At 42.7% G+C, this 72089-nt stretch overlaps 1 protein-coding gene and 1 pseudogene across 3 annotated transcripts; both read right to left on the reverse strand.

Annotated features, from left to right (window-relative positions):
* Positions 1-19129: 19129 nt before the first annotated feature.
* LOC147620013 (uncharacterized) lies at positions 19130-51167 on the reverse strand. Of its 2 annotated transcripts, none has more exons than XM_086772143.1 (3): positions 48150-51167; positions 44174-44261; positions 19130-19868 (listed from the first exon to the last, which is right to left on the reverse strand). In XM_086772143.1, exons 1-3 carry the CDS (start codon positions 50940-50942, stop codon positions 19630-19632), a joined length of 3120 nt encoding a protein of 1039 aa, XP_086628269.1. In that variant the 5' UTR covers positions 50943-51167; the 3' UTR covers positions 19130-19629. The 2 variants fall into 2 exon arrangements, with proteins under 2 accessions (XP_086628269.1, XP_086628268.1); XM_086772142.1 differs by having other exon boundaries at positions 44171-44261.
* LOC147620014 (uncharacterized) lies at positions 24530-27391 on the reverse strand (annotated as a pseudogene). Its single transcript, XR_015261737.1, has 4 exons — positions 25884-27391; positions 25427-25772; positions 25160-25321; positions 24530-25054 (listed from the first exon to the last, which is right to left on the reverse strand). The product of XR_015261737.1 is annotated as an uncharacterized LOC147620014 (transcript).
* Positions 51168-72089: the final 20922 nt, after the last annotated feature.

Genomic DNA, 72089 nt, shown 5'->3' on the forward strand with positions numbered 1-72089 from the left:
TATCCTACCTGGAGATCTTCTCAAGGCATTCCTTTCTAACTGCTTAGGGTCGCACCCAGGTTCTCTTAGGAGATTATGACTCCTTAGTTAAATACTCATTCATCATAGCTTTAAGATAGAGTCTTTCAATTACAATGGGGATCTTTCTAAGGTCAACTAAACCATCTCTTATTTGAATTTTATCATCTTACTATTTGTGGTCTCTAAGAATCTTATGGGGTTGAATTGGTGCACCTCTATGCACGTTAGACTAAGAGTCTTATGGCTTTAAATTGGTGCACCTCTATGTATATTAGATTAAGAGTCTTCTTTTTCTCAAGAATCTTTATCTTTAAATAACTTGCCCTAATGTCTTCACTTGTCTAAGGACTTGTTCTCCTATGTTCTCTACAACTTGACAACCATACGATCTCACCAAAGTCTTGCTAGACTTAATTCCATTTTTCCTTTAGGATTATCTCTCTAAATTTATGATGAAATATCTCCACTCTTAATTTAGTTAACTCTAATGGTTGGATTCCATCTTCTCTCCAAGGGTTTGGCCATCATCTTTACTATTTTCTAGAGAGAGAAAATGTGAAGTTGGCGGGTTTACTAGGGGATAAAATAGATTCACTTGGGTCAAATAATTCTTTTTTCTTTGTTAAATAAGCAAGGAAGTTACTCATTCTCATGGGTAATCATTTGCACATTTATGCTAATTGAAGAGCAAGGAATTTACTCATTCTCATGGATAATGATTTGCAAATTTATGCCTTAATCGAAGAGAAAATCTAGGATTTTCTCTCACTAAAAATTTAAACAACTTAGATTTTTTCTTATTAAATAAAATTCAACTATTATAAGGTCACTATAAGGTTCTATCCTTGAATTAATAAACCTTCTTATAAAAAGATTTCCATGATAAATTGGGTATGTGTGTACTAATGTTTCTCTCTCTACTAATTAATACAAGATTTGTTCATTAACTAATTTCCTAGGGCTAGGTCAATTCAGCTTAGCCTATCCATAATTTGAATTAATCCAAGTGTAGGAGAATAATCATAAATTTATAGGTTAAACAAGGTTACAAACCTTCCTTTTTCTAAGGTTTATCTAATTATTTTTGACCTTTGGCTTTTTTTTTGGGATCTCTTGCATAGCTTTAATTTATTCGCAAAAATTAATAATATAATCTAAATTTACAAGCCTTTGGGAATAAGGTCTAAGTGATATAATTTAATCCTACAAGTCTTATAAAATTTATGCTGAGGTGGTTCTAGCCTCTGTCTAGGGTGCAATGGTTAGCCTCTGTCTAGAGAGTGCAGTCTATTAAATTTACAAAGAACAATTTATTCAAATAATTGACCCAATAGAAAAGGGACTATAGCCATTAACATGTAAAAATAGACAAGGAAAATGTATAATTTGACTAATTGTACATGTAGTACCTTGGCAACCTAGCTCGGGGTTTGATGAAGATACTAATTTGTGTGATGTTGATGCTTCCTCCTCTCCAAAAGTACATGCCTACTATTGAGCCTTCAAATGTGTAGCCACCAAAAACTCCAATGGGGATAGACTTTAATGTGGTTTGAAATACTAAGTGAGTACCCTATGTTTCTATTAGTTGCCAAGATTATCCCCTTTTTTTTGGCTCCAAAATTCAACCTTAGACTTTACACTATACCCATTCAACCTTAGTCCAATTAATATGTACTCTTCTATTTACAAATTTACCAAGGTTAAACCTATCACACCTAGGAACATGCTTTATTTTTATTTACTTAAATTTCTCTCATTGATTTATTCACAACATTTTCTAATGGCATTTTTCTCTTTCTAACTCTGATGTGTGTAACGAAGTGCACATGTGCACATGGGAAGGCCCAATTAATTTTGTGCATATACCAACTTAGCCAATCAATTTAAATTTTATTCTTCTCAGAGAATTTTAAATTTATTGGATTTCCTCTCTCTCTCTCTCTCTCTCTCTCTCTCTCTCTCTCTCACACACACACACACACACACACTCCCTCTCTCTTCTTACACTCTCCCACACATAGAAGTGCTCTCTCTCTCTCTCTCTCTCTCTCTCTCTCTCTCTCTCTCTCACACACACACACACTCTCTCTCTCTCTCTCTCTCTCTCTCTCTCTCTCTCTCTCTCATGTACACATACACATGTAAATATATAGTATATACAATATTATGTTTTAGATACATACACCTATACATATACACATATACTTATACATTTATACATGTATTTAAAAATATAAATACAAACATCAACATAATTTAATTAATTTTGATTAAATTTTAATGTGCGAAGATAAGTGATAAGCTGTGTTCACTTTTAAATATATAGATAGATATATCATACACACATCGAAACAAACACACACACACACACACACACACATATGTATGTACATATACCTACATACATACATATGTATGTAGGCATGTATGTATGTATAAATGTAAATAAAAACACACACACACATGTATACACACACACACACACACACACACACATATATATATATATATATGTATGTATGTACATATACATACATACATACATATGTATGTATAAATGTAAATAAAAACACACACACATGTATACACATATATACATATATGTTTTTTATTTAATTCATATTTCTGTTTATATTTTATTAAAAGCTACTTTTTATTCTCTATCTCTCTCTCTCTTTTCACCCTCTCCCTCATTACATCCACACACATGTACACACCACACATACACTGATGCAAACACACACTCTCTCCTCCCATATAAACTATCTCCTACGTAGAAATTCTCTCTCTCTCTCTCTCTCTCTCTCTCTCTCACACACACACACACACACACACACACACACACACCATGTACACACTGCACATACTTCTTCACACGTGCATGTGTTGTGCAAGTGTCTTGATTGTGTGTATGTGTTAGTGTGTATTTGTTGTGTGTGTGTACATGGTGTGCATGTTTTTATTTATGTGTATCCATAGCGAGTGTCTATATGTACGTGTATGTGAGCATGTGAATATACTCGTGTGTACATCTATGTGTGTGTACGTGCAGGTGCATGTGTGTGTGAGTGTGTGCATGTCCATGTGTGTGCACATGTACTTGTGTATGTGAGTGTATTTATGTGCTTGTGTGCATGTATACACATGTGTGTATATGCAAGCTTGAGTATGTGTGCAAGTGTGCATATCTCTATGTGTTGCACGTGTGTCCATGCGTGCAAGTGTGTGTATGCGTGTGTGCACGTATCATGTGCTTGTGTCTATGTGTGCATGAACATATATGTGTGTGCGTCGACATACATATAAATCTATTTATATATACATGCTTACATGCCTATAGATACACATACATACATAATATATATACGTGTGTGTGTGCATGTATATTCTCTCTCTTACACATGCACATAATATATATGTGTGTATATATATTCTCACTCTTACACATGCACATAATATAATATTAGAAGATATGTATGTGTGTGTGTATGTGTGGAGGAGGGGGGAGGGGGGAGGGGTGGGCAATTTGCTTTCTAATGTATTTTATATATATATATATATATATATATATAAAAGAAACTCAATGAGTAAATGGTTTGATGGTGACAATTAATTGTGAGCCCCAATGCATCGGCGTGTGGGAAAGAAACCCCCAAACACTTGTCTTCTCTTCTCCTTTCTCCTTTTCAAAAATTCTCCCTCTCCTTTCTTCACGTAAAGGGGTGGGGACTTTTTCTTTATCTTGTATGGATTCAAAAGATTTTTAGTTAAACTCTAAGTGCACCCTTACATACCTAGGTAGAAGTCCACGAAAAAGTTTTGCCCAACCAATCAGACCACTACAATCACCCGCTCGTATGACATTTCTTTACAGACTGTGACCACGCCCATGCACCCTCAGCGCCTTGATGTGTTTGCTGACTGGAGCCCAACAACCACCACTCCAGTTCTGGGCAGAATAGCCTACCCACAGCTCTCAGTTGTAGGATGCCTTTTCCGTGGGCATGCTTGCAGTCTGTAAAGGGTATTGTCGTCCAGCAATTGTTTATCAAAAAGATGCCTGCCCACAACTCTCAACCTTTTTTGTGGGCAGACTCGTAGTTTGTAAACACCCTAAATTCTCCGATCGAAAAGGATACCACACAGACATAGGCCTTAAATTCGAAGCCCATTTTGGGCCTCATGGTCTACTTTACGAATGCACTAAACTTGGCTACCTATATATGAAGGCACCACGCTTTCCATACATATCCACGAAAGGAGCTCCTGAAGCACTTAGTTTGCTTTGAAGAAAACACCAAACTTGGCATACATATCCATGAGAGCATTCCAACCTAGTCGAGTTCCCAACAACCCTAGTCTAGTTATTTCCCAGCAACCTCTATCACTAAGAGATCACCAGACTTTGCATACATATCCACATGGAAGGAGATTTGTCCCATCTTCGGATAGGAAGTAGACATCTAATAAAACATGAAAACACAAATAGACACCAATATCACCAATCACTCTTAGGTACAAAATCATTGAAATCCAAGAAATCAAATGAGAAAAGACTATGGTGAATACCTTCTCCCCTTTGTCGCGACTACTTAAACTTCTCAAAACTTTAGCAAGAACAATCTTAACATACATGGTGGGGTGACAAAACCATCAAACAACATGAATAAAATATAGAAGATTACACAAATAGTCTCATATAGTTGCCTTCTCGTTCTCATTATGAGTAAATGATAGGATAACACAAAAAGTAAAGTCTAACCCACAAACCAATACAAAGCCAATAAAATCCTCTATCATATGACACACAAAAAAGTCAAATAGAGTGACAAAAATAAGTAGATCAAAAACCCATGTAGAGTGATCATCATTGACCTCCACATAAATTGGCTCATAAGTTAACAAGAACCACATAATTTACATCTCTTTACCTCGCTAACATAATTGATGTGGTAAACCTTTAAAATAGTCTTCAGACAACCGAATTATCTCTTCTTGGAAGCCTATACCCTCCGCCTCCATCTGTCCAAAAAATATTTATAAGATAATAACATTCGATATTAAAAAAAATAATTTTTTAAGAAAATAAAGTGTTGTAAATATAAAACCTTATAAAACTCATTTGGTGGATCAATTCTTGAGAAGAATGGCATTTGAATAGACTTGTAAACATCAAATCAAAAACTTATGTACTATCCGATACCTATGCACCGAAAATTTAACTTATCAGGCTTTTCATAGTCTACAAGCATTACATTTATATGAAGCTGATCCACAATCATTTGCAATCTGAGATTGTAAATTCCAAAGAGCCCAAACCTCTCACTATAGGTATCTGGACCACACAAACCTAGCAACAATCTAGATTCAAAAAAAAAGAATCCCTATTTTAAAATATATATATATCAATTAAAATTAAAATTTATAATTAAAAATAGTAAATACATAAAAAGAAAGTTTTACACCTGTGCACTCTAACAATTTGATCATTAGGGATATAGTTGATTGTCCTTCCCAAGATGGAGAGTCTTTAATTGAGCAATGAAGATTTATACCGTAATACACCTATGCACTCTAACAGTTCGATCATTAGAAATATAGTCGCTTGTCCTTCCCAAGATGGAGAGTCTTTAATTGAGTAATGAAGATTAAATAGATTATGGTAAACAATGATGATCACATTATAACAAACATTGAGACAAATATCTTCAATATCTTGTCTATCGCGCCATAAATAAATGTAAATGATCTTCTTTTTCTACAAAGATCCTAAGCAATGTTATCCGTTATATCAAATACAATACTACACTTCTCTAATCATTTACGCAAGATTTGGAGGACTGTGTGTGTGTGTGTGTGTGTGTGTGGACATTGAGTATTTCGAAATGAAAACAAAATGTAGATGCTTTTCATATTGTTATAAGTGGTCTTGCATGTGTAACAAAGCTTGATTTTTAGCTATATCAAAACACCAACATCAGCGCACCTCTGCAAGCCATGAAAAAAATCATCTAAAAGTTTAATAGAGAATTTATTTCAGAGTTGTCCAAAAGATATAGACTTGCAAAAAATCAGGATAATGATAAAAAATTGACGTAGTTGAAATCGTGATAATTGAAATGCAGCTTCTTCGAAACATATACAACTCCTCATCACTCTCCAACATTCCTCTAGCTTTGCATGCAACCTTAAAATAGGGATACAAATGTTAATTCACTATCCATATGTCTTCAAAAGATTTGCAGCCTTTACACATTGTGAGTAACATGCATAACTAGTATTTCTCACTTGCATTCGGGCTAATGTTGTACATATATCCAATAATATTTTCCCTTTTTCTTTTAGTCCATGTTCAAGAAGCTGTATATTCCACACCCACTTGCAAGGAATATTAACTTGCAAACACACAAATAGATAGAGAGAGAAAGGGCTATAGATGAAGTTAACCTCAAAGATATAAGAGAGAATGATATCCCAAACCACCAACTCATTGGCTATCAACCTTGTGCCTTGCCTTTCTACAATCACACACACAAACCAAAACAACAAAAAACTTATGGTCTCTCTCTTTGTCTCTCCCTCCCTCTCTATTTCTCTCTCACATTGTCCCTGGCCAAACACACACAAAAATAAAGAGAGATTATTTTTGTGTTGCATACGTGTGTGAGAGAGAGAATGTATGTGTGTGCGTGTGTAATAGAGAGAGAGAGAGAGAGAGAGAGAGAGAGAGAGTTGCTAGTTCTAATTAGCACATGTGTTTATGTGTGTGTGTGTGTGTGTGTGTGTGAGAGAGAGAGAGAGAGAGAGAGAGAGAGAGACAGATGCAATTTTAAATTATCTTTGTGTGGGCAAGATGGAGAGAGAGACAATGTATAAGAGAGACAGTGAGAATGATAAGTGCTAATTGAGATTTGCATGGTGCATTGTATAAGTGAGATTGCTACAAAGAGAGAGATGCTGAGAGAGAGAGAGAAAGACATTTATTAATAATATCAAAGTTTAAAACATCATTATCTTTATGAGTTTTCTTACCGGAGTGTACTTCAATATTTCCTTGAAAATGTAGCGCTTTTCTCAGAGCTCCTATATCTACTACCAAAATCTTCTCGCACCAATTATTCACAAACATAAACGAAAGACACATAGAGACAAAAGGATAGAAACCTTAACAAAACTTAGCCATACTATTCATCAGGAAATAAGACATTATGAGCAATAATTCTAATACATCAAGCTATTAAGCATCCTCTTTGCTTTCTAAGGAATTTATCCTTTGGAATGCATTTATCACTTCATCAAACACACATCTTACTTGATCTTTGTTTCTATAGTACTCATAACTGATTCGATAGGAATCTATTAAACCTAGATTTTCTTTGATATACATGAGAGCTATATTTTTATCTAATCTTTCATGCCCTAGTTCTATTGTAATTTTTAGAAATTCATCATCCCATCCACTTGCTGAAATATTCCATGGCTGGATCCATCGATCAACACGATAATCAAAGAAGTGGTGCTTATACTCTCTAGCCAATTCCACCCTTTCCTCATGAGAAAGAGTGTTTATCATGTGCTAAAAATACACTCGCCGAGTCACCTCTTCTATATGTGAAATTCACAATATATCTATATTAAAAAGATATTTGAAATACATATGTATTATATTTGAACCGCAAGGAGGTGAAGAGTGCATGCCTAACACTAACTACCTAAGTGTGCGGCTTCTTCACGATTTTCTCCTCCCCTTGCTAACAGAGGCCTCACCCAGCAGGCAATAACACACAGACACCCAGCAGAGAGCAACCGCAAACACACACTTAAATGAAAAAAAAATGTAAAAGAAGGGAGGAGGAGAAGGGGAGCATGCTACATCTTGCCATAAAAATTTTGAATTCTGCGAGTCTACATGCATGCAAGGGAGGGCCGCTTTGTGAGAAATTCGTTCGTTCATTTTGGCCTTATTATAGTGTACAGGTGAGAGGAGGCTAAAAACCTTAACAAGTGGGGCACCTCTAGAACTCAACCCATTTTCTCTTTTTTATATATCTCTCTATCTCTTCTCTATATATATTATAAGGCTTCCATCTACATGCCAAGTGTCAAGTTTTTAGGGCTTCCATCTACATATATTATAGGGCTTCCATCTACATGCCAAGTGTCAAGTTTTTAGGCATCTCAAAGTGATAGCTTAAAGAGATGTTTTTCTAGTTCTCCCTCTCTTTATTCAAATTCAAATGAAAAGGCTATTGTCACATCAGTTTCTTTAATGAAAAAAAAATCAAATGAAAAATAAAAGGCTACACAAGCTAATATTGAATGCTGAGAGAGCCGTTACCCAATGACCCTTTCTCCTTGATGCCATCTTCTCTCTTTCTTTTTTCTCTCTTGCACCTCCACTCCCCTCCCAATGGCATCTGAAATCGCACCACCATTCCCCCTCCTCCTCTGCCTTTCCTTAGCTAATTGCCTACTGTGGTGCCTCATGTAGGGTTACGTTCGCTGCCTGCGTAATGACTCTCGCCATGGCGACCTCCAGGTACACGTATGCGTAGACCTTAGCATTAGTTTATGTTTTAATGGTCGTCGACCTGTTTTGCTCTGCACCGTGCTGGCGGATGGTTCTGATCTGCATTCTGTGCATGAGGAGACTGACTCGCCGCAAAAGGCGGGCCTTCGCAGAGACACGGGAGCTAGAGATCTTTCATTTCTTCATGAGTAGAGATAGCCCTGTCTCATGGCGACACTTCAGAGAGCCCCGGACCTCGACACCTATTGCAGACCCACAGACATGGCACACATATGCAGAGGGTCTATACCATGTCCCACAGCAGCCACCTATACCTCAGCCACAGGAGCCTCGACCTACCATAGCTAGCTTCTTTACCCACTCGATGGTACAGGAAGCTATCCGTCGCCTACAGCATGGACGGACCGCCGACCATATGGGCCTGCATGGTGAGCATCTCATATATGCAGTAGATTCTTTAGCTCCTTTTCTTGCACACCTGTTTAACAGGGCACTAGCAGAGGGTTTGCCTGCGGAGTGGACGATGAGGTCTCAGTATATGGAATTATCAAACCAGCCTTGGTTGTTGCCGTTCGGGTCCGGATCTTTTAGCCTTTGGATCGCCCCTCCGCCTGCTCTTTGGAGACGTTGCTGGCAGGATGCCAGGTCCTCATCATCAAAAAGCTTTCAAGTCAAGGCAAGGGAGGTTCTGTGCATCACCGTCAAAGAGGTTAGCAGAAATCCATGCTCTCTTCACACAGGGGCGTCCGCTCCTTCATTGGTTCTCTGGTTGGCAGAGCCGTTCGATTGTAATGAGGCTCTGCACTCTCCACAAGCGAGGTTTCACACTGCCCCTCTCTTCCCCCTTCCTTTCAGGATTCGACCTTCATGAAAGCTTAAAGTATATTCCATCCCACATTGAAACCTCGCAACATCGTACGGCCAAAAGCTTTGCAAAATAAAATTCAAAAGCCGCTTGAAAAATTTTTAAAGATCTTTCGGAAATTTCAAACAAGGTTCTTCTGGATTTTAATTTCTTCTTTTTGGAGCAAAAAATTAGTCATCATTTTGCAATTGGCTTCAAATTCCTCAAAAAGCTTTTCACATCTCTCTCCTATTATCACTAATTTTATTTTTATTTTCCCCTTCAAATTCATGATTTTTTCAAGTCTTAACCCAACAATTAAAACGATGAATTCCCGATTTTCCAAACTCAAATTTTGCATCTTCCCATGTGAATGTTTGATCATTATCAATGAATATTATGTTTTATATAAAAGTATAGTAATTAGGAGTGATAATTTTATAATTTCCTTATGGATGTGAAGTCAAATTTACCTTGAAGTTAATGATCTATCAATGTAATTTCTAATCCTTTCCCGTTACATTTTATTTGGAAATATGAATATTTTAAAGTAAAAATTGCTTTTTTTCTCATTTACACAACATGCATAACACAAAGTCAATATATATATGGATGCACACTAGAAAACTACCATTTTTACAAGAGGGGCCTGCAAGAGGGAGCATAGAGGGGGCATGAAATGTAGGATGGGAGAAGCTCATGCAAAATCGCATGAAGGTGCCATTTCATGGGCTCCCACTCCTCCTCTCTTTCCGTTGGTCCCCTCGAGCTGCTCAAGTAGGAGGAGCGAGAGCTCTGAAAACAGAGCGATGGAGAGGCTTGCAAGAGGGGGCATGCAATGTAGGATGGGAGAAGCTTATGCGAAATCACATGAAGGTGCCGTTTCATGCCCTCCCACACTCAAGAAGGCCATAGTGGAGAGTGATTGCAAAGATGGGCTTGAAGGCCAACGTGCACAAGGTGTTCAACGTCATCGTGGCCAAGCTCTTCGACCTGCCTTGCACCATCCCCACCAACCTCAACTTTGGAGAGCCCATAATTGACTATTGACATCCTTTGGTCTCACCACCAAGGAGCTTTAGAAAGGGGAAAGAAATGCTGGCCAATTGCACCTATGTTTGAATGTCTCTCTATTGGAGAGGGTGAGAGAGATAAAAAAGGGTTACAACATTCATTATGTGGTGTTCAATGTGTATATCTTTGTGTGTGAGTGTGTATAGGTACATGTACACACACACACACACACACATAAATGAATGCGTATATATAATGTATATATGTATGTGAATATATATATATATTTACAAAAACATAAATATGTGTATTTGTATGTAGGCATACATGTGTGTGTATGTAAATATATATGGATAGACATTGTAGATGCATATATATATGTTTATATGTGTGCCAGTTCCTAAGTATGCATGTATGTGTGTATGTATATGCATCTCTATATTTTGTCTCTGCATGTATGTATACACATAATTGCATGTATATATATTTATATATGTGTGTATATCTTGGCCAGTCAATAGCTTTTGCATAAGTAAAGAGATTTTGTGTGCATGTATAAACATGAGAGAGAGAGAGAGAGAGAGAGAGAGAGAGGTGTATGTGTGTGTGTGTAAACGAGAAAGATAGAGAGAGAGAGAGAGAGAGAGAGAGAGAGAGAGAGAGAGAGAGAGAGAGAGAGAGAGATGTCCATGATTGCCATAATGGACGGAAGCAGCGACGAAGGAAGAGGGGGATCAACGGAGGCGCCATGGAGGTTAGTGCAATTAATACCTTGGTGGGAAATTGGCACTTAAGGTTAAGCCACACTATGGTAGCAATGACCGTAACAATAACAGCCATGGACAGATGGTGCAACACAACAAACGGCGGCTTTGAACGGACATAATGAGACGGACGTCGATGAAGAAAGGCCGGTGAGAGGGCACCAGCGCACTGAGTTGTATGCAGTACTCCACTAGCAATCTACCCTGCTCAAGCTTCTCCTTGAAATCAAGCAAGCGCGCTACTCCCACTCACGGCCAGGCATCTACAAATGGAAGCAGATTTGGCGGACAGTGGGGAGATGGGCATCAAGATCTTGGATGAGCACCTTGCAGTACTTCTAGCACCACATCATCTTGCAAATTTCATCTTTAGCGATTTTGTAAAGCTCGGTGTATGCTTGAGCCACGACTGCTCCAACCGTGCACCTATGAACACGCCTTCCGCCATTAATTGTGTATAGTGTACCTAGCTCTTGCTCATCGGAGACAGGTCAATACACTAGTAGTAGTAAGAAGATAAGAAGTAAGGTAAGATGCCCCTGATGTGGCATTTAATTAATAGAACCTTAGTACATGAGCCCCCTCTTCTCTTCCTATAGAGAATTGTGAAACCTTAAATAAAAAGGACATAGGTAAATGCATGCAAATCAAAAGGACAAGGAGAGTCATCATTTCTTTGACTTTTTCAAGCATTAATCATTACGTAATGCACGCAAATAGAAAGGGCAATGAGAGTCATCATTTCTTTGACTTTTTCAAGCATTATAAACCTTAGAAAAACACTCTTATTCTTGAAAAACTCACAAACATCTTTAATGGAAATGCAAAACAATATTTTGGTGCCTACTCAATACCAACTCTTTGATACTATTATTATCCTCTTCTCCTTTTAACCTTCCCATTTTTCTTTCATCATTAAACCCTACCCCACTTAATCCTCGATCGCTTTTTAGACCTAATTCCCCCCCTTATCTTCTTTTCCACCCACCCCTCCATCTTCCATTGTTATATATTCTTACATGGTATCAGAGAATAGACTCTAGCAACCACATTGTTGATGTTTAACTTGCATTAACTCTTGTCAACTTGGTTAATGTATTGACTCTCCTGTTGACTTGGTTAAGGCATTGACCAATCACCCCCTTCTTGGTTGACATCCAATTCCTTGGTGGATGTGTGAGTGGTGACTAGAATGATTGGTGGTGATGATGATGAAGATCCAACTTGTTGCATCACTCTCATGTACCAACGCTAGATCTCCCCACCACTATAGTAAGCTTCTTTGCTAAGCAAGGTGATTAGATGGTTTAGTGCTAATGTTTGTCCATGCCTATGCAGGAGAGGGAGAGAGACAATAGGAAAGAAAAATCTCCTCCGTGTCGTATGAGAGATGGATAAGAGACAACTAAAAAAAATTCTCCCTCCCTCTCTTCACCAGAGGCATCAAGCCGCATGTTTCTCTCTCTTTGTTCCAAGGCGGTTTGAAACATTCGCTCTTTTTTTTTTTCAACAAACTCTCCAGAAGATCAACGTGTCAACCTCAAGGTCCCACTCCCTAAAGTTCACAAAAAAATCATCCCTAAGGTCCCATCATCTCACTCCCTAAAGTTGCCTACACCCCACTAATTAATTAATGTGAAAAATCGTTTGGGACTATATTCTATTACCATTGTTGAACTTCCTAGATGTTCATGCAATGATTTCATCCAAAGGAAGGCCAAAGAAAGGCTCATATATGCCTTGCAACATATATATTTTATCTTCTTTATGGTCTTGGGACTTAGTGATATATTGTTCATGAGTTTACGCGTCACGAAGCTCTAACAAAAAATTGAGGTGTACCAAGATTTGTATTCACTTGCTTGAGAAATGTTTTGTGTGTGGTCTCTCAATGGAAGATGAGAACTACCATCTTGTGCACTATTGCACGTTACTTGACAACAACTACATTAAACAAAGTAGCAAGGTGGATGGTCTTTGGAGGGGCAAATTTTTTTTCACATATAGAATGAACTTGGAAATTGTAGTTCTACTTATTAGTGGCATAGCACTTGGAAATAACACATGCACTTCCTTGTTCATCACTATGGCTTTAACAATAGCACACTCTCTAGCATTGGCCATATCATTGTGGTATCACTAGCACTCCCACCAACAACAACAATAAAAACACCAATAGCACTAAATACACTACCACAACCATAAGCTCTCATAGTATATAATTGGCACATGCACTATAGTAACAATAATAGCAACACTTGCAATGATGCCTTCACTATTGGTTGTGGAGACCTAGATGGCATTGGGAAATTGGTGGGCAAAGGCTTTACCCAGCCTCCAAAATCATAGGTGGAGGCTAAACAGCTCTTGGGTTTGCCTAACTATGTTAAAAAAAGTGGGGCTCAATTTCTAAAGTGCAAGCTCCTCAGTTGGTGACTTAAATCATAAAATTGTTCCTTAAGTTCACTATTACTCCTTAGTTTTGCCTTGCTAATCACTCAAGCTTCAACATGAAAAAAGCAACAAGCAAATTATAACACTATTCCATTACCTGCATACATTGAAAGTGAAGCTCAAGAACCACTACAAAGAGCCATGAGAATAAATTAAAGGTTCAAAATCTCCACATAGGTTGAAATTTAGGTTCAACATCTACCCCCAAACACCCCCTGAACCCTAAAAAACCAATTTTCCCTTTTCTTTTGCTAACATTTTCACATTATCTTGAAATGAGGAGAGGTTTTACTAATTATACTTCCCTACCTTATCTTGAGGCCTTCATGTGTGTCATTTTGCACCCATTTGATCAATCTCCCCATTTTGGTCCTTGTCTCACTTCACACCTCCTTAGTACTCATAATGTTGCTAGTGCACATACAAAGCTAAATAAGCTTAATACAAACAAAATGGGTGTGCACAAGCACACATACACAAAATTATTTAGCTAGCTTGGTGATGATGCTCGCTTTATTGACACTTTTTTTTTGGTGTGCATATTGACACTTTTTGTTTGGTGTAATTAATTAGAGTCCTGCTTGTAGTGGGACTCTAATAAATTTTGCATTCACAACTTCTTTCCTAAGGTTCGACTATACAAAATAGATGGATTCCAAAATACTGAAATAAATAAGTTTGGAAAATACCGAAACAATAATAAAAGCAAATCTGAGACATGTTATTGAAAATAAACAAACATCACCAAAGACAAGCCACGAGATGCACAAATATGAATTTAAAAAAAAGACTTCAATTTTGAAATACACAAGGATTTATACAGGCCTCAAACCAAGAGATGAGAGGGCAAGTGTGTACAGTGGACAAAACCCACAAGGTACAAATGGAGTCAAAGCCAACAAGCTAACACCAAACTTAGGCAAAGCTAAAGGAAACATGCTTCTTCTTTGTTAAGACCCACGAATTTACAAACTTTAGGTGATAGCGCCACAAAATCATCTCCATGACGATTGCTTTTTTGAACTTCTGAGTTCTTTCCCAGACAGAAAGATGTGGTGTACTGTAGTCTTGATGTGAGTGTGTTTCCTCATCATCGTCAATGAACGATAGGATTGGCATGACTCCCCAGCTATGCAGTATGGTTATCAAGGACATTTTCATGACTGCATGGTCTATCACCGTCTTCACTTCTATCATCTTCATCTTCTTGTCTGTTGGATTGTGCATATGCTAGATTGAAGTATTTGACAGTGGGAGTATCTGCAAAGAAGATTTCTTCTATGTCTATGCACTGGATGAGGTGAGGAAGCTTCATAACTTTCTAGATTGTAGAAGATCTTCTCCTACTCATGCCAATTCCAGTCTTTGGAATTATCCATGAAGCCGCGGGGTAATATTTTCCTATGCGGACCATTTTCAAGAGCATGCTCTGGAGTGAAGCACCAAGCTTGTTAGCTATATAATTATCCATGAATACATAAGCCCTCTCAAATAGATAAACTAGTGACAAGCACACTTTATTTTTCAAATCAGCTTGTCCATAAAGAGCATACAATTGACGTCCTCTCATTATGTCCTCAGTGGAGATGTTATGTGACAAGAACTTAACATGTGGCTTGTGCAAGTCTTTCATGTACCCTATCATACCTTCAAATGTATGCGTTTTTATTTGCCTTAGACCTCTACACATTACTATACCACCCTTTGGTTTGAAGAAGTCCCAGCCCAAATACCGTTTGATGGCTTTCCCAATACTTATCAGTGAGACAGAGCCATAAGAATCACCACCATCTGAAAGTGTAAATGGTTCAAAGTGCCTCCTTTCTCTAGTGCAAACAAGCCCTTCAAGCACTCCATTCTTACAAACTCTTCTAGTGGTTCCCATCATGAGAGATTAATGTCTGTATTTCCGATGGCTACTGCTATCGACATTTCAAATAGCTTCGTCTTCTTCTCTGGAAGAACGTGAGATATCTTGTGCACAGAGGGCTCTGGGTCGGCATTTTTCTCATTTGTCCACAGGTTGTTTACCTTTCCTATCATGCTACGAGGATCCGACATAGCAAAAAACGAGTCATCACACCATATCAAACCATGCACGACAAATTTCATCACGTCCATGAAAGGACTAAGTTTCAGCATATATAAACCAAAAGACCAGGCTTTTTGCCTTACTGCATGTAGGTTGCGCACCGTAGAAGGGCCTTTGGGAGGAGGAGTGAGAACGTGGTAGCAGACTTGATCAACTTTCGCCCTAGGCACAGTTGAGGTCGATGGGTCCTGTCGTTGAAGTTGTAGTCTTGGCACAATCGAGTTCATGGCAAAGCAAGGACGAAGGACGTCGATCAATTTTCATAGATTGCTAATATAATCAAGTGGTTTTCTCCTAGGAGCCATAACATGCAACAGTAATAGGCATGACATAACCAAAACAGTGCCAACTCTCATTAAATAAGCAACAGAGAGTACATAATAAGATAGTTATGGCAAACGTGGACACAAACCAATAATAATAGACATGACATAACCAAAACATTGCCAGCTCTCAATAAATAAGCGATAGAGAGTACATAATAAGATAGTTATGGCAAACGTGAACACAAACCAATAATAAACAGACATGCAGAAGGATCCATATAGGATAGAAATGCTCCAGAAGCACGAAACATCCAGAACAAGGTCACATGAAGACAAGTCCAGAAGCATGATAATCTCATAAGCACACAGAAAAACCAATGAGGGAGCGACATGCAGAGACATGCACAAGCTGCAATATCCAAAAAAAACACGTGAAACAGTATGCATGTAGATTTTCGCCATGAAATTCCAAAACAAGAAAGAAACAACCAGAATACAACACCTGGAGAAGAACACGCATGACCATGCATCTTCCAGACGACGCAAATCAAGGTACACTGCAGATGAGCCAAAGCACATCTTATCCATGGCCAATTCCCAAAGAAGAAAGAAACAACGTGAATACACGACCTGGAGAAGAACACGCATGAGGATGCACCTTTCGGACGATGCAAATCACATCTTATCTGACCATGGAAAACCAAACACCAAACCATGAGCATGCAAATTGGACACGTGAAATCGCAGGAAGGTGTGAAATAGAATCACGCTTTGAGAGGACACCGAACAAGCCGCAACACCACCAAAAATGAGGGCATCAACAACCATCACCACCACCGGCAACGAAGCACCAAACCTACACCATGCATCGCAACTACATCCACGTGTCGACGATTACACATATTGAGACTTTCTGCTTATGAAGACGTTGTCAACTTCAGATAAAGTGAACCTTCAATATTAATTAATGCAAATCCAAAAAAAAAACATTGGGGATGCATATTTGAAAAATAAAGCTCCGAGAGGCGGTGTGTGTGCAAATGTGTTTGTGAGTTTGAACAGTTTGAGGGTAAGTGATCCTCCCTAGGCCATGAGAAATTCTATATGGCAACATACAAATGTGTGTGTGAGTTTGAGCCGCGAGAAATTCTATCTGGCACCAGAGCCACCCTAGAGCCTATTAAAGCTTGTCCCTAAACAAGATCAACGCCGGCAGGCATACCCGCACGGCACGGCAGTCATCGGCACCCTTGAATTAGCAGCAGCAGGATCGAGGCAACACCCGATCGAGAGCCATCATCAGCAGCAGCAGCAAAACCTCAGGTTTTAGCTCCTGGAGACGACGTTCTCCTCTGCGTAGCAGAACCCAGTCATTATTGCAGCTGCATAGAGCAGCTCACAAGCATTGCAGTTATGCAGTAGACAGATTGGGTAAGTTGCATAGGATCATTCTCACCTTAAAGAGCTATGTAGTAGAGTGTGTTGGTGATCTTGGGATGACTCTCTTCCTTTAAGGTATAGACTCCACCTACACTTGTGCCATGGACTACACAACTTCTAGGCCTTTATATCCCTAGCCAAGTGACCACCTTCATCTTTCTTTACAAGGTACGTGTGACCTCCTTCCCACATGAATAACAACCCATGGAACCATCTTGCAATGCATCAAGGCTTGCAAGTAGCTCTTCCCAAAAAAATTAAGCACAACATTTTGCACTTTGAAGTGCAAACACCACCATTGCTTGGCCAAACCTTCCATCACACACATTATTTGTAAGGCCGGGCAAAACAACACCTAGCAACTATTCTCAGGCTTGTCCTCAAGCTTTTGATGTTGGCTCCTGGCATCATACATTCCAAAGAGCTTCTTTGGTAGCACCAATGTAGTCATCCATTTGTTCTTTCACCTAGGCTAGTGATTCCTTTTTTAGTAAAGTTTGCCAACCTCATTAATTGCTATGCTTTCATGTCTTGCATAGATTGCTCTCAAGGAGTTACTCTTCATAACACACATCCTTATTAGGCACACAACATTCAAATCCTAAGTTGTATCTGCTATGCAATCTTCGGAACTTCTTTCAAATGCGCCATAACTTCATTATCCTCTAAATCATCTTCTACATCCTCTTGGTCCCCTTCATTGTCTGGATCATCATTTAGCTTACAATCATCCTTGTCCTCCAACAAACTGTCAAAACATGTATTTTACCTTGAGTCCCTTCCATACACCATAGCACCCACATACCTTGGAAAGGTTATACGAAAAAGTACACTACAATCTTTGTCAGTGTGTGTGGGGGCATGTTTACACATGTATACTACATACATGTTTGAATGTAAATTGGGGGTCATTGAACCTGGGTACCTGTTTTGAAAGCTGACACCCCCACCACCAAGCTACGTGTCTCTAGGTTCATCTTAGAATATCTTGACATGAAACGGTTTAACATCTCACGCTATTTTCACTGTGAGAAAGTAAGGAGAGCATTACTAACCATACTAACAATTTCTTTTCCCACGTTACACCCCTCATGACATGAATGGGACAAATACTTCTCAAGACGTGCTCATGGAGATGCTTAGTGGGCCCACTACAAAAAGCAAATTGACGATCCTGAATCTTACCAAATCAACCTTTAAAGGGTGTCCATTTATCCTCCCTACCTTGAGAGCATGCATTCATGGCTTTGTTTCCCTCTTTGTTTTACTATACATGGAATAATATTTAGTCCTATCACCCTGCTCAACCCTTGATGCAGCTATTAAGCATATGCATTTGGGATATGCCTTGTGGCTGCAACATCAAAACTCACTGAAAGTGTACATGCAGGTAATGATAACAAAACTATGTTATGGCTCACTATCATCTTAAATATGATGGTTGCATCAGGTAACTTTTACAAGGAAGAACATGCACATAAGCAAGGCAACAAAATATAAATACTAAAACTACACAAGTGAGGAGATCATCTGAAGGTTCATAAATAAATTTGGGAAAATTTGAGTGCAGCTAAGAATTTTCTTCCTAGATGGATCTTGAATAGAGAGCATACAAACCTTGTTCTGCTTTGTGAAACAAGACCCTCTTGCTTGTAATAACACATGCTTAAAGCAAGTTTGATAGCACAGAGTTAGCTAATTTAGAGAAAGAACAGACTAAGCTTCGCCATTGACCTATTTTTGTGGCAACTGGATCAACAATCTTGCCAAAAAAGAAGCATGGCTTAAAGATACTAGCATCAGAGAGCAATCATAAAAGATAAAAGAGAGGGGCTAGCATGTCAGGCGTGTAAACTTCACAAATATGAACAAAGTGGGAGAAGTTCACATATATATACACAAACCAACAAAGGTAACCAGCAGTACTCCTGCAGGCTGCCATGAGAAGTATGTAGTTCCGAGTCAGCCTGTTTGTTTAAAAACACCACCAGCGGGTAGCTTGATGATCTTGCAAGGAGATGGATCACCTTGCACTGCTTTTTTATCCAAACTTTGCCTTACATACAATAACGCTTGATATTGCAATACTGTCTACAGCTCTTGACCTGCCCTCGTGGTCTTTGGTTGGGTGTCTCCGTGTCCTGAGGCACTTGCCAATGATGTGTGTGCTTGTCCAATATCACAATCCATACAGTATGTCATCAGTTTCCAAATATGGACCTTGGACTTCTTTTAGATTGCAATTCTTTCCTTTCTTGTAATTCCTTGAGCTCAACACTGCATGTAGCAAAGGCTCCACAAATTTGGGCATCATCAGGCTGCAATCTTAATGCATCCTGAAAGAGCTGTTTAGCTTGTTGAAGTAAATCTATTCTGTCCCGGCTACCCATTGGGCGGAGTCTGGATCTGTCTCTTAGAGCAAGACCCCAATTCAGCATAGCTGGAAAGCACGACACAAGCAGCTAGGTCAGAATTCCTCAGAGACAAGGTACAACAGACATGCATCAAATTATGGCTAGCAGGCGACCACCTTTTAACAGTTTGTAGACCAAACATAGCGAGACAAACATCTGGAAAAAGAAGCAGCAGTGCCTCATTGAGAACAAACCCAGGTGCACCACCAGAAACTATGCATAAAACGTATCCTATCAATAGGACTTTGGGGATAGTAATACAATCAATTAATCTCATCTCATCTCTAGCCCAATCACCACAGAGATGCTCACCATGCCTGCATAGCTCTGAAGCTGCCCTGAAGTCCCTTCCAACAACCTCCAACGGTCTGGATGAGGTCTGTTGAAACACCCAAATGGGTCCAAATGTGTCACCAGCTGTGACCACAAGTTTCGGGATGTGTGTGGGCATGCAACTAACCTTGTGGTTCAAACTGTGCATTAAAGAATGGGTCTTACATGTGCTTACAGAGGGTAAGTACACCCTATGGAGTGTCGTCTCCTACTCTCCTCTCTTCACTAAGTTTAAATGCACGCCTTAATCATCATAAACACGATGGAGTGTCTTCTCCTACTCTTGGGAGAGCAGGATGGTGAGACAACCTTTCACACCCCCACGAAGGCACCAAATGCCTACCGCAGAAGACTGAGGGAAGGGATCATGTCCCCTGGCTCACGAAGGCTTGCGAAGATGGCCCGACGAGATGAGGCCCTTTATGAGGAGATACAGCTTCACATAAGGACAGAGATGAACACCATGCGACAGGAGCTTGAAAAGGAATGGACCGAGCAGATGCATGCCCAAAGGAAAGTGATATACGAAACGCTGAAGGAAGAGATATATGTCCAATTGAAGGAAGAAATGCAAGCCCAAGTACGGGTTGAGATGGAATTAGCCCAAGCCTTGATGCACACGGAAATGAGAAAAGAGATGCAAAAATGGAAGGATCACATGCTCCGGGAGATTGGCACAATAGTTGCATCGTACAAAGGCACTTTGAAGACATGTATGGCTAACCGCGAAAAAGACATCACAGAAATGCAAAACACTTTGGAATCATGTAAGGCAAAAGTGGCTGCAGGTGAGAAGGAAATGCATTCATGGGCTGAAATTGCCAGTGCCACAAAGAAACAAATTGAGGAAGTCAACCCATGGATTGAAGTAGTAAAAAAGGAGAAGGATACACCAGTCAATAAAGTAAATAAAGTAGAGGTGATGAATGCTCCATTGGAAGAGGAAGCCAAGAGACGGGCATGTGCCTTACATGTACGCATAGTTGGGTGGGAAGATAAGGGAAATCCCCAAGAGGATGCAAAAGCTCTTGCAACAAAAATTGGAGCCACTGATGTACCCATTACCAGAGCATGGCGAGTAGGCAGAGATGAAATCAGGGCGAAGATATTGATCATCAGGTTTGGTGACTTGGAGAAGAAGAAGGCCTTCCTCTCCAAAAGGATGGCCCTTAAGGGGGAAAAGATTTATTTGGATGAGGACCTTACACCGGCACAGATAGCACACCGGAAGGAACACATGCCGCGTGTGCTTGAGGCAAGGAAAGAGGGAAAATGGGCGATATACAGAGATGGCCGAGTCATCATTACGGAGAGGTCTGCTTGACGGTGCACGGCCTATGAGACCTTGGGATTCACGGTGTGGAATTGCAACAGAGCCCTTAGAACAGATGCAAGATACTTTGAGGATACTTTCAAACACAGTGATATTGCTATGTATACGGAGACCCATTAGTGCACAAACAAGAGGCTTCCTGATGTGCGGGGTTATAGATGGGAATCAGTTTTCCGCCCTCAGCCACGCACAGTGGGAGGTACTAGAGGATCTAGAGGAGTGGCAATACTTTTCAGGGAGGAGCTTCGTGAGTAGGGACCCCATGGTACCAGGCAAGTACAGGACGATCATGATTGGTCATTACTTGGCCAAACTATATGGCTCTATATAGTGTGTATCTCAACGGATGGATTCATACAGAGACCTGGATACATGGATGTGTACATGCCTCACAGTGCCCGAGTGGTGACTGGCCAGCTCGGAGTGTCATCACCAGCTTGAGATTGAGGCAGGTAGGGCAACACGGATCCCCATAGCAAAGAGGACATGCAGACTATGCCAGGAGGAGGTTGAGAGTGAGGAACGTTATGTATGCAGATGCAGAGCATCTAGTGTCATTAGAGAGAGATACACCACCATCTTCAGTGGACATCCCTCACTCCGCTAGATCATGGAGTCCGCAGACCAGCGCAGATTTGGCCAGTTCTTTCTAGAGAGACACTACTACAGACTCATACCACAAGGAGAGGTGGGCGACAGCTCCAGCTCACTGATTTCTTCCAGAGATCTATCCCAGTGCCTACCCTGACACAGGAGGGGGTTACACTTCAGCGCGCAGCGCGCTGCGGACCTCCGAGCTAGACGGAGACCGAGAGCACCAGGCTACCGGACTCTCAGACTACATCAGAGGGAGATCACAGAGATATGGGCTCGACATCAACACCATATCCAGGAGCGGCTAGCTCACTTACACTCACACCCGGAGATCATGCTCTAAGGTATTTTTCCCTCGCCATCGCCTATGTATCACATATTACACCCCCATTATGGTATTGGTTGGAGCTAGACAGATCTGCATTGCATTCTTGTATACCCTGCGCATATAGGTTGCATACTGAGCCTCTAGCAGTAGTGCTCCATCCATCACACTCCCCCACTAGCTCAGTACTTTCATAGTTTATTTCATGTTCATTTTGTCCTTTTTTTATGGACATCCAGAAGACATTGACAGTTGTACATTGATTTGTCTCATAGGTCGAGTTTGGCCTCTAGTAGACGTTAATACAGCTTTCTCTCTCTCTCTCTCTCTCTCTCTCTCTCTCTCTCCAGAGGCATCTTGACACATTATAGGACTTGTGTGTACAACATGATTGTTGGGTGTTGGACTCACACACTCACACACACAAACCTGCACATTAGGGTTAGGTGCAGGGTAGAGAAGCTCACACACAGAAATGAGAGAGAGAGAGAGAGCCAAAAGTGTGGTATCCACAAAATGCAAGTCAACCCTTGCATGTGTGCCACATCCATATAATATAGAAGTACAAAATATTATATGTTAGAGTGTCCTTTCACACTTGATGTCCAAAGGGAAAAACCACATGGGAAAAAGTGCCCTTGGTTAAGCCCTGTTCACACATAGCACTACCATAAGTGAGCATATGCCTACAAATCCCCCCTGTAGTGGAAGTGTGAACCTGTACAAGGTAGCAGATCACTCTCTGTAGGAGAGTAAGCCCAAAGCTTTGCGGAAAGCTTCAAACTTTTCTTGAGGTAAAGCCTTTGTGAATAGATCTGCAACATTATCCTGTGTAGGGCAGTAAGATAAACTGATCTCCCCTGCATGTAGCCTCTCTCTGACATAGTGATAATGAATCTCAATGTGCTTAGTACGTGCATGAAATACTGGATTTCGTGCCACGGCCATAGCACTCTGGCTATCAGTGAGAATGGTGGTGGGTGTCTGTTGACACTCACGAAGATCAGCCAATAGTCTCCTCAACCATACACAATCTACTGTAGCTGTGAAGACTGCCCTGTACTCAGCCTCACAAGTAGATGTAGCAACAGTGGGTTGCTTTTTACTCAACCAAGATATGCATGAACTGCCAAGAAAAAAACCATTCCCACTAGTAGATTGCCTGGTATCATAATCACCAGCCCAATCTGAATCACTGTATGCATAAAGCTGCAAGCTGCCCCCCCGGGATAGAACAAACCAAGATCCAGGGTACCCTTAAGATAACGAAAAATGCGTTTGACTACTTGCCAATGCTTTGTGCCTCGGCTGTGCATGAATTTGCTCAACAAAGACACCCCAAAAGATATGTCTGGCCTCGTGTTACACAAGTAAATGAGGCATCCCACTGCCTGGCTGTAAATGCCGGCCTCAAAAGGCTCTCCAATATCATGCATAGTAAGCCGTACACCTGGTTCTACCGGAGTAGAAATGGGCTTGCATTCATCCATATGAAACCTTTTTAGCAAACTTTTTATGTACTTAGTTTGCTGCATAACAATGCCATCATCTGTATGCATAAACTGTATGCCGAGATAGTAGTGTAAAGGCCCCAAATCTGACATATCAAATTCAGCTTTCAAATCTGAAATTTCTGCTTTGCTAGTACCTGTAATGAGCATGTCATCTACATACAAGATGACTATGAGAATATCGGCATCGGTTTTCTTCACATACAATGTGCTTTCAACTGGACTATTCTCATAACCTTGGCTGGTTAGATGAGCATGTATCTTATCATACCAAGCTCTTGGAGCTTGCCAAGGTAGTAAGGTACGTAGTGTACGGCACGCTATCAGTACGTACGGAACGTACTTCTGTACGGAACAAATTTTAAGGTACGTAAACAGTACGTACCATTTGTAAATAGTCCTAGAAACCTGAATATTTTGTAGACATAGCAACCAAAATACTTAAAATAAAGACTGAACCTCATTACTTAAAGTTTAAATCAATTATCAGTTACCAAGCCCATTACACAATACCTCATGTTAACAGTCATAGTGATATAAGCAAGAACCATGAAAGTCATAGATGATAAAAGAGAGCTCAGAGTACAAATATCATGTCTACAGCTGCCAGCACATGTCCTGGTCCACAAGTGCAAAAAGCAAAACAATGAAACACTACAGTTGTCTAGACTCTAGAGTCTAGACGCAAGAGTCTCAAATCTCATCATCAGATGAAGATGATGAGTCTTCTGAAGAGAGCATGCCTCCATCATTGATACCATTGCCCTCTTCATCGAACTCTGGCTCGGCAGCAACAAGCTCCAGTGCATCCTCGTCATGTGCCTCGGGAATCTGAGTGTGAATGAGTTCGACAGCCTCATTTGCACGCCTCTGCTGGGTGCGACGAACTGGAAGCTTTCCCCTGCGAATGCTCTCTCGTCTCGCAGAGCCTAGATCTGGAGCTGTCGGGCGTAGAGGAATGCTGAGAGATCGTGCACGTGAGCGGGTCACACAATGATCCACGCTCTCAAGCTCTCTATGTAAAGCTCTCAAAATCTCCTCTTGCTCATCTCTAATCTGCCGATCCACAAGCTCCGGGCTAGGTTCATCTACCATTTTGAGTAGTGTTGGATCAACCTGTTTAAACATGCCACAAATTGCATATTGGACAATGGATATTCATTGAACTAGAAAAAAATTTCTACTTCTAAGTTCTTCTTGAGTCCAAATTTCAATTTATACCTGCTTCGGTGACCCCAAAGCATGGTAGCTTCGCACGAGCCTCATGTTAGCTCTGCAATACACCAACTTCTCTAATTGAGAAGTACTAAGGCGATTCCGAATCTTAGTGTGTATAAGAGAGTATGAGCTCCAGTTCCGCTCACATGCTCCAGCTGAGCAATCCTGTGCAAAAATGAGTGCAATGCGAGCAAATTTGTAAATCTTTTAATGCTAAAACATCAATCTTCATTTCCGAAGAGTATACTTTAGAGATTAATTACAAGTTACCTGAGATAGAACACGAAGAGCAACTCGTGAAAGGTTTGGAAGACCAACCCTTCCATAAGAGTGCCACCATGTCAAAGGGAATTTCATGGCTTCCTTCCTCAATGACACAGGTCTCGCAAATGAAGCACCAATACCACTCATGTGAGTGGTGAACTCTCTATCAATCTGAAGTTGCTTCTCCTCTGAGAACATCCTTCCCACATACTCTGACTGCTTCATGCTCAAAGCAGTATTATTCCATAGCTCTGGCGACCTGTAGAGAGGATGGAGCATGGCAGCCATCGCATGGATGGGACGGCTCATGAATGTCCACCGTTTGTCTACAATGTCCAAGATCTCACCTCGGCTGAAAATGACAGATTGAACATACATGTCTTAGGTTATAGTGCTAAGAGAATCGAGAATCGAGAAGTCATAAAAATCAAAGAAAGAGGAAGAAATTAGAACTATTGCTTACCGTTGAGCAGTCATCATGGAGCACTGAGCAACATGGTCTTTCATTTGCATAAACAAATGAAAGACCAGCCCCAAAGTTGAGCCCTCCATGTCTGTAAGTCGGAGAAGGACATACACGGGCTTAAGTGCAACTGAAAGGCTATGAACTTGCTGCCAAAAATCATCATCCAAGATCCGCCTCTGCAAGTATTTTGTACGCTCATCCTCTGAATGATGCATCTGTCGCCACCTTGGATCCACAACTGTTGATGATAGTGAATCTCTTATCTTGTAGAGCCTATCCAAGACCAAGAATATGTAGGCAAACCTGGTCTTGGAGGGTCTCACCATATCCAAAGGGCTATGGCTCCGAAAGATGGCAAGAGCCTGATGCTTCTTGCGGAAGAAGGTGGTGATCTTTACAGCATCTGCAACAATGGGCTGCACCCAAACAAGCTTCCCAATGTCTTCCATAAGTAAATCAAGACAATGGGCAGCACATGGAGTCCACACTATATGTGGAAACTCTGCCTCGACCATTTGACCCATTGCCTTGCAGTTAGAGGCATTGTCGGTCACCACCTGCACAACATTGTCCTCCCCAACCTCAAGGATAGCCTGTCGAATGTGGCCATAAATGAACTCCCCTGTGATCCTGTCGCCTGCTCTCCCTGCATCCACGGCACGCAAGAAATAGGTGCCCAAGCAAGATGACACAAGGATATTGATTATGTGCCTCTTGCGAATGTCTGCCCACCCATCTGAAATAATAGTGCATCCAAACTCCTACCAACCTGCTTTCACAGGAGTGAGCGCCTTGTCTATCAAGGCCTTCTGCTCATCCAACATGGATGTACGCATCTTCGTATACTCAAGACCTGTCCATGTCTCAGTAGGCCCTACCTGCGCAATTGCTTTCACCATTCTTTTCCATTGGTCTGTCCTTAACACATTGAAGGATATATTACACTCAATAAGAGTACGACAAATCTCCATTTCTGCCACCCTTTGCCACTCCTTTACCCAAGCTTGTGATGAGATACAAGAACGCAGAGTGGATTGCTTTGATGCCTCCCCTGTACCTCTCGCATCTTGTGGCAGGAGGTCCTCATCATCATTATCAGCAATACGTGCCCTCTTCCTGCCTGTGGTGGATTGGGCTGAAGCCGAAAGACTTTCACCCTCATCTACTGTACCTGAACCTGTAACATCTCCAATAAAAGCATCATGGAGAGCATCTTGCGTACTTTCACCACCTCTAACACTGCTTGCACCACCCATTGCAGGACAATTCTCCGCAATCAATTGGTCCCTCACAGCTTGTGGTATTTTATCACATGGACCACATTGATTGGTGCACCCGATACCAGTCATGTGCTTGATGACGCGAGTTATGGTGCTAGTGTACTGCTCCCCGCAATACTTGCATGCCCATAGCGGAGTACCTGACCCTTGCTGAGAAGGGGTGTTAACAACCCTCAAGACATTGGTGTGGATTGCCCAGTTCGGGTTAGTCTTGCGCGGCATGATGAAGCCTGGGCGTGAGAGAGAGCGAAGAAGAGCGAAGAAGTTTGCTCTGCAGAGTTTTGCAGGTACACACGATTGTGCAAGTATTCACAAATGCCCAAAATTTGGTCGCTTATCCACAAGCGCATGGTCGCCACACGCGTTTCGCCACGCCACACCATTTATTATTAATTTTTTAAATGTTTCCGTACGGATCCGTACGGTACGGTACCGTACCGTACCGTACGACTGTACCGTACTGTACGGATCCGTACGTACGTACGGCATCAACCTTGGAGCTTGCTTTAACCCATACAATGCGTTGTGTAACCTGCATACTTTATGTTCCTCACCAGGAACTACAAAACCAATGGACTGATTTACATATACTTCCTCCTGTAAATCCCCATTTAAGAATGCAGTTTTGATGTCCAATTGATGCACTTTCCATCCTTTATGTGCAGCCAATGCAATCACTGATCTTATTGTGGTCATTCTCGAAGTAGGAGCAAAAGTCTCTTCATAATCTATTCCCTTTTTCTGGGAGTAGCCTTTAGCCACAAGTCTTGCTTTGTACCTGTCAATAGTACCATCAAACTTTCTTTTGACTTTGTACACCCACTTTGTTCCAATGACATGCTTGCCTTTAGGCAATTCCACAAGATCCCATGTATTGTTCTTCATGATAGAAGAAATTTCAGCTTGCATAGCTTGCAACCAATGCTCATTCTCATGTGCTTCTTCATAAGAAGAAGGCTCTTCTGAATCAAAGAGACCACCCATTGCTGATACAGACTCCCCATGATGTATATTCAAAGCATGGCTAGAACTAGCCCTTGTTCTACCTGTGAGTGGAGCTACAAGTTTGCTTTCTTGCAAAGTTTTTAGCAACCATCTTGGCACTGACTTGGCTGTGTCTATGACTGTTTGCTCTTCCCTGACAAGATCTTCCACTTCTTCCATAGAAGGGGGCTGAATGGCTGGCTGTTCCACATGTTCTACATGAGGATTTTGCTGTGTTGGGGCTGGCTGATCTGAATCCCCCCTAATTGCAATGGGTAAAAGTCCATCAAACATGTCCTAAATGCCTGTATCATTGCTTTAAGCTGTACATGGGCTGTTCTGAATTTTCAGCAAATACCACATCTCTACTGACAAAAATCCTTCGTGTAGTTGGATTATAAAGACGGTATCCTTTGCTCTCATTGCTGTAGCCCACAAAAATGCATTTAATTGCTTTGTCATCTAGCTTTGTTCGGAGTTGTTCTAGCACATGTGCATATGCCAAACACCCAAATGTACGCATATAATCCACTGTTGGCTTTCGGCTATACCAAGCCTCAAATGGTGTTATGGTTTTCAAAGCTTTTGTTGGACACCTGTTCAACACATGAGTTGCACACATTATAGCTTCCATCCAAAATTTGTGAGGCAACTTTTGTGCTTTCACCATGCATCTTGCCATCTCCATGAGAGATCTATTTTTCCTTTCAGCTACACCATTCTGCTGCGGTGTATAAGGCACAGTACATTGGTGTTTAATGCCCTTTTGAAGCATATAATCTATGAATGAATTTGACATGTATTCTCCACCTCTATCTGAGCGGAGTGTTTGGACTTTACATCCACACATATTTTCAGCCATTGCTACAAACTGTCGAAAGCATGTAAACACATCTGCTTTCGCTTTCAAGGGGTAAGCCCAAGCAAACCTGGAGTAGTCATCAATGAATGTGACAAAGTAAAGATGCCCCCCTATGTGGATGATGTCCGCATTGGACCACATACATCACTATGTAGGAGCTGTAATTTACTTTCACCTCTAACAGCTCCATCTTTGGGGAATGGTTTTCGTTGCATCTTTCCCAAAATGCACCCCTCACATACACATCTTGGTAGAGACTCAAGAGGCGGCATATTATCAACCATATGATGCTTCTGCAAAAGCATCAAACTCTGAAAATTTACATGCCCAAAACGAGCATGCCATAGCTCTGCATCATGCATAGCAAGAGTGTGGGCAACCACTGTATTTGCATCATAAGTGCGCTTGTCATAGCTGTCCAGCTTATACAAGCCTTTGTATCGTGTTCCAGAAGTGACTATTTCATAACCCTTTGATGGGTCTTTTACCAAACACTTCCCATCTTCAAATTCAACCTTTAAACCTTGGTCGTTTATGGCTGAGACAAAGAGCAGATTTTTCTTTATCCCTGGAACATACAATACATTTTTCATACAAATATTGGCACCATTGGCTGCAATAAGTATGACATTTCCAATTCCTTTTACTGAATATGTGGTATGATCTGCACATGATACAGTGCGGCCATTTGAAGCATAAACCAAGTGCTGAAATACACCTTTGCATGAAGTAATGTGGCTCGAAGCACCACTATCAAAATACCATGATGCATTCTGTCTATCAGATGCAATGCAAGACATCTCAGTGTCTGAAGCACTTGGTGTGTCACTAGTGCATGTGACCAAAAAAATGTACTCTTCCTGGATTACATTAGCTGATTGCTGTGCTTTGTCATCAGAAGAGTCTGCTATTGCATTGCCTGCTTCTTTCCTTTTCTCTTTTGCAATCCGCTTCCTACATTCACTGATGTAGTGTCCAGGCTTATGGCAGTAGTGACATTTGCCCTTCTTTTTGGGCTTGTTTGCATCCCCTTTGTCAGACTTTTCACCACCAGAAGAGGGCTGTCCATGACCAGCCTTGCTAGACTGTTGTCCCCCATGCTTAAAGCTCTTTGCTTTACCCTTATCCTTGGCTGTAAATGCCTTGTCTCCACCACGGTTGCTCGATAAGTTTGCTCTTGTTTGCTCTTCCTGCAAGAGTAAACCCTCGAGCTCTTCAAAAGTGACGGGATCACCACCTCCTCTCATTGAGAGGTTAAGAGAGGTGTGAAAGCCCAAGTAGGAAGGTGTTAAAATATAGTATCTCATGTGGAATTAAGTCGTAACATTGTGAGTCGGCCAACCTTCATATGTGGATATATAAACATACCCATGCACACCATTGTAATCAACTATTCATTGCTAAATTAATATCAAAGTTGTTCGCCAACCTCTCTCTCGCTCTCTCTCTCTCTGCGTCAACTTTTCTCTCTACGTGTGTGTGTATTCCGCTGCACCAACTCTGACATGGTATCAGAGCTGAGGCTCTAGGGTCCTTGGACAAGCGCATAGAGAGTGCGGTTCGCTGCCGACGTCGTGGCTTAAGGTGCTGCAGGCGACGGCTCTCTTGGCAGAGGCGGCACAGAGGTCAGAAGTGCTGTCAGTACTACTGTAGGCAAAATCGGCGGCAGGCGGCTGTTTGCTGATTGGGCAGAAGGCGACATTTGATGGCACAGGCACACAGGTGATGCACAGGGCTGATACAGGCGTTGCAGGCTGTGCACATGTCAGAAACAGGCGAGGTAGCGCAACCAAGCAATAGACAAAAATTCAGACTGGACTTGGGCCTGTTTCGTGACAGTACCAGCTGTAGTGGTGGTGCAGAGCTAACAGGGCTGAAGTGGTGCTGCTGTCGAGACAGAGGCACTGCTGAACAAGGTAGCAAAGTACATAGCCCAAGGCTTGAGGAAACGCACAAGGTGAGCAGACCGGGTCGACTGAGAAGAGGTGGACGGAGTTTTCGAGATGGGACTCCCGTGTTCGAGCAAGGATGACAAACTGAATGGCGACAACTATGCGCATTGGAATTTGATCATGAGGCTGTGGTTTAGCAGAAAAGGCTTATGGGACATTGTTGATGGCTCGGAGGAACGTCCCCGAAGGGATAGCAATCGGTTTACACGTCTTCAGGAGGAGGAGTTTCTCAAATCTCTTGTGGATTGGGATGCTCACAATGCGAAGGCGATGTCGGCGATTGCAGAATCTCTCACCAAGGAAATTTCCCCTGCCATTCAGACTTTAAAGACTGCCAAGGAAATGTGGTCAAAGCTTGCAGGAATGTTTGATCGAGACTCAACAATGCGAGCAGTAACCCTTCTCGGCCAGTTGTTTTCTATCAAGTTTGAAACCGGGACCTCTATGCAGTCACTTCTAATGAAGGCAAAGGTTATCCATGATCAGTTATCGGCTATGAATAGTGCATTAACTAGTACCCAGTTAGCTGCCTTGGTTCTTACGAAGTTGCCTGAGGAGTATGAGATGGTCTCGAGGGCATTACGCTTACAAGTCACGAAGGAAAAGCTGGAATTTGATGATCTCAGCTCTTTTCTCATTGAGGAGGAAGCAGTGCTCATCTCCCAAGGCAAGATTCGAGTTCCAAAGGATGTGGAATCGGCACATGCTGCATCGGAATCCAATAAGAAGTCTAGGAGCCGTTGTTATAAGTGCGGAAAGCGAGGGCATTTGGCTCGGGATTGCAAATCCAAAGCTAAAGCTCAAGACTCGACGAATGACAAAGGCAAAGGCAAAGCTGACGAGGATGACAGTGACAGTGATTCTAAGAGGGATGCTACGGCGTCTGCCGGTGTGGCGAGGACTTCACTGGCACATACTCCAGCATTCTAGCCTGGTGGATGGATGCTACCACGTGCTTCAGCCAGAGAGAGGCATGTGAGTGGCAGAGAGGGGCAGTCTGTGCTCCCGTTTTGGTGATTTGGACCCGTGTGTCGGAGTTCAAGGCACATGCATCTGGCATGGAACAGCTTGACAAATCTATGGACGTGATGTGTTCGTAGTTCATTGGTAGTAGACTATGGATGGGATGAGTTCCTAGTTCATTGTCAGAGAATTTTGGGCGTCATGTGTCGACAGTTCAAGGTTCAGAGGATTCTTTGAACGTGATGTGATCGCAGTTCAACGAATGGGGGATCATGAATGTGGAGTTGTCCGCAATTCATTATTCTATGTGGCAGCTGAAGCTCAAGATGGCATTTTCTTGTGGAGACAGGTTGATTGGTGCATGATCCGAGGTGTACCTAGCAAAGGCCACGCTAGGGTGTCCATGGTTGCATCTGCATCGACTTGGTTTCTTCATCTATGCCCACTATGAGCTACAGAGAGGGTGTTAAAATATAGTATCTCATGTGGAATTAAGTCGTAACATTGTGAGTCAGCCAACCTTCATATGTGGATATATAAACATACCCATGCACACCATTGTAATCAACTATTCATTGCTAAATTAATATCAAAGTTGTTCGCCAACCTCTCTCTCGCTCTCTCTCTCTCTCTCTGCGTCAACTTTTCTCTCTACGTGTGTGTGTGTATTCCGCTGCACCAACCCTGACAGAAGGCGGTAAAGAATGAAGAGTGTTGGTGACCATCTGTCTGTCTAGCATAACCTCATTAATGTTGAGCAATTGTTCCTGCAAATCTTTCACTTTGGTGAGATGATCTGCCATGGAGTCACCCTCATCCATAGAAAGAAGATCCAATTGCCTCTTCAAGTAGGCAACTCTTGCCTCGTTGCGTACCTGATACATTGCTTCCAATGTGTCCCATGCAAGCTTCGATGTCTTGCAAGAACGAATGTACGGAATAATAGTCCTTTTCACTGAAAGGGCTATCAATGACATGGCCTGTGCATCTCTAAAGTCCCATCTCTTCTACTCTTGTGTGGGAGCAGGTTCTACATCAGGAGCTCTTTGAGCAAATACATCTGTAGCATTCTGTGCCATGTCAACAAAATATACCTACAAGCAAACCAAGCACCAATGTGCACTACTAGGCAACCAAATGTCCTGTGCAAATGTATGCCTGCAAACCAAAGCAAGTGTAAACCTGCACCAAATTGTCCAATTACACACAATGTGTATACATACGCGACAAATCACAGCTATAATGTCCAATTATATGCTCCAATTTGAAAATCCCCAATTTTTATGCACTCCAATCGCTTCAATGTGCATCTAATTGGCCAATTTTCACAAAAGCCCCAAATTTCTGCAACTGAAAGAGGTTCAATTTGCTGATTTTGACCTCAATTTTGAAAACCCCCAAATTGCAATTTTTCAATTTTGCCTCAAATTGAGAAATCCCCCAAATTGCACCTGCAACCTTCCTTTGAATCTGACCTGCACAGAAGTGTCTGCAAAATCTGTATATTTTCACCACATGCACTGCAGTGTCCGCAAAATTGTAGGTGACCTGCACTGAAATGGCTCCAAAATTTGTATTTGTGTTTGAACAAAAATGTGTATAGTGAATACCTTTAGGCAAGGGCAGCACGTGTGAGGAAGCAGGTGCTAGGCTTGGAGCAGAGAGATGACGGGCCTGCAGCCAGGCGTTCAGATGTTGTCGAGGAGGAGCACAGAGCACAGAGCAGGCGGAGGTGGTAGGCGCAGGGCGAGCAGACGGCTAGGCGGAGGCGTTGCAGCGCAGGGTCGACGGGGAGGTGGAGCTGGAGTGCACAGAGCTGCATACGGGGCCCAGGTACGAGGCAGGGCTGGTGTCGGGCGCTGGGCTGGTGTCAGGCGCTCAGGTCGGAGCAGGTTCGCGGGAACGGGGCAACGAACGGTGTCGCGTCGACGGCAGCCAGCGGGCGTCACGTTCGGAGCTCGGAGCAGTGGACGGCGCGGCTGCTGCCGGCCGGAATGGAGCACCGATCGAAGGACGTCGGCCGGAACAGAGTCTAGGCAGCCGTAAGGGAGTAGCAACGGCGACTGTGGTCCGCCGGAACGGAACGGCAAGGGCGACTGTGGTCGGCGGCCAGAACGGAACGGCGAGCGTGGCTCTGGGCGGCCAGAACAGAGCGCTGACGGGTGGAGGCGCTTCGGGCAGTGATGTCACCGCCGGCTGGAGAGGGAGGAGCCGCCAGTGGACTGAGCGGCGGCGGTGGGCTCCCCACTAGTGCCGCCGGTTCTGCGCGGCAGAGTCGGCCAAGTCTGGCGGACGGAACCAGGCAGTTTGGCGACGGAAATTCGCAGGCGCTGCTTCTCCACAGGCAGAATTCCAGGGCCAGCTCCCAGCTCTGATACCAATTGTTGGGTGTTGGACTCACACACTCACACACACAAACCTGCACATTAGGGTTAGGTGCAAGGTAGAGAAGCTCATACACAGAAATGAGAGAGAGAGAGAGAGAGAGAGAGAGAGAGAGAGAGAGAGAGAGAGAGCCAAAAGTGTGGTATCCACAAAATGCAAGTCAACCCTTGCATGTGTGCCACATCCATATAATATAGAAGTACAAAATATTATATGTTAGAGTGTCCTTTCACACTTGATGTCCAAAGGGAAAAACCACATGGGAAAAAGTGCCCTTGGTTAAGCCCTGTTCACACATAGCACTACCATAAGTGAGCATATGCCTACAACGATCTCACAGTAAACCTTGGGAAAACCAAGGTTATGGTCTTCAACACATTCCCTCTTTTCACAAGGTTATGGTCGTCAACACATTCTCTCTCCAGAGGCATCTTGACACATTACAGGACTTGTGTGTACAACGCGATCTCACAATAAACCTTGGGGAAAACTAAGGTTATGGTCTTCAACACATTCCCTCTTTTCACATCTCGACTAAGTTTCACCTACATGGGCAGCCCAATGGAGATTGCACACTCGTGTACTTAGAAGTCACTTTTACCGGACTGGTCTTCTTGATGAGCCATGTTGCAGAGGCTAGACCGATGCGAGGGTATGCTTCTCTCGCTCTCATGGAGAGTCAGTGCTTCTAGGTCCAATTCCAAGAGCCAAGGACCAAGATGTGGATATTTAACACCTTATTCACTCCAGCATTGATATATGGAGCACCCTTTTGGGCACCCGATCTCACAGCAGCCAAATGGCCAAAGATGGAGAGGCCTCAGGTCATGATGCTCTCCCATATGATACACAGCAAACCATCGGTCCCACATGATATTATCCTGGCAGAGTTTGCTGCAGCACCCATGATAGTAGAGGTACTCTTCTAGACAGTCACATACATTCACAGGATCAGTGCCATGCCCCCCCGGAGACTCCCGAAGCTCGCCCTACAGTCCTGCCAGCAAGTAGCAGTAGATGGGCATGAGTCACGGTATAGCCGAGTATGCACCTGGTTCACGAGGCGAGGTAGGGACTCAGGATGGATCGCCTCCCACCACTCCAGTATGACCCGGACTCCCCATTCATCAAGCTGTCTCAGGATGACAGGAACCGGGTTATCAGATATGATTTATTGGGACTATACATATAGGATACTTGGATCACAACACATGAGCCACTCTCACACAAACGGTAGTACTACGTGGATACTTTCATGAGGCTTACAGAGTATGGTTTCATATTGAGGGCCAGATATCTTGACATATACATGTCACATGACATGCGGATTGCAGTGGACTATATGCCAAAGGGAGGTCAAGTCAGAGGAGCACTTCATATGCAAGTGCATAGTATATTATAAGATCCGAGGGAGGTTCCACTGTCTCTTCAAGAGGGGTTTGGACCCTTATCCAGGATCATGGATATCAAGATCAGTGGTGCCTAGGCCTCTTCCTACTAGAGCTTCATCGCCACAGAGACTCACTGATTAGAGAGTCAAGACCTTGTGGGAGACATCCACCCCGGCCCCAGGCAGCCATCACTCAGTTCTTCCGGGCAACGAGAGGATGCCACACCAGCCTGCCTAGGCCTCTTCCTACTAGAGCTTCATCACCACAGAGACTCACTGATTAGAGAGTCAAGACCTCGTGGGAGACATCCACCCCGGCCCTAGGCAACCATCACTCAGTTCTTCCGGCCATGAGAAGACGCCATACCATACTCTGAGGCTTGCCTTGGAGTACCGTATACCCAAGTTTCCACTTGGTTCGCAAGAAATGGGCTCCCATGGACTGCCTCCCACCCCTTCCGTACTTGATATTTTGGAATGGTATATCATTTATCAGGGGTTTATGCTCCTCTATGTTTCATGTTCCTTGTATTCCATGATGAGATTTCCGTGGATAATTTTGTATCACTCCAGTAAGAGTTTTGATTTGTTCTATTTTATTTTCCATTCCATGATGAGATACGCCATGGACATTATTGTATCACTTTGGTCTCATAGACCCATTGGGTCTTTAGTAGACACTTAATATATCTTTCTCTTTCTTTCTTTCTCTTGAGATGCAGGTTCTCCCGGTACCATGTCAACCTACAAGGTATCAAAGCCAAGCTAGCCAGCCTCTGTTGTGCCACTTCTGTTAAGCTTTTAGCTTAATTCAACATTATTAAGCATATTTAAAGATCTTTTTTTCCCCTCAATTAGACTTGGGCCCAAGATTCTCCCATAGTTACCATTTTTCTGCCACCTTTTGGAGCTTTTTTATCTGCTCGTAGGCGATGCCACCGAGAAAGAACCATGTGGGGTTTTGAACCCAGGACCTCCTAGTCCTAGTCAAACATCTCTACCACTTGAGCTATCACCTCATTGGCTAAAGATCTCAATACCTAAATACTTGAGTAAACAAGAGATAAAGAGCAAAAGCTGTGTTGATTGCATTGAGAAACAAGACAAAAGGGTGTGACTCTTGAATGAATAGTTATGTCTTTTGAATGAGACATGTCTCTTCGTAGGTGACCCATGTGACAAGGTATGACCCTTCACTGGTGTCCTTCTAGTTAATGAGGGATTAATGAGAGATTAAGAGAGTTAGTCATCATCGTGACATTCCCTCCCACTTGCAATAAGACTCCGCCTAAATAAGAGACTTCTGACGTTAAAAGAGTTCTGGAAATATTGGTAGATGTAGTTAAAGAACTTCGTCATTTCATCATGTCAAAGTCTAGTTCTTTGTCATAGGCCATTTATGCTTGTGGTGAAGCTCACACTCAGAAATATTGAAAAAGCTTCTTCTATTGTCTTGTCGTCGTGCTTTATATGCTAAATCCCAAGTTGTAGCATCATTCTTTAATGTCTTCATCTTTGTCGGCTTCCAAATGTTTGGCTTGAAGTTGACTTGGTTATGTTGTAGTGTAGAAGAATCTAGAGGTTTAAGCAGGAATTCTCTCAATGATACCTGAATAGTATCTGCTGAAGTATTCGGCTTGAAAGTAGTGAAGCACTCATCCACGTTGTTAGAAGAATGTGTGAAATTCTTTGTAATGTTGAAAACATTATCCGCTCACTTGGTGTCCACTGTGTCATCCCATGTGGATAAGGATGAAAACAAGTGTTATATCTACTTTGGTAGTCTCGGCATCTTCAAGAAAATCCACCATTGGCGACTCATCATTTTGAGATAAAGAATCCAAGGACTTTTCAATATCATCCTCTTGTTTTTTTGAAGTCATGCTAGAAGAATACTCGGTATTGTCATCAAGTGACTCAACTAAGGTTGCCATAGATGTGTCAAGGTTAGGAGAATCAACCTTAGTTCCACAAATTTGTTCCATGTCAGTATGTGAAGTCTCTGAAGAAATTACTGAAGCGAGGTTAGTACTAACATGAATTGCATGAGCTTCAGTATGTTTTCCTTTTAAATCATTTGAACAATCTTCTGAAGTTGAAGATTCCACATTATGGTTTTGAGTAGCATTGGGTCGTTTAGGGCATTCAAACCATCTATGGTTGCCACGACAAATTGTGTGCAATCTCGTCTTTTGTTGTTCACGAGAAGACAAGGTTGTTGTAGGGCGAGGATTGCACCGTTGGTCACGTCCAGAGTCCCGTCCACGATCAAATGCACGTGGTTGAAAGGATTGGTGATGCCCAAAATGATAAGAAGATGAGTCTTCCTATCGACGAGGTTGCTGCAAATGTTGCCAAGGGGAGTTGGGTCGAAAATTGAAAGTTGCCTGCTGAGGGATTATTCAGAACCATCACGTATCCTACGTGAACTGCTGCCATTTTTAGAATAAGGGAAACAACCTTGAGAAGCCAATGTTTGAAAATTTGGATTCACTCTCGGCTTAGTGAATGGCGGCAACAAGGTCAATAGGGTTGTACTTTTGCACACTGGTATGAAGTGTGGGGTGTAAACCTTTAATGAAGGCTTGAAGCTCGTCAACTAGAGACAGAGAATCAATCTCCATATCAGGCTAGTGAATCAGGAGACATAAGAAGCCAGAGCACCAGTTTGGTCCAGGTGGTCAAGCTTGAAAATCCGCATTGGTAGGAATGAATTGCTGATGGATGACCCACTCAAATTTTTACCATGTCGTAACATTTTTCCAACGTGTTGCCGTTGTTGCCACCAAAGCAAAGCAGTATCTTGAAGCAAGGATGCAACAAATGTAATCATCTTGCCATCGGTAAGGACCATAGAGTCAAAATACAAGCGTAATCTATAAAGCCATTGTTCAAGGGTATGCTTATTGCGTTGTCCTCCATAAGAATCGCGCCGGGGCCCCGCGGGGGGGGGGGGGGGGGGTGGTTGCGTTAATTTCCAATTTCTTAGATTTACTAGCTTGCAGAAGACGAAAAAGAGTCTTAAGATAGTCACCTGCTACCTCGGGGGGGATGATGTCTTTATTTTCTGGTACTACTGTTGTAGTGTTGACTACTGGTACAAAGCTGGTATGAGACTGGTGATCCGTCTGCAACTATTGGATCTAAGAAGCCATTGCGACCCTTGAAGCTGTTGCTGGAACTGCTGCTCTATCTGCACCAAAGCTTGCTGCCAATCGAGAACCAAACTGCCAGGCTGGTCGGTAGACTCTCCATGGGAATAGGCTGAGATGAGGCTATTGGCCCATCTCAGCATAGACCACACCTCTCCCATAAGCGGGGAGGGTGCTTAGTCAATAGCCTAGCCGACCAAAGGGGTAAATGCCCAAAATTTCTCCGCCCACTCATTAATGAAGTGTGGATGCCCAAACTCACTTATAAGTTGTCCGGTCGTACTTTAATGAAGTGTGGACATGCGAAACAGCAAATTGAACTATAATAGTAAGTTTAAGTAAAGAGTTTAGAGTCACACCTACCACCTATCTACAACCCACAAGCGAGGTTAGAAAACATTCACGCACACAATTCACAAGAGCACGTCCCCTGCCCGTAAACTAGACACACAGATCTTGCATGCAATAGAACAGTTCACGCAAAAACAGTAGCATGCAAGTATGCAATGCAAAAGAATGTGCTTAACAATCTCCCTTTCATTTAGCTTGTAATGGGCTATCATTGCAGGCGTAGACATTACGTCCCCAGGCCAACCGGAATACCATACTCTAAATATGGGCGCGGATAGAAGTCCTCAACCTCACATATCCAACCTACTGGCCCTTGGCATAGACATGTCTCCTTCCATTAGGTGCCAATCCACATGACCCTCGGCATTGCCACAAGTCCCCTACCATAAGGCGTCATGTCCACTATGAAGCTCGTCCATAAATCAAAAGTGCAGAGAACGGCCAAATGGTGACATCCTCCGTAGCTTCTAAACAATTGATCACAATTGAAAAGCTTCCAAGTATACTGCTAGGAGTTGCGGATACTCTTGAGAGTAGCTAGGAGCTGCGGATACTCTTGAGAGAATACTTCTTCCATCCACTTTGCATCCATAGGTGAATAGTTCTTGAACTTCACAAGGTAGTGTCTCTAAAGTTTGCCATCAACAAGCTTACGCTCCTTATGAAACACAATTTGCTCATGTTGTAACACCTCTTCCAACTCATCCACTTCCGATGGATGTTCCATAATAGGCTCTGTAGGCTCTCGTCCCACATACTTGCACAAGAGGCTTACATGGAATGCATTGTGAATTTTCCAATGCTTCGGCAAAGCCAATCAAAAAGCTACTTCATTGATCTACTCAATGACTTTAAATGGTCCGTAGTACCTAGTGGAAAACTTAGGACACATCCTCTCTTTCTAGAATTTCAGCAATACCCAATCATTTTCTTTGATATCCGATTGCCTTCTATGCTTATCTGCAACCTTTTTGTGCTTCTCTTGGAACGCTCAATGGTTGTCCGCACTTGTGCAAAGGCAATATCAAGGTGCCTGACAAATTCACCGGTGGCAAATTCATCGGTGGCAAAAATCTTATTGTTTGTACGAAGGATGGGTGGCAATACCACTTTGCCATACATGTTCTCAAATGGGGCCCTTCCTGTCGAAGTATGCACTGTGTTGTTGTATGCAAATTCCACAAGTGGCAAATAATTCTCCCAAGAAGTTTTCTTATCAACCACAACATGTAAGCAAATCCAATACGGCTGAATTTGCAGCTTCATTTTGTCCATCTATTTGAGGATGATAAGCTCATGAAAAATTCATCTTAGTGTCCACATTGTCAAAAAGAGCTCTCTAAAAGAGACTCGTTGTCATGGGATCTCTGTCCCCCACAATGATTTGGGCATTCCATGATGCTTAAACACCTGTGACACAAACATTCTAACCATATGCTCAGCTTTTATAGTCTTTCTAATAGGCAAGAAGTGAGCTTGCTTAAGGTTACATCATGTCCATGAAATGCATCATCATTGGTACTAAAAATAAAAATCAAAGAAAGTAATAAGAGACAGAGAGAAGAAGACAATGCACAAATAAAGAGATAGATTGCATGACTCAAATGATGGTACTCAAGTACAATGATTTTATAGGCTTAGAGCAGGTATAATATCTAGATATTTAGGTGCACCACTCTAAGAGTGGGTTTTCACACACACACACACACACATACATATGTTGCCCTTTTAGAGGTTGTTCACACACACTTATCCTTTTGTACTTGGATAATGCTTGTTCTTCAACATTTTGGGTCCTATCCCGCATGGAGTTAGCAGGCTCCTGCCTCATGGAGGAATTGACGCCCCGAGCTTGGAGATGATATTATGTGTGTTCCTCCACGTGGCACTCACTGTCCACGCCCTTTCTCCACTTCCTTTATTGCAACGGATGGAGCACAGAACCGTAGGGCCAAAGCGGAGTGGAGCTTTAAGGAGGACAGGATTTGGATCACTTGACCCACATCTCGCCCTAGTCAAGTTGTGATCATTCCCCCTCCAAACCAACCCCAAAGACCCTCTGTGGAGAGGGTGTCTTGAGCAGGTCCCCACTCCCCCCATCCTTAGTTATGCAGATCGTCTCTTGGAATGTTCACGGGATAAGGAGGCCCCGCTTCCACAGAAAAAGAGGAGTGCCTCTTCAGGAGCTTCAGAGAGCGTGTGTAGGAGGCTCAATTGATCTTTTGTTCCTGCAGAAACATCACCTTTCAGTAGGGCATACCCCCAAGTGCGGGAAGATTTTACCTGGATGCAGTCATACCTTTTGGTCCCCCGCTTTTGGCCCTACAGGGAACCAGAGAGGGGTGTGCATTTCAATTAGTGAGCAGATGCTTCTGTCGGTGCTGGATTCACGCATCATTGTTCAGAGGAGGGCGCAATGGATTATAGTCAGATACAGAGTTCTACACCCACCATTGGGCACTGATGACGTTAGTGGGGATGTCGTAGTATCTAGTCCATACTATGCATGATGGAGTTGATAGTTATATAGTCTTGTGGGTTGACTACCATGAGTATATAACATGCACGTTCCTAAAAGGTGAATTTGGGCATGTTCCTGGATTCATCTAGGTATATATATATTGTTCAGGGGAGGGCGCAATGGATTATAGTCAGATTTCCGGTGCATGCACGTTCCTAAAAGGTGAATTTGGGCATGTTCCTGGATTCATCTAGGTATATATATATTGTTCAGGGGAGGGTGCAATGGATTATAGTCAGATTTCCGGTGCTGCACAGGTGGAGATTTTAACATGCTGGAGGACCAGAGGACAGGCTCAGAGGAGGCTTGGATACGCTCACTACGAGTGAGTAAATGGCCTCGGAGGACTGGTCCTCTCCCCGAGAGAACAGGATCCTTGGCACTTACTAGAGTTTGGCCAAACACCAGCGAGCCTTTGCTTCTCCAAATCAAACTAGAGGATGCAGGGACCAAACCTCTCCTGCATTGACAGATTTTATGCGGATGAGTGGGCTTGTAACAGAGGTGTTTTGGTTGTTATTCTCACACGCACCACGCTATCGGATCATTCGCCATTTTTCCTTTCCCTGGAGGATGCTTGGAGACCAGAGTGTCCGAATCCCGGAGGACTCTGAGAACGCCAGCAGAGCTGAGACAGGCTCTTCCCCAGGCTGATTTCCGGTGCTGCACAAGTGGAGATTTTAACATGCTGGAGGACTGAGAGGACAGGCTTGGATACGCTCACTGGGAGTGAGTAAATGGCCTCAGGGGACTGGTCCTCTCCCTGAGAGGACAGGATCCTTGACACTTACCAGAGTTTGGCCAAACGCCAGGAAGCCTTTGCTTCTCCAAATCAAACTAGAGGATGAGTGGGCTTGCAACAGAGGTGGTTTGGTTGGTATTCTCGCACGCACCACGCTGTGAGATCAGAGTGTCCGAATCCCCAACAGCTTGGTCCAGGACTCTGAGAATGCCAGAAGAGTTGAGGAGATTTGGGAATCCCTCATTTTTAGACCGGGAGAGGTGGCAGCCGCGCTCCACTATGGACTTTAGGAGATCAACAGCTCAGGACCGACCCACCAGGTTGAGAAAGCAGGAGAGGAGTCTCCGCAGGCACCTAGCCTCCCCTCAGCGACTGCAGGAACAGACCCCAGATAGCAGGTGGGTGGAATCTCAATCGGAGGCAACCCAAACAGAGATTTGATCGCTTGAGGAGAGGAGGGTGGAGTATCGATACCACCTCCTTTTGGACTCAGGAAGGGGCCGTGATTTCTTTGAGACAGTAAGCCCTCACCATCACAGAGATGGGGTCCGGAGGCTGAGGAGCCCACATGATACCATTGAGATTGATCCGCCCCCAGGTTCGGGCCATAGCTACAGGTTTCTTCAGAAATATCCTTTCAAAAAATTCCCTCACTCCTCAGGCGGAGGCGGCGAGGGAGAGTCTGGCAGCATCATAGCGAGAGGTGGTGCCCCCAGGTCTCCAGGCCCTCTTGTGCTCCCTCTTCTCTCTCACCGAGTTACGAGATTCACTCCGGACCCTTCCGCGGGGCAAGTGTCCAGGCGAGGATGGCTTGCCGATCTCTCTCTTTCTGTGTCATTGGGATCTCATGGAAGACAGTTTCATGGCCACCTTCAATGAGATCATGGCCTCAGGTCACATGCCTGAGAGACTCTCTGAGGGGCTGAATCACTGGATTCTGAAGGAGGGTGGTGACCATTCGTTGCAGATTCGGCAATCGTGCCCCATCATCCTCTTAGGAAACACTTACAAAATCTTCACCAAAGCCATCAGCCATCGCCTGCAGCCTCATCTCCCTGACCTGATTCATGGAATCCAAACCGGCTTCATCCAGGATAGGATGTGAGCCCTAAAAGGGGCTATTTCACTCTAGCAGCCAACAGAAAACTGAAGAACTAAACTAGATGTTGATCTCCTGCAGATTGGTGCAACCATTTCGAGTAAGCTGGTATGCTGAATGCTTGGAAAAAGAAGGGGGCGCAACTGGGGCGGAGGTTCTTGCATAAACAAATTTAATACAAGTCAGTCAACCTGGAGCTGGGCTGCAGAATAGCGTCTCCTATTTTTTTAGGGTTTCATCCCATCGTTACATAAGTAAGTGACAACATACCTAGTTATAACACTTATACACCTGCAAACTTGTTTTTTTTTGGTCACCTTATTATGACAAATGTGAAACTTAATTAGACATCCATTTAGCAATTTGAAGTAGATATCTCAATAACAAGAAGCACACAGGTAAGAACTTGTGACTCGGGGAGAGGATTTTCAAATCTCCACAGACCCTGTTGGTATTGTGGCTGATTTGCAACCACAAGTTATAACGCCTCCCAGCGGGAAGACTAAGCCACCTCCGGGCAGGTACCAAACCTTGCGACCACAGAAGTATCTACTTAGAGAAAAAAAATGCATCATTTTTCTGAAGAGATCGAAGTACAATTACCACCAGGCGCGTAACTTCGACTTATTCCCATCATTGCTTCAAACTTGTCAATTGCAGCCAAATAGACCCTGTCTGCAGCCTCAGCCGCATTCTGCAAAAGTCGAGAAATGTAGACCATAAATTAAGAGAGGAAAGATGGAAGAGCTTCTTAGTTAGACTACCTTGTCCTCAAATTTACAAAAGCACATACAATGGCCACTTTTAAATGCACAAAACACAAAGGAATGGCTCTGCCTTGAGATGAAGACAAGGAGAAACTAACATAAGTGGGATCTAGCAACTATAAGCAACACTATTGGTTAGGGTGGAACTTAAAGTAAATTTAAGGATGCTTTTGGAAGAGCTTCATAATGCCCACAGGAAGGTTGTGGATAAAACAAAGATGATAAGAGGAGAAGGTCGATGTCAAGCTAAAGCATGCTAAAATGCCATCTACATGGCAAGGCATTGTAGCCAAGCAAGGTCCACCAAAACTGATGCACAATACTCTTGACAAGGAAAGATTGAGAAAAGTAAAGTCTCCATTGGCATTGAGAAATTCACAGGCACAAAAAAAACCCTATCACTACACATAACAACTAGGGAAATCAAGCGACTCAATAGCAACAAATTCCAAAGACCAATAGGATAGACAAATAATCCAAATGAGCATATAAAGAAGCATCCCTAATAAAAATCGAACTCCCATATTATCTTTCTTGAATATAGGCTCCCGCAACTCATACTAATGAAGCACAATGCAGACCAACTTCATACTTATTCAACCCTAGGGATCAAATATGTTCAAGTGATTACTGTCTTTGCTAGGCTCACTGACATAGAAACCAACCCCCAACATGAATACAAAAATGGAGAGCCTTCGTTCATAACATACCATAAAATGCTTATGCCTAGATCAAAGAAGTATATTTATGCATCCTGCATATAAGGCATCATTCCAACACTAAACATAAATTCTTTCTATCCATACAAAGGTAAGCAAACCCAGAACACAAAATATATTTGTGTCCTCTGCATATACGACATCTTTCGAACGCTACACATGAAGTCTTGCATTTTCCGAAGTTATAAACACGACATTAGATACTTTGTGGGTATATGCCAGGCATACTCCACTCACATAAACAGATTCTCTGACCTCTTGGCGGATCTCACCGATCTGCTAAAGGGTGTCAGGACTAAAAGGCAGCGGATCCGAATGACTCCACGAGCGTTGGAGGCAATCAAGAACCTAAAGATGGCAATAATGTCCATGGCATATCTCATCATGGAATGGAAAATAAAATAGAAAGAAAACATAAACATGGCTATCTCACTGGGGTGATACAAATCTGTCCATGGAATACTAAGAACATAGAAACATGAGAGCAACATCAGCTCCGAGTAGATAGTATACCACTCCAAAATATCAAGCATGGGGCTAATGAGTATGGCTGAGAGGTCTCCCTCAGCTATGTCACGTGGAAAGGTAGCTCGATAGCGGTGAAGAAAATCCTGGATTTGGAGCTAATGAGGTGATCGTGGCCGACGGGGGGGTCGAGGGCGTCAGGCACGCTGGAGTGCAGAGGCTCGGTCCGAGGTAACTCCTCTCGGGCGAGGTAGGTCCAAAGCAACTCGTGGAGGGTCCACAAGATCCACTATGTCAGTGTTCTCCACCTCCTGGGTCCGGAAGAAACCTAGTGATGGTTGGCTGGCGAGGGAGGGGGCGGCTGGCTGAGCCGAGGCTCTCTCAAGAAGGTGTCCCTGTGTCTGCAGAGCTCAAGCAGGAAGAGGCCCAGGCAACGCTGGTCCTGGAAGTCAACGATCCTGGAGAGTGGACCGAATCCCTCACGAAATAGACAGTGAAACCTCCCACGGATCTCATAGTATACTGGGCATCGGCATATGTAATGCTCCTCCATCTCAACCTCTGTGTGGCAGTCGGCAGATCCTCTCCTCTCTGGGTCTCCGTATGAGCTTCCCGGCTCTGAAGATGCGCTCAGCTCTACCTGTCTCCACCACTGTGAGGCAGTAGGATGAAACCCGTATCTGGGCCAATCGCAATCCACATGGCATGGGACATGTGAACACTCAAGTAGCCCGGCTGCTAGATGAATCCATCCTCAGTGAGTGTGAGGAAGTGGTCTTTGTAGAAGTGCATCTTCGTGTGGGGAGCTCTGGAGATGTGATCCATGTGCAATGTGTGTAGAGGCTAAGAAGATCTAACCCGATAACCCGGTTGATATCCTCGTGAGATAGCCGGAGAAAAGAAGAGTCCAAACTGTACTGAAGAGAGGGTAGGCGGTCCATGCAGAGCCCATATACTGAGAACCATAGTGCATACCATACTCCAGAGTGCCCCTCAAGTGCTAGCTGTCTGGAGGACTCCAGGGCAAGCCTCGGGTTCCTGTGGGGATCCATGTGACTGATGCGATGGAGGTATGTGACTGTCTAGAAGAGTGCATCCACTACCATCGGGGCTGCAGCAAACTCTGCCTGGATAATCTGGTGTGGGACTAATGGTTTGCTGTGGATCATACGAGAGAACATCATGACCTGGGGCCTCTCAACTTACTGCCAATCCTCATCGGATAAATCTAGCCCCCAGAAGGCTGCTCCATACATCAAGGCTGGTGTGACGAGGGTGTCAAAAAGCCAACCCTTCGACCTGGGCCACTGGAAATGTGCCTCGAAGCACTACCGCTCGAGTAAGCTCAAGGCTGCATATCCCCGTGTCACTTTGGCATGTGCTGCGGGAACCATGGTAAAGCGTGGGCCACTGAAAGTGACACCGAGGTAGACATAGGATGAGACAATCTCCACAAGATCCCCTCTATATGTGAAGCTCAATCTGGATGTTAAGGGGCGAGAGGTATTGAAGACCATTACCTTGGTTTTACCAAGGTTAACAGAGAGGTCCCACTAAGTGCAAAAGTCATGTAAGGCATCCAACTGTCTCTGAAGCCCTTCGGCTAAGTCTGAGAGGAGGACGATGTCATCTGCATAAAGCAGTATGGGGATCAGTATGCCTGCCAGTGTGGGACCAACCCTGCCTAATCCATCAATGAAGCTCGAAATCTCATCAATGTAGAGGCCGAAAAGAGCGGGTGATAGAGGGCAGCCCTGTTTCACCCCAATAGTGCTGGAGATCTCCTAAGAGGGAGAAGGGGACACAATATTGACCCCATGCCCAATGCAAGGGATACCAGATGATCTCATTCCTTGGGGTAGCCCTAAGGGCTGGCCCCATCTACATGCAATCCTACATGCTTCTTCAGACGCCTGTGTCCCGTTGCAAACCCAACATGCAGATCATCTGACATCATTCCACAGGGAGACTCTCAGTACAGACTGGCACTGCTTCATGTGCAGGACAATGCACACCTGACCTCGGTCGCGTAGAGTGGAACCCTGGTTGACTGGGCACACATGGGGCCAGTTTCCACTCCAAGTCTTGCACCTTCTTGTTCAGATCTGTCCATGTAGCATCCAAGTGCGGGATGCACGTGACACACAAATTCATGTGTTTGTAAAGGCTATTGAGATCATTGTAATATTGTCCAAGCACACACAATGAGCAACCAAGTGTGGACTGTGGACACAGTTATTCCCTTCATTATTATTAGGATTGGTAGAGTTGGCCAACTCACCAACATTAGACTACTATAAATAGGAGTCTAGGCCTTAGTCATGTTCATTCATTGATCGGTCATTCATCATGGAGTCATTGAGAACTCACAAGCAGTGCTACCATTGAGTATCTCTATTCAACAGTGTATATACTTCATGTTAGTAATACATGGTAGATTAGGTCATCTCTCTCTACGTGTATTGGAAGGAAGAAGCAGCACTTTGTAGAAGACCCTGGGCTATGTAACCTCCCTCAGTGAGAAGCCAGTGATGGAGGGTAACACCCTTCACCCTGTTGAACATTCTTATTATTAGCAGATCAAAGAGTTTCATTACTAGATATACATAAATTCATCAGGAAGAAAACTACCTCTCCCCTTCCTCCTGCAATCAATTGTGCGCGAAAGCACAGCGCCAAACCCCAGTTGTACAAGGCACGGATATCACTGTTGTTGATTGAAAGTGCCATACGATACTTTCTCCCTGCCTGGATAAGAAGCTCTTCACATTCTTCACCAACTGCTTGAAGTGTTTGCTGAATCGCAGCCCGTTTGCTTCTCTCTTGTGTCTCGGTCACCCTGCTCCGCCTTATCTGATATGATGAAATAACATCAGGAGAAGAGATCATAAACCTCAATTCTCTACTCAGCTTAAGTTTGAGTTCACCGTGGACTAGAAGGGTGTTTCCCCAGAATCCTATGACCTCTATGCTAGATGGATCCATAGCAGCTGCTGAAGCAAACAAGTCTGCCGCCTTGTAAAGCATGGTTTCAGCTTCTCCCACCTCTATCTGTCCACTGAGACCTGCCTTGCTGTTTCTGAACAAGGTTTCACCTTCATTCATCAACCTTTGAAACTCTTCATCCTTTCTCCTCCTCGAGAACCCTGTCAGTGCAGGCATGTCTGGATCCTCTTGCATGAAAGCAAGCTCCTTTGTGGAGTCCAATAAAAAGGCACTTCCTTCCTGTTTGTAAGCATTCTGCCTGTTTCCACTAACCTTTTGCTGAGAAGATGATTGCCATTTTACTGATCCATTGGGTATAGTTTCATTTGCCACCCTCCTCTGCCTCGTCTCTTCCAAAGCTGTTCTCTCACCTTCAATATCTGTGTAGCCCTTTGGACCTTGCTTTCTGGAGACATTTTCATCAGTTTTACTTCCAATAGGCTTCCCACCAGACTTCAGCTCAACATCCAAAGAATCCGGCGGCATCATGGAACCATCTGAGAGGACCTCGGCATCAAGTGTACCGTCTCCTTTTCCTGTTAGCTTAGGTCTCTTCACCCCAGTTTCCCTTCCACTAGTGCCTTCCTGCTCTGCTGAGTTGCTAGAACCATTCTTCAACCCTCCAGTAAGAACCCCGCCCCTGTCGGACTCCCCTGCAGATGCTAGTCCGGTAGAACCAAACTGATTTTCAACATGTTGTTGAGGCTCATCGAGCCAGAAATTCCTTCTGTTTTCAAATAAGCCTAGTGCCGTGAAACCATGCTCTCCCTGTGTAGCTTGACCATCCACAGTAACCAAACCTTCTCCCTTGTTGCTGCTCAAATTGTGCTCTTTGTTCTTTTCTTCATCAGCATCTAACTGGTTTGGGGTCATGCGGGAAGTATCAGAAGTTAATGTTGACCCATTTCCGTCCTGATGAATCCAATAATCTACAAATTTCAGTGGATACATGTTGCTCACCATGCTACCATTACTCTCATTTTTGGCTGTTTTCAAGGTATCTACAGCATCTATAGGCTCTGACCACAAATTCTCGGATTTTAGAGAATCCTTGCCACCCATATTTGCAGAGCGCAGCACACATGGTTGGTACAAAACAGCACCATTTGAACCTGAATCGACCCCTGAATCAGGTACATGACTGGATGCATCTTTGCCTGTTGCATCAGCACTTATAGATAAATTAGCCAGCACCACATCTTGTGGTGAGCCATTCTGCCTTGCTATCTTCTTCACAACACCCAATTCAAGTGTTTTTAGGTCCTTATCAACCCCCTCCGATACAAATTGCTTTGAAACCTCTATATTAAAGCCCTCTTGCTTTTTTTCGACATCATTTGTCAACACTGCCTTTTCCATCACTCCCTCCCTTCTGCTCTCTTCAGACTTCACAAAAACAGATGAAAGAGGCATCGCAACTGATCGTTTTCCTGCTGGATCATGTGTTGCTAGTGCAGCTTGCAAATGTTGTCCATCGCTACTCAAAGAGAGATTTGCAACCGAAGCCTTCAATAAAGCCAAATTTTCTCTCAATTCCTTCAATTGTATGTCATCAAGCGTCAACAGCGTCCTTTGCTTTGTCTGAATCATACCCTCCACTTCGTGAATGCATTTCTTGATATCAGACAGAACTGAACTCAGTGGCTTGGATTGAGCTTCAGGACCAAACCATGATATGTCATCTTCAGACTGCGTGCGGTCATCCCTTTGGTGGCTTTTACTTCCCTTGTTTTGAACCACAATAGAGCCTAGGCATGCTCCGATGGTAGCCACAAAAACACCAATGTGCATGCTGATACTTCTGATACCAAAATGGCATGCCGAAAGTGCACCGGGAAGCAACGATAATCCTCTAGAAACATTCGATCTGATGGTAGTGAGAAGGGTAACGGACAAATGCCTTGGAAAGACATGAGCTATGTCGTTCAGATGTTCTCTTTGAGCCTCCAAAACCTTGTGGACAACCCTAAATATGAGAAAAGAGAATGACATGACAAAAACGAGCAGTTGTCCCGCTACTAATGATCCCACCATAGCACCAACTGCTACAGGCAAACCCCAACTTTTCATGGTTTGCCACAAGAAACCTTTTGCGTGAGATGCATCCATGGCGTACCATTCACCTTCATAATGCCCACCACCATCCCCACTGGAAAGAGCTGCTCGGTGAATTAAGGGAGGGCTATGTCTTCTAACAAGTAGCCATGTGAGGCTATGGGGCCGCCCACCACCATCTCCACTGGAAAGAGCTGCTAGGTGAATTAAGGGAGGGCTATGTCTTTTAACAAGTAGCCATGTGAGGCTATGGGGACGCCTGCTAGCGATTGTTCCAAAGGTAGATGTAGATGGGGGAAAGTGAGGGAGAGTTATAGGGCAGCAGGTGGGATTAAGATGTGAAGCAAGAGAGCAAGCCGTGTAGCCATGGAGGAGAGGCTCCATGAGAGCTCTCTCTCTCTCTCTCTCTCTCTCTCTCTCTCTCTCTCTCTTATGGATGACAGTGATGAGCAACCAGCGTCTCAACAAAACAAAACATTGCAAAAGCAGCAAAAGCAAGAAACTACTGCAATACCCAATGGCACAGCCTTGAATGGCGAGGTGACGATCAAATAGTCGAATCAGACACACAGGGAGCCACGGGACGAAAGCCGCCAGAGCACCCAGAAAGATTTTTTTTGGTTTTTTATTTTTAAATTTTTACTTTTTTTTTTGCCAGGCCACAGTGCACACACACTTTTTTTTTTTAACCTTCAATTTGAAGGCAATAAACTATGTTTGTTTCTAAAATTTAGAGAAATTTTCTTTTTTTTTATTTGTGCAACTAATTCCTAGTTGATGAGAGGACTCGTCTCTGGGCCTCACATGCCCTTTTACAAACACCACACCCCACACACGCCTGCGGGCAACATCACAAGGCAGCATCATTCGGGGTAGCCAGCAAGGTTTGAACCCATAAGCCCGGGCATATCAACCAAACACCTTAACAACTAAGCTACCGCACGATGATAAATTTCCAAAATAGGGCCTTCTATGGCCTTCTATTGGCAACCATATTTTCTAAGAGGCCTTTTCTAGAAGGTTTGAAGAGCTTTGAGGATTCAAATTTCAGCACTACCCTTAGGGTCCTCGCCTCTCCTCTCACCTCAAATCACTCCCACACCCTCACTAGCATGCATTATAATGTTGCATTATGAGAGAAGTGACTTATATACAAGGCCATACGTGTTTAGACACACTTAAACTATGGTCGACCAGGTGCATGAGGCTCATAAGTGGCCTATTGATTATACAATGCTTAATCCTCTCATAATATATGCATGATGTACATTAATTGGGAATCCATTCGAGTTTGTTGCCACATGTTCTTAGAATGGGAATTGCCATAAGTATTCCATTATACCATTTTTGGGTACGCGTCCAAGTTGTAGATTTGGATACCATTGTTTCATAGTTTGATCATACATGCTTTTGGTGTCTCTGTCTCTACTATTTGATGTAGAATAATAGTGGCAACTCCCTCCTGTTAACCCCAAAATGTGTTAACTTTCCTCCTTCCGGATGTCGAATCGAGTCCATGATCAAGGAAAAGATTTTGTTATGGGGAGAATTGGGAAGCTATGTTGTTGATGCTTATGATGTTGCATGAATGTCCAATGGTCATTGTTCCCCCAATGTAGATTTTTGCAACAAGTGATTGCATTTTCTTATCTTTAAGTGAGCTCCCTTTTTTATATTTATATATTTTGTGCTCACTTTTTTCTTTTTTGCAATTACAAGCAAGTTTGCATTGCTTATTTTTTTTCAAGTCAGCGGGCGGTGATTCTAAGGCTTGTTAACAATGGAGGAGAAGAGATGGGGGATTTAGAGGAACTTCAATACAATCATCAAAAGGAATACTAAATCTCAGTTCCTTATTTAATACATTAAAATGATGCAAATGTAGCTTCTTATGGTTGTTTCTTTCCCTATTATAAGACTTTATCATATGATCTTGTCCTTGTATTATTCATCCCATGTGCTTTTTATTTTTTTATGTATAAATATATTTTGTGCTCTTACAAGCAAATATACAATGAAGTTGTTTAAAGTAAATCAAGTAGACTCTTAACATAGTTTCCATTGAAGTTAATTAAAAGGGGACAAGGATATTGATGCTTATGTTATAGAGTCAATGAAAAAAGCCAAGGATACTTTCCAATTTCAAAATCATTGGAGAGGCATAAAAAATTCATTTGATGGAACTTCAACATAATCATCAAAGGGGATAGTGAATCTCAGTTCCTCATTTGATTCATTAAAGTGATGCAAATGTAGCTTCTTATGGTTATTACTTTCCCTATTTTATAGGACTTTGTCATATGATCTTGTCCTCGTATTATTCATCCCATGTGCTTGGAAGCATGTCGGTAATGAGGTTATGGTTCATAGCAACTTGCAATTCCTTCCACTAGCAGTGGGCGAGTAATTGTGTTCACTCATAGAGCATTTGCTATAGTAATTAGCCAATTCAAAGAAGAATGGTAAGCTAATGAGCTTACCCATTGATGTGATTGGCTGTTGTTTGATGATTGAGGAACTTGTTTGGCTCCTTTTGTGGGAGATTCTTATGGCACTTTGCCTTTTTTGGCAAATGATTCTTGTGGCTCCCTTGTTGTTTATTTTTTCGTCCCTGTTGTGCGAGCAATAGGTTCTTGTGTCTACTCTCCTTTTTGAGAGAGCAGGTTCTTATGTATGTGCCACTAAGCTTCGATGAGCTTTAGTGATGATTCCAAAAGTGAGTTGAGAAATAGTTTGAGTCATGCCATTAAGCATTTAGATGGCTCTATTATGGAAGTAGTAAGTGTTCATGTTGAAGCTTTGACTCGTAGCTCTTCAGGTGTTGTTACTTATTTGCAAGTTCTTATTGTTCAGAGTTCTTGTGGCTTCTATGTTTTTGGGAGAGGTCCTTATTCTTCCCAATCTCGATCCATTAATGTGTGAGTTGAGCTAATGTGTGTGTGTGTGCGCGAGAGAGAGAGAGAGAGAGAGAGAGAGAGAGAGAGAGAGAGAGAGAGAGAGAGAGAGAGAGAGAGAGAGATTTCCCTTGGCTTCTTTCTTTTATTTTTATTCCTTTTACAATTAACTTGTTTCTTAACCCTAATTCCAATGCCTAATCCTCATTACCCAAGAGCCGGAGTGAGACCAATGACTTTGTGTTGTTAAGTCTACTTATGCATGACTTAACAGCACAACAGAACCATGTTAAGTCTATTTTCACACCTCTAGCCTTTGTGTGGCGTTGGAATCCACATAGAAGGCAACCTTCCCCAAGTCACTCGTCTCACTCTAGCTCTCGAGGAATGAAGATTAGATAGAGGATTAGGGATTAGGATTAAGAAATAAGTTAATTGCAAAAAGAATGAAAATAAAAGGAAAATGATGAGGGAAATCACACACACACACTCTCTCTCTCTCTCTCTCTCTCTCTCTCTCTCTCTCACACACACACACACACACACACACACTCTCTCTCTCTCTCTCTCTCTCTCTCACACACACACACACACACATTAACTCAACTCACACATCAATGGATTGAGGTTAAGACTACAACTCGCACATGGCTAGGTACCACCACCACAAGTAAGGAATCCCTAGAAAAGAAGCAAGGTATGCCACCCCAAGTAGTACACACACCAACCCCTTGGTAGCTTTCCATACAAAGAGGAGCATGACATCACAAGCTAAAAGCTAAATTACATGTCTCTCACACACATAAGAACTCTCAATCTAGCATGCCTTTTAGAAAGAGCTAAAAGGAAGAAGAAGCAACCAAACCATGTTAGCAAGCAACCTAATTTCCTCTCACACACATTAGGAGCTCAAACCAACAAAGCTACACCCTAAACTATACACACACTCAAGACTCGCACATGAGCTCATAAGAGTGGATTCCATAACTAGGGCTAGAGGGGAAAGAGTCTTTCTCCTCCCACCATGTGATTCTCATAGAGTACAACCAATGAGTTATTGTCCCCATCACCCCTCTTTCTTAAGGCCAAACCTTAGGAAATGTGCACTAAAATAATACCAAGGATGTGCAAATGTCACCAAGATCCCAAATCAAGATTGGGAAGTCAATAGGCTTCTATAATGGATGCCCAAATCCCAAAAAAATGATTGGGAAGTCAATAGGCTTCTATAATGGATGCCCAAATCCCAAAAAAATGATCCAATAGCTCTAGGTAAAGCATAAGAAAAACAGAGTGAACCCTACTCTTGATGAAGAAATTGCGTCACAGTGAGAATCCTAGTCCTTCATGTGAGGATCCCAAATGAAAGTGGCTAGAGTAGGTGCTCTAACAAAGGCAATAGATGTATAAGTACCATGAATCACAGGGCCTAATGAGGATGCATGTGGAGCTAATGACTCCGGATGAGGCATGGAATCACAATGTGTACCAAGAGGTTTCCCCTCAATGAATATATCACCAAGTGGGGGGAAGTCCTCTTGATAAAGAGAGTAAGCTAAAGGATGTGGGAAATAGTTGGTGTCAAGGCTATCCTATTGTATAGCATCCATAGACACTGGCTCATGATAATTTGAAGTGGTTGTCGATGATGGGGACAAATGTAGCACACATCTAGATACTTGATGCATGTGATCATCAAAGCACATGCTATATTTCATGGTGTAAAAACTCCATGTGAAGATCAGGATTTAAAAATCTTATATGATCTTGAAGTACTAAGAGCTATAGAGAAGGCCATGATGAGCCATTTACAATAAGGAGCATCTATACATCATGTCATGATGTGTGGAAGATCACACAAGAAAAATCCTCCCATGTTGCCCTTAAGAATAGAAATGAATCCCATATATCCTCATAATACCCAAGGATTTGCATGAAAACGGTGATGCAAGTGTGATCACGTGGGGAATGGGTATCTGATGAACTAGTGACACTAATGAATACATGATGGATCACAAAAAAGAATGGAGCAAAGTATGTATATGTGTGATCAGTGTTTATATGTAAATTTTCATGCCTATATACACACAAATGGAGGGGTACAATGTGATCAACTTATATCTTCGTGGAGTGCTATATACAAAGATGAGTGATCAAATCACACTGTATGCCAAAAATTGGAAGCTATGTGCATAATGTATCCCTCTAATGAAATATAATATGGCCCTTAATAAAAATAACAATGTGTAAGAATACACAGTAATGAAAGCTGGATCCACACAATACAAAGCATTGAATTGGTGGGTCCTAACCATATGGCCACACTTGGCCACCATCTAGTGTCTAAACTGGGAATTGTTGGGTTCTCGAGTGCTCACCACAATGACTACTCCTCATAAAGGGGGCCTTACAACATAGAGCACATCCGTCACCTGCAGAAACATGATGAGGGTGGAGCTTTGAGCAAATGTTTTTCCAACACTTCCTCTTAAGATCCACCCATAGGTGAACTAGCTCTTTTCGGTCCAATGGTGAGTTGATGAAGATGGTGCTCTAGTAAATCTCTCCCGAGAGCCTTTGTGAAGATATCCCAAAAAATTCTCTGTCATCGAGTAGTAGACCAATTCCACCACCTCTACATCCATGAGATAATCTCATGCACATAATGATACTGAATCTCAATGTGCTTCGTGTGCTAGCATGAAATATTGGGTTCTTGGCAGTAGTAGCCATGCAACTCTGATTGTTGCATAGCGACATTGTCGCTTCCTTTTGAGCAACACCCATGTCTCCTAAGATTCTCCTCAACTAGACTACTTCACATGAAGCAAAGCATGCTACCTTTGTATTCAGCCTCTAAGAAAGAAAGTGCCATTGTAGGTTGCTTCTTATTGATCTAGGATATAATTCTAGACCTAATAAGAAAACGTCAAACTAGAAACCCTACTATCAAAATCTCCTGTCCAATTTGAGTCACAAAATCTAGTCAAGGGATTGCCCGATTTGTAAGTGATGCCATAACCAATGGTACCTTTGATGTATTTTAACACCCGCATCCCTACCTTCCAGCGGTTCTCTCAGGATTGATTTAAGAACCTACTAAGGACACCAACTACAAAGCTAATGTCAGGCCATGTAATGAATAGGAAGATCAAACTCCCCACCAACTTCTGGTACTCCATCATATTCACTAGTGGAGAAGCATCTTTAACAGAAAGCTTCGCATTAACCTCCACGGGTATAACCACTGACTTATACTCGGGGCTGATTTAAGAGCATGCTAAGGACACCAGTGGTTCTCTCGGGGCTAATTTAAGAACCTGCTAAGGACACCAACTGCTGCAAAGTTGATGTTAGGCCACCAGGCCACTAGGTAAAGGCTTGTGCTCAACCCATGCCAATGTCTTATGCCTAAAGCCTAGGAGATTTGGCTTCTTAGCCAAATCTTCTCAAGCCATATGATGGAGCCCTTGCCAATGTCTTCTCCCTTGACCTCTGGAGATTTGGCCACTCAGATAAATCTTCTAAATTCTTGTGCTCAAGCCTAAGATGAAGCACTTTGATATTTGGCTACTTAACTAAATCTATTCAAGCTTAACATTGAAGCTTAAGAGCAAACAATGGTCTCTATGCGGCTTATTTACCACTATTGTCACGCATGGAAGTGGGTTGCAAAGATTTTGGGTGGTTTTGAAGATTAGTTTTCCACCTTTCTTTTCCTTCTGGGTAAAAGAATTTTGACATTTTGTTGCCCAATGGATAAAACAAGTCTTTCTTTTAAACCTTAGGCTTCTTCTTTAATTTGCAAATGAAATTTTACCTTGTCTTAGCTTCCATCTCTTCTTTGTCTTTTGGTTCACTAGCTTTAAGATTTATAAATATCTTTGGCTTTGATACCACTATTGGAGGACAATGACTCGTAAAATAAATTGTAAAATAAGAATGAATATGACACAGAGTAAAATTTGCACATAACACAAGATTGGGTCCAATTGACCCCCACATAAGAGTGAGCCCACGCTTCCTCTTGGTGTATTTTAATCATATTATGGCACATAAAGGACATTGGAAAACTTCTTAGTATCACCATTGCTAGAAAAAAAAGGATGGTGTTTGAACCCATGGTTGGGTGTTTTGGCATCGTTCTTGACCGCTACTAAGATGGAGTCCCCCATAGACTTGAGGGAGGTATACCAACCCTTTTGACTGGTCACATGTTGGGATGCTCCACTGTCAATGATCCATGAACCATCAGATGATTAAGAATGTTCTCCTTTTTGCACAAATTTCTTCTATTACTACAGACAACTCTGATTCTACTTTTCAACACTATTTCCAGACTCCTTCTTCCAAGGCTTCAAAGTGTCATTCTTCTCCTCTGCTTCCTTCAATCTATATGCTTTGACCACGTGAGAAGGCTTGTTGCAATGGAAACATTTTGCCTTAAATTTCTTCTTCTTTCAGAAGCATTGGTGGGTTACCAGAGCCCTTCTTTACATTTGCCTTTCTTTGCATTTGTGGTGGGGAGAATGCCACATTGCTACCATTAGTGGCTTTGAAACGCATCTCCTCCACCACCAAAATTACACCGAACTCCTCAAAAGTAAGAGGCGTATTGTGCGCTTATGTGTTCAATGAGGTCACCAAACTGTCATACTTTAAGGGCAATGCTCTGATGCATCTTTGTGTAAATTCTTCACTAGTCTTAGTGATCCCCACCATCGTCATCTAATCTTGCAAATTCTTTATTTGTGATATAAACTGCTCTATTACTTCTCCATCAGAATGGATTTCTATTGCAAGTTGGTTCTTAAGGTTTTGAATCCTTGTCTCATACTAGTTCTTTAGAACTTGCCATGCTTCAGAATCTATGGTAGTATATTAAATCAGGGTTGTTCACTGAATAAGTGACGCTGGTGTCAATGGCACATAGCGTATTTGCATTCCTTTGCCTTCCCCAAAGCGAGAACAAATTTAGTGGTATGTTCTATAGTGGATTTGTTGGATCCAAAGTGGGGCCCACCAGCTTTCCAAAAAATATGGGAAAAAGTTTTGAAGGGCTAAAGTTTAGTGATAGGGCTGAAATATATGTCGTAATCATCGATAAAGTTCTAACTTCTACGGTGGCGGCAGACCACGATGCAACACATACACACACATATGTGTTTCAAATATCTTTTTAATACAGACATATTGTAAATTTCACAAATGGAAGAGGTGACTTGAGTGTATTTTTAACACATGATGAACACTTTTTCTCATGAGGAAAGGGTGGAATTGGCTAGAGAGTACGAGTACTGCTTCTTTGATGATCGATGGGTCCGACCATGTAATGTTTCAGCAAGTGGATGGGATGATAAATTTTTAAAAATTAATATAGAGCTAGGGCATGAAAGATTAAATGAAAATATAGCTCTTATATATATCAAAGAAAATCTAGGTTCAATAAATTACTATCAAATTAATTATATGTGCTACAGAAACAAAGATCAAGTAAGTCGTATGTTTGATGAAGTGATAAAATGAATCCCAAAGGATAAATTCCTTAGAAAGTAAAGAGGATGCTTAATAGCTTGATGTATTAGAACTATGGTTACTTGATATTTCATGATGAATAGTATGGCTAAGTTTTGTTAAGGTTTCTATCCTTTTGTCTGTGTGTGTCTTTCGTTTGTGTTTACGTATCAATGGTGCGAGAAGATTTTTTAAAGATTAGTGCATATAGCTTTGTTTGAATTGTTTGTAATTATTGTGTTTTTTATCTATACTCTCTCTCTCTCTCTCTCTCTCTCTCTCTCTCCCTCTCTCTCTCACACACACACACACACACACACACACACACTAATACACACATCATGAATGTTGTGTAATATAAAGTTCTATTTATGTTTTATGCATAGATATGTCGTTAGACATTCTAAAGCTAGTTTATAAAAATAGTACATTGCCCAATACGTTCCTTTTTTATGAGGCTCCACAATTGGGCGATCCTGGATACCATTTATATCAACCAGCTCAAAATGGAAAGTTAAAGGATTTGTAAAAGAAATCAGAGGATTCCTAGGGTTGACAAGGTGGTATCAGATTCCTTGATATGCCAAGATAGCTTCTCCATTAACAACGCTTTTTTAGAAGGGTATTCCATTCTGATGGTTTGCGATGTATCAAATTGCTTTCAATAAGTTGAAGGTCGCTTTATAGCGATTGATCCAATGCTGAACTTGCTAAAGTTTGGGAAGTCTTCAAAGTTATTACTGAAGTGAGGGATCCTAATGCAAGAAGGACGTCCCATAGCTTATGAGTCTTAAAAATTAAAACCTCATGAAAAGAACTATGATGTTCATAATCTAGAGTTGCTTATAGTAGTGCACGCCTTGAAGCTTGTGGGAAATACTATCTTCTCGGATAGAAGTTCACTTTGTTTATAGATCATAAGAGTTTAAAGTGGATTTTTACTTAGAGTGATCTAGAGCTGCTTATAGTAGCACACGCCTTGAAGCTTGTGGGCGATACTATCTTCTCGAACAGAAGTTTACTTTGTTTACAGATTATAAGAGTTTAAAGTGGATTCCCAAAATGATCTTAACATGAGGAAAAGAAGGTGGATGCAAAAACTTTAAGAGTTTGATTTTGAGATCAAGTATAGATTAGGCAAAGATAATATAGTCGTAGATTCCCTTAGCATGAAAGCTTCCTTACTCACGTGGTGTGGTTACAATAATTTCTAACCCTCTACTTGCCTCTAAGATCAAGGATAAGATCAGATTTGTCCCTATTATAGCATTGCTTAAGTAAGAAAGTAAGACTGTTCTAGAAGTGAAGAAAGATTAGAAGATATATACATGTACTTCAATAATCAATTATGTGTATTTGAAGATAATAATCTTAAGAGAATAATTTAAAGAAAAGGTCATAATAGCCTTATAGCCGATTACATGGTAGTAAAGAAGAGTTTATTTTATCCCAGACTTAAAAAGGATGTACTACATCATGTTCGTCATAATAGCCTTATAGCCGATTACATGGTAGTAAAGAAGAGTTTATTTTATCCCAGACTTAAAAAGGATGTACTACATCAAGTAATTCATAATAGCCTTAGCCGATTACATGGTAGTAAAGAAGAGTTTATTTTATCCCAAACTTAAAAAGGATGTACTACATCATGTTCGTCAATGCTTAATCTACCAAAAGATAAAGGTCTAAAGGATGAAAATGCCAGAAAAGTCACATCTTTTAGATATTTTGCAAATGAAGTGGGTGTGCATAAGTACAAGCATGTACTTCATTATTTACTAAATTGCCTTTGACTAATGCTATGGTGGATCGCCTAACAAAGGTCACTCATATGATGCCAGTGAAAAAGACTTATAGCTCCTGATGTTGCTAAAGTCTTTTCAAAGGAAATATTGAGTCCATGGATTGCTTAGAAGGATTGTCAGATTGCGATGTGAAATTCACATTCTGCTTTTGTACAACATTCTTCATAGTTGTGGGAACCTCTCTAGATCTAGGTACTGCCTATCATCTAGAGATTGACGGTGGCTAGGCAAAGAGAGTGAACTAGGTAAGCAAGATATTCTTCAAGCATTTTATGGATGAGAGCCCAAGAGATGAATGAACTATCTTCATTTGGTTGAATTTATTACAATGCATCTAATCATCAAAGCATAGGGATAAGTACATTTAAGACACTTTACGGACATGATTGGTAGTAACATCATTGAATTGGTCCAACCCATTAATTAGAGTGAAAGTGGCGAAGTAGATGTTAGATATTAGAGTGGAAGTGTCAAAGTAGATGTTAGATATTAGAGTGGAAGTATCGAAGTAGATGTAAGATGAAATGGATCATCAAATGGAAGAAAGATATAAGAAAGATATTAGAGTGGAAGTATCGAAGTAGATGTAAGATGGATCATCAAATGGAGTCTTGATAAAGAAAGATATATGCAGACCAAAAGCAAACTTCTGGAGAATTTAAAGAAGGTGATATGGTCTTTCTTCACATACGAGCGAAGAGAAGTTCACTGTCCTTGGGAAGGTACAAGAAGCTATTACCTAGATATTATGGACAGTATATAATTATAAGAAATAATGGAGATCAAGCTTATGAGATTTTGCTTCCTCCATACTTAACGATTCATAATGTCTTTCATGTGAGCTTTTTGAAGAAGTATGTTCCAGATCCAAATTGTATATTGGATGAAGATGTGGTTGCCTTTCTCACTCAAGGCCAAGTGGACTTGGCAAGTGGAGCTAGAACCAAAAGTAATTTTGGATGTCAAAGAAAAGTCCCTCAGAAATAGAATCCTAAAGGAGTATCTGATCAAGTGGAAATTCTTCTTGGTTAAGAATGCTACCTGTAATAAAAAGGAAGAGGATACGGTAAGAGATTATCCCTAATTCATGAGGTGAGGACATCTCAGATCTTCAAGTAGAGAAGAATGTAAGACCCCTATGTAGTAAAGTTAAATTGAATATAAAAAAAAGATTTGTGTCCATTTTGAGAAAATATGAAAATAAATATAATAGAAAAAACTATTTTCATTGCAATTTCAAGGTTTATGTGCACAAAATAAAAGAGACGACCCCTAGGTACACGCGCACATTAGTGTGCACACTAAAAAATAATTTAGGTCACACCTAAAATCAATCTAGGTCAAAAGGTAAAAAGATAAAATTATTTGAGAAAAAGGAATTAAATTATTACATTAAATGCTAGTATTTAATTAAAAATATTAGGGTAAAAATTTACAAGGCTTCCCTTGAAAATATTAATTAATATACACCACTATGTGTGTGTGCATATTAATTTCATTAATTGGGCTAAGAGTAATTCTTCTAAAGTTTAAAAACCATGGTTTGGCCAAAACAAGGTGGAATTAGGTTAGTAGGGGTGGTGGTTTATCTACCCATGGTATTTTGTTGATGGTTTTTATGGTATGTGGTTTATGCAAAACAAGAGTCGTGCAATTTTTATTAGTTCAAGTTATAAGCCAATCTCCTGCCACCATTGGCTATAGATGGAGGTGATCTTTTGGAGGACCCCACTATGAACATGCGAATTGTAGGGAGTTTGATTTACATGACTATCACCATGCTAGATTTTAGCTATGTTGTTGGATTGGTGAGTCAGTTTATGCAAGACCCAAGGAAACCACACTTAGATGTGGGTAGGAGGAAACTCAAGTACATTAATTCCATAATACACCATGGACTTTTTCATGAGTCTAGAGTAAAGGTATAGGTACATGAGATGTAGATATCTTAGAGAGGAGATCTACTAGCAGCTTTATGTTTTCTTTTTTAATTAAGAGTGTTGTTGTTAGCTTAAGTAATAAGAAGCAACCACAACGGTTGCTTTGTCGAGTATGAAGGTCGAGTACAGGGTTGCTACTATCGCAGCACATGTGAGGTAGCTTAGTTGCAAAAGCTATTTGTGGATATGGGTGAGCCCTATCCCTAGGTAAGCCCATAGATAAGGATGGGGTGTTGTCATTTTTGTGATAACATAAACAGTACACAAACGGCCAGTGTATCATGCTAGGACAAAGCACATTGAGGTGTATTATCATTTTGTGAGGGAAAAGGTTCTAGCAGGTGATGTGGATTTAGTATATGTCAGCACATAGGATTAGGCAACTGACATCTTCACAAAGGTATGGAGTTGAGCTCGAGGGGGAGTGTTAGAGTATTGTTAACCCATGGCGTACTATATTTTACGGACATTGAGACGTACTATATTTTACGTCATTAATTTAAATATTTTGAGTCATGGGCCGGGCTTGTCGGCACCATATGTTAAGGATAAAGGGATTGGGTGATCGCCGATGAGAGGCGCACCTTGGATATCAGTAGGGTTAGGGTTAGGATCAGCCGGCCATGTATGGGCGCCCAAGTGTGAACGGCCAAGTCACCTATAAGAGTCAAATGTAACCCTAAAATCCTCATTCTCATGTGTTGTGAATAGAAGAGTGCTCTTGCCTTATCTCCTTGTTTTCCTTCTCCTGCGTGAGAGAGAGAGAGAGAGAGAGAGAGAGTGAGAGAGCGATCGAGCGCACTGTGTAGCGGCACGGCGAGGCGGCGGAGAGGCGGTAGAGTGGCGACGGCGGCTCCTCCTTCACGGCTGCAACGCGGGAATCCTTCAAGGCGGCGGTTGAGCGGTGAGTGACACACCCTTTGGCATTCTGTTTGAGCTTCCTTCCCTGGTTGTATGCTTGTAGCCATTAGTGGCTCGCATACGGTGTCTGGCAAGTCCCCAGCTACGACCTGTGCGGCAAAAGCGCACATTTTTGGCGCCGCTGCCGGGGAGTTGCCCTACACCAAGCTCCAGTTTGCAGTTCGGCTGCTACGTGAAGTTTAATCTACACTATAGGAAAGGCGTCTGTGTTGCTGTTGAGGTGTTTCTGTGGTTTTCAATCTCTGTTTCTGCAATTTGTCTTCTGTATTCCTGTTTCTTTTGTTATATTTTCGCTCCGCGTGCAGGCGTACGTTCTGTTATCTGGTTTTTGCGTGTGAGAGGGATTTCTGAATCCCCAGATCTGTGCTGTGTGTGCGAACTGCACCGCGGACAAGGCTGAACCCTAAGGAAACCCTAGAAAACTTATCTCACAAAAAAAAACAGAAAATAAAAAATAATAAAAAACAAAAAACAAAAAAGAAAAAATTAAATTTTATTTTCAAAGAAAGAACCAAACATGTGGAGAGGAAAGATTTTCTAATTGGAGAAAAAAATTTTGAAAAGAAAGAACCCCAATTGACCCACGACCCACGACCCACGACCCCGGCCCCGGCCTCGGCCTCGGCCTCGGCCTCGGCCTCGGTCTTTTGATATATATATATAGGAGAGTGAGCCTCCATAGCTTTCTCTCAAGTGAGAGCTTATGGGAAGTCGTGCCCTATATGTAGCCCATTCCCCAAGGAGTAAAGTGAGCATGTGGGATTAAGCCCTCACCCCTTCCTCCACAAGCAAATAGGCTTTTGACCCTTTCCCCCAAGGGAAACGGACTGTTTTGAGGACTACAGGAGCTCTAGATAGGCGAACACGGTGCTGTAAAGCACACTAGGATCCTTTAAACGATACGCTCGTTTCGAGCTATCACACGCCCTAGTCCAAGTTCGACCGTAAGTAAGGGGGTCAAAAACGAGTTAAAAACAATCTAAAAACAAGTAAAAACGAGGTGCAAAATACCCAAGAAACCACTTGTGTGGGCTTCAAGGGTAGTTACCAACGCACGTAGGGTACCCACGTCACATGCATCTACGTTCTGGTCGGGTGCTAGAGCCTGAACCACTAGAAAGCGTTTCGGTCTACGCAGGCTCACACCATCCCTCCACGTTGGCATCTTGGCCTTCGGTTGGAACCCAAGGGAGTGCAACCCAAGATCCACGAATAGTGGATAGTGACTCATCCTCTGACTCAGAAGCCATGGAAGGACACCCTACCAAGAACCCTGAGGAGACAAGCCAAAACATGCCAGTGTGGGCCCCACAACCCGGATCTAGCATGTTTAGTCGTCTAATCGAGACCTTTAGTAGAGCTACACGCTCTGAGCATGCGACAAGCGAAGTAAATGAAGAAGGAGGGGTAGTGGATTCCCCATTCACATCTTATGTAGACCCTACCCTCCCAAAGAGTGTCCATGTGGATATTCTACCCACTTTGTTTAATGAGGGCCCTACTGAGCTACCACATTCCGATGCTCTTCCTAAAGTAGAGGTCCCTAGAAGCCAATCCATAAGAAGTGACATTGCGTCCACTTCAAGAGAACCGTTTGGCACACCAAGTCTAGATGGGATATTTCTCAATGAAAATTGGGAATATGATCTACACACAGAGACTCTAACTGACCTATACACAGGTTACACATACCATGTAGGTTGGTTAGAAGTCCTACGATCTACATCTAGCGCCACTAATCTAGAGGAGCAACAACACATGATATGTGAGGTGATTCATAGAATTATCCAAATTGAGAGGCAAAATAGGGGAGTGGACCTAGTTTCCACTGGCCCTATGAGGTTTTTGGATACGGGCAAGGCCAAACAACCAACCCTATCACAATTGGAGACTCCCTCGGTGAGTCCCATAGACCCTTCGTATGTTGTTTCGCCTGGAGTCTCAATGCAGGTTGAGCCCACGAGTAGTAACTTTAGCTTTCCAACCTTGGCTCAACTCTCCATTAAGGAATCCACAATGCCTACCCCAATGATGAGCATGACAGAAAGCGCACCTGTTACCGCTGTAGTTAGTACGACACCGCTACCTAGTAGTGGAACAGTACCTACAACAGTGCGTGCCAGTGCCTATCGACCCTATGTACCTATTTCTACTCATGCTCAGGTAGCTCCTACGCCTCTTAGTATGCCAATGGCGTATGCTCCACGACCGCTTTATCACCACCCTTATCCAAGAGGAGCTAGGCCTAGCCACATATCATATCCTACGTCATTTGCCAACTTACTCAGACCAACGCCAACTCCTATCAGCCAGGCTTTCCCAGAAGTGCCTCCACCAGTTATGCCTGCTCACCTAGGTGATCTCGCAGCGTTTGCCCAGACGATCGGACGATCTATTGCGGAAAACATGCGGGGTATGCCTGAGAGAGAACCTAGAAGCAAGGCAGTACAAGTGGCTAAGCTCACTCAAAACTTCAGTGGTAATGAGGATGTTAGGAAGCACATTGAAGTCTTTGAACACGTGTGTGATTCCTTGGAAGAGCACAATGAGCTGCATAAGTGTAAAGCCTTAGGCTTAACCTTGAGTGGGAAGGCCGGAGATTGGTATCGAACCTTAAGGGTTGACGAGCGCACTCACTACCCCACTCTCAAGAGATTGTTCTTGAAGGAATACATACGTGAGGGTGTGCTTTGGGGAGTAGCATCTCAACTCCAAAAAGCTGAACGTGAGGAAGGGGAGTCAGTGAGAGACTTTATAAGTCGATTGAAGCATCTAAATTCTCGCTGCACTCCCGATGAACGCTTCAATAATAACCAACTCCTCGATAGATTCATCCGAGGATTGCGCCACGAGGACATTTACAATGGCCTAGTCATTAGAGGTCTTACAACGTGGGAAGCAGTCACTGCCAATGCAATCCAGTTAGAAGACAACTTGATGATTGCAGGTAAAAAGGTGTCTTCGGAGACAAAATCCGTTAGTTCGCAAGTATCTGGGCACGAGCCAATGACGGTAAAACCTATTGCAAAGGAGCCCAAGATATCTGAAATGTCTGTGACCGACCTTACTAAGGCTCTCCAAGAATACTTTAGGGGTAATCGAGCTCCTCAGAATAGCCATATGTACCCAAGGAGAGAGCAACAATGGTGTTCGGTGTGCTTAGGACCACATAGCACGAGTGAATGTCCCACATTCAGAGTCAAATTCAATGGGAATTGCAATGCATGTGGTAAGTATGGCCATCAATCTAAAGATTGCCTAACACTTAAGCGAATGTTGGCAAACCAGGCACCACTAGCTTGGTCAAACACACCTCAAGTACCCGCGCTAATGCCTGCACAACCTATCGAGCAACCATCACAGCACATAGTCCCAAGGAATCCGAATGTAGTCCAGTCTGTGCCATTACCACCGCCAGTGCTAGGACCACAACCTCCACATCCAAGGATTACCCCAATAAACCAGATGGGTTGTGAGTCACATAGTGCATGTGGGGATTATGAAGAGGAGATAGACCCTACTGCTCCATACGGGATTGATACGTTTGAAATGATTCCCCAGTACTACATGGAGGATCATTTCGGACAAGTCAAGCCTGTATATCAAGCGGCTGCTCTCGCCACTAGAGGGCAAAACCTTAATACCATGGCAAGGAGACCACCTCTTCAATGCTACGAGTGTGGTGGACCGCATCGTGTAGCGGAGTGCCCTAATAGGCTACAGAAGATTGCTACTCAAATGCAACCAAATCAAGGGAGCACATCGGGAATGCCGGTACTTACATGTAATCGTTGTGGCATAGACCATTTGATTGCTCAATGTCCACATAATCCTAATGCACCCAAGATTACGCCATTGAATTTGGTTGAGGTCACCAACCAAGCACGAGGAACCACACCTGTTGTACCCGCGAATGTAGTTACACGATCAATGCTTCAAAATCAAAACTACATTCTTGAAGAGAGGGATACTGCATCAATCGCTCAGGCAAAGAAAAAGAAAACACGACGAAAGAGATCGCTTAATGCCACGAGCTCCAAGCCCAGTTCAAAGACTAACATAGGGACGGGAGACGACCCCGTGTATATGAATGATCCTGAAGATGATTCTGATTCAATAGAAACCATGGGGACCAAAGCCACTACCTTAAAGGAGGAACCCACTCGGGAGCTTAATGAAGGAGAATCAAGCGAGTACATAAATAAGGGAAAACAGAAGGAAACTTCCTCGGTCCCACAACCAAGTCAGTTAATGCCCTCTCGACCACCCAAACTGACTGCCGAGATTCCCCAAGACAAGCCACGTGGGCCAAAAACCCTCAAGAAAAAGATTGGTGCTTACCCAAACCCAGTTGAGGAGATTGAACAAGTGCAACACTTAAGGGGTTTGGTGGAAGAAACACAAGGAGAACTGGAGCCAAACCCGAGAAAAATCAAAATTCCAGACACAGTGTTTCCTACGCAAGTTCAGCCTCACCGGAACCATAAACCGTTAGCTATACCTAGTATCATTCGGGAAGAAAGTGAGGATAGGACATCTGGAAGTGGGCAAACACCCTTCTTGCTGGAAAGAATGTTTAGTGAGGGAATGCCTGACCCCATCGAAGAGGAAGTGATTCCATCTTCACCAGTCCCTAGTCAAGGGGCGATGTCTCGAAAAGTACCGTTGAATGTGTCTAAGCTAATGGATTTCATGTCCTCTGAGATCAGAACCACGATCATATCCAAATTATACGGAGATCCTGAGCTATTCTTAGCTCTTCGGGCATTTCTCAATGGAGAACTAAAGGCGGGGCTACCACAATTTGCAAATATGGATAGACCCGACACACTTCAAGATGAAGGGGAGCATTGGGATCTACAACCCAACTTAGATGAAGATTCGGTCGTTGAAATACCTGTGAACAAGTTGGGACAGTACTTTGAAGGTGATGAATCTAATGCCACCCTCCCTATTACTACCAAGGGATTAACTCTAAAGGGAATCCTTGATGGTGGTGCTGGAGTGAGCATTGTGACTAAAAACTGTTGGGAATCCATGGGGAGACCTCACCTCGAAGTCACAAACATAGTGGTTAAGATGGCAAACGGAACCATAGCTAAACCTATTGGAATGTTAAGGGACCTTAAGATCAAGGTCCTGGGATACAAGGTACGACATACCTTCATTGTAATGGACTTCTCCAAGCATCCTATGTCATATCAAATGATCTTAGGACGTCCTTTCATGAGGGAAGCACAAATGGTGCATGACTGGTCGAAAAACCATGTCTATCTACAATTCCAGGACTCTGTCATTCGAGTTGATCTTGAGAATGGTCGTGCGCATCCTTTAGGAAGCAAAGTTATCATTGATAATCGATCGGATACCACTATTCACTCTGCCCCATTAAGATATTGCTACACATGCAAAAAAGAGACTGATGATGGGAAAGATTCTCCTTATATGGATGTCCTACCGGGTATGACTGAGTCAGATAACGTGGATTGGGTACACCTAGCGGCAACCATAGACACATGGGGAAATAGAGGCACAAGTTGGGTAACACCTGAGGGGCAAGATATGCCACCGTTAGTGCCAATAAACATGATAGGTGTTATGCACTTGACTCCTGATGGCGAGAACGTGGCAAACTCCACCGACACTGAAAGTAGCGAAGAAACTGACCCTGAGCCTGATGGAAAAAATGAATCAAATATTCACCCAAATGTGGAAGCAAGGTGCTCAAGGCCTGGGACAGTGGCCTCCTGCAGTTCATCCGAAAGTGAAGATCGACCAAGTGAGTCCGAATCTGATAGAAACAAAAATCAAAAACTTGGTAAGAAGAAAACGAGACATAAGCGCCAACGCTATCGAGCTAATGTACGCACTGCAATAAACAAGGAAAGATCCACTGCAGAATGGCTCAGTTACGTAGGAGCCATTGATGCTCATCGAAAGATAGCTAATAATTGGGGACAATATCTCCAAAGTGTCATGTGGTGTATTCCGCAACCTCATGACGTCGCCCAATTAGAAATCGAAGAGAAGCCGAAACTAAGTCGTACTGCAAGAAGGCGGCAAAACCAAGAGTTGGCTCAACAACAAAAGGAAGCGGAATTGAAAGAAAAAAGTCTGGCACAACAAGAACCAGTAGACTTACACCCCGCACCCGAGCATTTCAAATCATTCACCACAGGGGAACGTAAAGTAGTCTACACAAAAGCCCAACGAACGCCTACCAATGGGAGTAGCGGTGTCTACGATGGCCCTGCGGTAGTTAAGGAGATAGACTTAGCAGATCCGGGTGAGGAGTCTAAACCAGTTTTTATTGCTCAAGACCTCACCAAGGCGGAAGAAGCTGCACTTACGAAGCTTCTTAAAGAATTCAAGGACATATTTGCTTGGACATATCATGATATGAAGGGTGTTCCACCCTCGGTGGTGCAACACACGATTCCAATAATTAGCACTGCTAAACCAGTCCAGCAACGTCCCTACCCAATGAATCCTAAGTACGCAAAGATTGTACAAGAGGAAATTGAAAAGCTGGTAAAATGTGGATTCATATACCCAATTGAGCACTCAGAATGGGTTTCTCCGATAGTCATCGTACCAAAGAAGAATGGGAAACTTAGAGTGTGCGTTGATCTCAAAAAGGTTAATGCAGCCACCAGAAGGGATCATTAACCCTTGCCATATTCTGAACATGTTCTTGAAAGAGTGGCAGGCAAGGAGGCATATAGCTTTTTAGATGGGTACTCGGGTTACAATCAGATCACAATTGCAGTCGAGGACCAAGCTAAAACAGCATTTATCACGGAGTTTGGAGTGTTTGCCTTTCGCGTCATGGCTTTTGGCTTGACCAATGCACCTGCAACATTCCAACGATTGATAAACACGGCCTTTAAGGAATATCTAAGGGACTTCTGTGAAGCTTTCTTAGATGATCTTTGTGTTCATTCCTCTTGGGACGAGCACTTGATGTGTTTACGAAAAATATTTGAAAGGTGTAGATTATATCGCATCTCCTTGAATCCTTTCAAATGCCAATTCTGGGTTAAACACGGAGTTATCTTAGGGCATATAGTGTCCAAAAATGGGATTTCCACGGACGAGAGTAAAATCAAGGTCATTCTGGAATTACCCCCACCCACCAACTACAAGGGAGTCCAACGCTTTATGGGCCACGTTGGTTATTATCGAAGGTTTATTCTATTCTTCGCCGAGATAGCTCGACCATTGTATAAGCTTCTCATCGAGTTTATTTGGACCGAAGAATGTGACCGTGCCTATGAGCTATTAAAGAAGGCCTTGGCGAGTGCCCCAATCTTGAGAATGCCTAACTGGGATTTACTCTTCCATGTGCATATTGATGCATCAAACTTTGCTATTGGGTGTGTGTTAACTCAACCTGGAGAACATAAGCTAGACTACCCCATTAGCTTTGCCAGTCGCCAGTTGAACGATGCTGAGATGAACTACACCACTACGGAGCGAGAAGGGTTGGCAATGATATATGCAGTAAGGAAATTTCGTTATTACCTCCTTGCCACCAAGTTTGTTTTCTATGTGGATCATCAAGCATTATTGTATCTGGTAAACAAACCATGCTCCACAGGAAGAATCACACGATGGCTATTGATTCTCCTTGAGTTTGATTTCACAGTTGTTGTGAGACCTGGCAAGAAACATGTTATGGCTGATCATTTGTCTCGCATACCTAATGGTGAGGCTCCTACGGGGGTTGATGATGACTTACCTGACACTTCCCTGTTCATGGTGGAGACAATGCCTGAATGGAGCGAGAAAATTGTTAACTTTTTGGTTAATGGCTTTCCACCCAAGGAGCTTCGTAAAGATCTAGCTCGGAAGCTGATCAAAGAATGCGAACCCTATTGCCTGATAGCCGGGACTCTTTATAAAAGAGGAAAGGATGACGTTCTTAGGCGTTGTGCCCGAGAGGATGAGTATCTATACATTTTGCAAGAGGCACATATGGGCGTAGCCGGTGGTCACTTCTCTGGAGACTTAACTGCGCGAAAGATCTTACAATCAGGGTATTGGTGGCCCACTATGTTCCAAGATGCATCACTCTTTGTGAAGGGTTGCGATGAATGCCAACGATACAAGAAACCCCAGAGGAAAGACCAGATGCCCCTACATCCGATCAAAGTAAACCAACCATTTGAAAAGTGGGGTTTAGACTTTGTAGGTCCAATTAGCCCAGCGGCCCGAAACACACAATCTCGCTATATTATTGTGGCCACTGACTATATGACCAAATGGGCTGAAGCGAAAGCGACACGTAAGGCAGATGCAAGGACAACAGCCAAGTTCCTCTTTGAAAATATAATCACACGATTCGGTTGTCCTTTTGAACTTGTGAGCGACAATGGTACGCATTTTATAAATGAAGTGATTAAGGAGCTCACAACAAATTTCATGATATCCCATCATAAATCTACTCCTTACTAT

Source organism: Cibotium barometz, chromosome 32 (assembly GCF_041138505.1).
Source record: "Cibotium barometz isolate CiBa-2024 chromosome 32, ASM4113850v1, whole genome shotgun sequence".
Lineage (NCBI taxonomy): Eukaryota > Viridiplantae > Streptophyta > Polypodiopsida > Cyatheales > Cibotiaceae > Cibotium > Cibotium barometz.

Coding starts and splice junctions, on each gene's coding strand:
- LOC147620013 (XM_086772142.1), bottom strand. CDS start 50,942: ATGGAGCCTCTCCTCCATGGCTACACGGCTTGCTCTCTTGCTTCACAT. Junction 44,262..48,149: donor TTGCAGGAGGAAGGGGAGAG/GTAGTTTTCTTC, acceptor CGACTTTTGCAG/AATGCGGCTGAGGCTGCAGA. Junction 19,869..44,170: donor TCGAAGTTACGCGCCTGGTG/GTAATTGTACTT, acceptor CGTGCTTTCCAG/CTATGCTGAATTGGGGTCTT.